Consider the following 72,089-nt stretch of genomic DNA (forward strand, 5'->3'; position numbering starts at 1 on the left):
GTCCATCACTTATCGTCCTGCAAAAGCACAGGTTTTGGTTGATGCATTGTCCCGTTTTACATGCAGAGGATCCAATCATGCGAAACAAACCACTTCTTCTTCTTCTTCCTAATAAGGTGGTTTGTGGATGCTCGTTCCAACTCCCTATGCAAACCATCATTGAAGAATGGGTTTCTTCCCATCCTAATGAGATTACGGGCCTAAATCCTGACGTTGTTCAGGGATTGCCTTTTATCCAGGGTCATGTGTTTATGCCGCCTGGGCAAGCCCGTACTTTGGCTCTTCAGTGGGCCCATGACTCGATCGTCGCAGCTCATCCCGGTCAACTGAAGACATTGGAATCTCTGTGCCGTTGGTCCTGGTAGAACACCGTGGGCCTCAATAGAGGTCAGGTGGGGCGGAAATAACAGTGGACCCGCCGCCACTGTTAATTCCGGACCGCCCGATCCCGACTCCTGACCTGGCAGGTTTAACAACGCCCGCCTGCAGACGGACGTGGAAACACCAGCACCATCACGAGATGGTGCCAGTGTTTCCACTTCCCCATTCCCATTGAGTCCAACAGGACTCAATGGGAATGGGGATTTACCGAATTCCGCCTCCGGAATTCCAGGGACACCAGGGTCGTGATGCCCTGGTATTTCTGGGAGTCACGGAGACAGAATGGTAATACGAGTCCGCCGGTAACCAGGCAGTTTTACCGCCTCGGTTACCACCGGACTCGTAATGAGGCCCCATGTCTCATGATGTTACAGACTATATAGCCACATGTGCAGTATGTCCATAATGTAAATCAACTAGGAGCAAACCAATGGGTCTACTTCAACAACTACCCATTCCTTACAAGCCCTGGCAAATGGTGTCAATGGATTTCACTGTCGAACTTCCAGACCTCAATGGTTTCAACACCATATGGGTGGTGGTTGACTTGTGAGTCTAGAAATTACCTTACCCTACCAAAGCATAGATGGTATATTATGTTGGCTGAAAACCAATTGCATCATATGCCCTACATCGCCAATACAGAATCGTCAGCATAACCATAGAGCGTCCATTTTGTCTCTAGATCCCCCATTTGCTTTCCTTGCCTTTCTGTTCAAACGCTTTGCAAAATGTATTTTATTTCATTCTGCTCTAACACGGAACAAGGCCACAAGTTAAATTTTGAAAGACCGGCCCAGACAGAGATGCCAAGCAGTACTGAAATACATTGTTTTCCTCCCTCACAAGTCCTTGAAGGCGAGCAGAGAAGCATTTAATCACCAAGCCAGGTGCCAGCCGGTCTCGCTGAAACTGCAGAAACAGGCCGTTAAAGGCATGAATTACACTTTTCTAGCGGCCCCCCTTTTGGGGCCTTCTTAGATCAGGCTGCCCCTAGTTCACGAATAGAAACTAGATGATAGCATGCTTTGGAATATGTCTCTCCTACGGACACAGTTTGCTCGCTAAACAAGTGCTTTATGTTCTCCATAACAAAGAAACATGTCTGCTTACTGCAAATTGCAACTGTTGCTAAACCAAGTAATATAGATTAAGAAATACTGTATTGCAAGTGATGGTTGAGTATTTGCAAGATAAATGTGTTGAGAAAAATGATTGTTGTCCCTCTGAATTAATGACAATATACAAGAAAGCGTTTTCACCTAAAACTGGAAAGACCGCCCTATCCCTCGATCTAGCTATAGTGCTTAATAAGAGATCAAAAAAGGAAACAGCCAGTTCGATATTTCCCATGAGAGAAGTCCCTCCCACTTTTGTGCCAAAAGTAGAAATTCCTGGTGTTAATGGGGCCGCAGTGCAAGTAACAGAAGCGCATTATACAGCACAGTATGTACATGTCCCTTTTTCTAGACAAGCGGTGAATAATATAAAACAAACAACCCCTGATTTGAGGAAGAATCCGGCAGGATTCTATAAAGAGATTGAGTCCTATTTGAAATCGTCCATCTTTACAATGAGTGATATTGACCTATTATTTCCTGTGATCCTCCCAGTAGATATATGGAAGCAAATTAGGACTGTAGATGACAATGAGATCTTGGGTGATACATGGGAAAATTTGATAAAAGAGGATACAGACAGAAAAGCTGGTGAGAAACCGTCACCAACTCTGTCAGCATTACCAGCACGAATAGTACAAAAATTAAAGATTTTGGTGCCTGAGAGAAGAATTATCTGGGACAAATTAACTGCATGCGTGCAAGGTAACGATGAATCGGCTACTGACTATTTTAATAGATATGAAGAAGTGTTTGCAGATTTTAGTGGCCAAGATTTAAGCACTGAACCCGGGAAGAGATTATTTGTAGACAAATACGTGAGAGGGTTATTACCGAAAATTCAAAATTTGATAATGATGTCAGAAAGTGCATGGCAATCAAAAACACAAAGTGAAGTATTACACATGGCACAATACTATGAGAATAGAGTAAATACAGAGAAAGAGAAAGAGGTGAGGGATACAGTGAATCTAAAAATGAGAGTGTTACTGCAACAGGTGGCGAATAATAATAGGGGCGGAGGGAATGAACAAATGAGAGGGAATTACTTCAACATGCACGGAGGTCCAATTGGACTGAATCAATGTGCATATTGTAGAGAAGACGGTCATTGGCGAGCACAATGCCCACATTTACACAATAGAAATGGGAATGCCCCAATAAGACAGAAAAGAGGTCGCCCGGGAACACAAGGGCAGAATAGGAGCACTAGAATGCCACAAAATCAGAATAATCAAGGAAATAATAACCTAAATCAGAACCAAAACCAACATCAGCAGAATGGTGCAGGAGAAGGGAATGTTTTTGATACTCAAACGAATACATACTATTCTGATGACTTCACATCGGATGATGTATTGTTCAACTAGGACAGCCCAAGACGGGGGTTGGAAACCAGAGTCTATTCCCGTTGATCAGAAAGGACCCTACGTAGAAATGAAAACTGGGAATAAGGAGCACACTTTTCTGGTGGACAAAGGTGCACAGAAGTGCTCAATAGACCATCACTTGGTTCCGGAGATACCACTGTCAGGGCAAAAGAACTTTCAGTAGGGTTCGCAGGTACCCCAGTAATTAGTCAAGTGTCACAGTCAGTACCAATAACACTAGGTCCATTCACGGAGTCTTGCCCGTTCCTTTTGACACAAAATTGCGGCGAGAATTTATTGGGTTTAAATTTGTTCAAAAAATGAAGTGCGGTTATTCCTGATGAAGTGTTTCTGTCAATTTCACCACAAAAGATCCAAGTATCACAATTTATGTCTAAACCATTACCAACTGAATTAAGCAAGGTACCGACTTGCATATGGGTGATGGATGACAACGATGTTTGTTGTTTGAAAATAGAGCCAGTAAGAATTGTTTTGAAAGAGGGAGTCACATTGCCACGTATCCCACAGTATGAAATTTCGGTCAAAGGTGAGAAAGCATTAAAATGCATTGTTTCTGATTTGGTTAAACGAAACGTGATTGAAGAAATTACTGGTAGCGCTTGCAATAGTCCGATTCTCCCAGTTTATAAAAAAGGAGGAAATGAGATACCATATTGTTTTATAATTGATTTGCGCACATTGAATAAAGTAGTTGATCCCCAATTTCCGTTGGTCCCAGATGTCACTACCATTTTGACAATGATTCCAGCCTCTCATTCACATTTTAGTGTCGTAGATGTTAAGAATGCATTTTCTAGCATCCCAGTACATTCAGATAGCAGATATGTATTTGCTTTTACGATAGGAGGACGTTCTTTCACATTGTTACGCTCACCTGACTCCCACGGAGGCGCAGGTCTGGTTTGGAGTGTTGTTGCTTCTTCTATGGTGAAGCGCAGGACCCGGAAGATGGACTGGACCGGACCTTCGAATCTGGCTTGTCTGGCTCGCAGGAATATCTTTCTGTATGTGAAAAGGGAGTATTAACAATCTGCGGGAGAAAGTATAAGCCTCCCGCTCCCTTCTCACCTCTCTACGAAACCCTCCTGCGACCCCCACGTGAAGTCTCACCTTAGGGTTTGAAAGGTTGAGCTCTCCATCCTGCTTCTCATGCAGGGGCGCGTTGTATCCAGTTACTTCACTGGGATTTTGTTTGTAGAGGGTTCAAGTTTTGTTTTCCCGGTATAGTACCGTAAGGATTCTGTTAATGAGTATGATTCCGCAATAATAATTGTTCGTTGTCTCTTTTTCAGGTGCGGAAACTATTCGGAGAAGAGCTGTGGAACCGAAGAATGAGACTCTGGTGAGCTTGATGAGAGTTCTCTCAGTGTCCTTGTATCAATGCGCTCACTAACGCTGATGTCTTTTTTCCCCATAGGGGCCGGGGTCCGGAAATGCCTGGATGCGGCACCGACCCGAAACGAAGCTCAATCCAGAAGAAATCAGGTAAGTCTTTAATGGGCGTTTGGGCAATGTCTTTTCATGTGTCCACTAACGCTGATGTCTCTTTTTCCCCATAGGAGCCGGGGTCCGGAAATGCCTGGATGTGGCACCGACCCGAAACAAAGATCAATCCAGAAGAAATCAGGTAAGTCTTTAATGGGCGTTGGGTAACGTCTTTTCATGCGCCCACTAACGCTGATGTCTCTTTTTCCCCTTAGGGGCCGGGGTCCGGAAATGCCAGGATGTGGCACCGACCCGAAATGAAGTTGGAATAACCCAACAGGTAAGCTTTGTAATAGAAATTAAGGTTTCCTTGTTTTCTTTCCCCTCTCACCTTTATTCTTGTCTTTTTCTCCCTAGGCGCGGTGATGTGGCTGCGAGTCCAGATGTCGCCGTAGAACGTGGTGGTACCTTGTACAGGTGAGTGAGATGCGGTGCTGCAGCGATCGATGCGATGTGCTTTTAAATGGATGTCTTCCTTTTCAGGACCGTCGGCGAGATGTCTCCGGAATGCGGATTTAGCAGGTAAGGACTCTTCTTTACCTTTTTCTCTTCTCTTCTCTCTTTGCAGGTGTTCCAGGATGCTGGCAGGAGTGGCAGAAGACAGAATGCAGGAGCAAACACGGTGAGTGTCCAGCTGCTAGATGCAGAACAACGCGAAGCATGAGTTGGGCGTGGCTTAAATAGCCTTCAAAGTAGTTCCAGGTATGTATCCTTCCTCTCAGGTATGTATTCCTCCCCTGACCACACCCATGTGGTTAAGTAGTTCCAAAGATAAAGTAGTCCCATTCAGGCCTCAGAAGGCCTGGATGTTGCAGCATGGTCTGCATCAGGTAAGTTAACACTAAGCACCTTTAACACAAAGTCCCCTTTTATGAGCCTGGCGCCTATGGCACCAGGACTGTGGCCCGATATGAGCCTGGCGCCAAAGGCACCAGGACTGAGTCCAAAGAGCCCCTAGTTGAGGCTGTTGTGACTTCCCTTGAAGACATGATGTCTGCCTCTGGGGTAGCTGGGTCTTGTCTGGCACCTTGGAGGTAGGCATCATGACACACATTCACACAAATTCCACAAGGTTACACTGCGAGCCTGAGTATTTATAGCAGAGCACTAAAAGAAGACATTTGCAAAGAGAATACTGTTAAATTGTTGACACATTTGGCAGCGCATGGACATAAAGCTTAATGAAAAAAATTCCAGTATTGTCGAAAGGAAGTGGCCTATTTGGGCTACCTCCTTTTGAAAGAGGGAAGGAGACTGACACCAGAAAGGATAGAAAGCATCTCTGGTATGCCTATTCCAAAGACACAAAAGGAAGTCAGAGCCATAATAGGCATGGCTTCATATTGCAGGAAGTGGATTGCCAATTTCGCTATGATTGTGAAAACAATGGTGGCATTGACAAAGAAGGATGTTGCTTTGCCTTTACCAGGGAGTGAGGAATGTCAAAATGCATTTGATCTGCTCAAAGTTGCGTTGTGCTCAGCTCCAGTTTTGGGCACACCAAATTATGAAAAGGATTTTAAGTTATTTGTGCATGAAAATGATGGCTGTGCGCGGGCTGTTTTGACACAGGAACAAGGTGGAAGAAATAGACCATGTGGTTATTTTTCTTCCGTGCTGGATCCTGTTGCATGCACTTTGCCACGCTGTTTGCGAGCTGTTGCTGCGGCTGCCGCGTCAGTAAAACAAACCAGGGAATGGTTTTGGGTCACGCCTTAACTTTGATGGTGCCCCACACAGTAGACGTTCTTTTAAATAGATTGCAGACGCAACATCTTACATCAGCCAGACTGACTAGATACGAAATTGTCCTCTTTGCACCACATATTCAAATTCAGAGATGTTGCGCTTTGAATCCTGCAGAGTTAATGCCCCCTCCCAATGAAGAAACGGGTGAGAAGAAATCACCACCCCGTGATTGCATAATGGTTACTGAACAAGAAACGAAAGGGGGAATTGACCTAACAGACACCCCACAGAAAGAGCCAGACGGAGAACTGTTTTGTGACGGTTCCTGTTTTAAATTGCCTGATGGCACATCAACTGTTGCATATGCCATTACGACACTGAAGAGTATTGTAGAGAGCAAAAGAATTCCATACAATTGAGCACAGGCTGCAGAGATAATAGCATTGACAAGAGCATGTGAAATTTCTGAAAATTTTAATGTAAACATATATACTGACAGTCAGTACGCATTTGGGGTGGTACACAATTTTGGTCGACTCTGGGCTGAGAGGGGTTTTCTAACATCACATGGAACTAAGATCCACATGGTCCTTTAATAGCAAGATCGTTGTCTGCACTCACATGTCCAAAGCGATTAGCAATAATGAAATGCGAGGCGCATAAGAAAGTAACATGTAACATTGGAAAAGGAAACGCATTTGCAGACAAAATTGCTAAACAAACTGCCACTGATCTACGTACAAAAATGTTTATAGCGGGGTCAGAAGAAGTGCCCTGCATAGTAGAAAATGGGATTGCCACAGTCAAGGAGATGCAAACAGAAGCAACTGCAGATGAAATAAAAGCGTGGGCTGAGGGTTCCGCAGAGTTAAGCGTAGAAGGTTGCTGGGTGGACAAAGAAAGTAGAAAGTGGATGCTGCCCAACTCCTATGTAACCGCAATGGTCAACATGGCCCACAGCCCCACACACATATGTGCTAAAAAAATGATTCAGCATCTGACTACAGTATGGCAGAATCCACACATTAGAAAAACAGCTGAAATGCTAGTCCAGAATTGTATGACTTGTTTGAAACATAATATTGGAAAAGGAACAACTACTCCAACAGGTAGTTTTGCCCTCCCCTCTATGCCCTTTGAAGTCATCAATTTTGATTTCATAGAAATGGAAAGATGTCAGAACCTAAAATACATCCTGGTGGTAGTCTGTGCATTCAGTAAATGGGTGGAAGCGTACCCGCTTAAGTACTGCACAGCAATGAGCACAGCAAAAGTGATGCTAAAGGAATATTTCTCTAGATTCAGCCTGCCACGGGTCATATGGTCAGACAACGGCCCGCATTTTGTTGCCACTGCGATATTACAGATTTTTGCAGGCCTTCAGATTGATAAACGATTCCATTCCGCCAGGCACCCAATGAGTGCCGGTCTTGTTGAATGTCAAAAGGGCATCTTAAAAAATAAAATTAAATAAGATCTGTTCAGGGAGTCAATTGAAATGGCCGGGCACGCTGCCCTTAGCTTTGTTGTGCATGCGCACGTCTGTGCAAGCAAGGACTGGACTCTCCCCATATGAGATTGTAATGGGGAGACCTTCGAATGTTTGGTGCGCACCACAGCCTAGGCGCATAAGTGATGTAGAATACCCTTTGCTCTGCACTTATTGTAACCTGTTAATGCAGAAACTCTGATTCATCAGAAGGTGCAGGAGGCTCTTCCTGTCAGATATACAGGCCCGGGGCATTGTCTGCAGCCGAGAGACTGGTTGCTAATCAAAAACTTCGAGAGGAACTCTTCACTCGCACCCAGGTGAAGGGGCCCGTATCAAATTCTCCTGGCAACGCAGACTGCAGTCCGTGTGGATGGTCGTAAGGCGTGGATCCATGCCACCCACACAAAAAGAATTCCATTTCCGTTGAAAGAACTGCCTGATCCGGATGATGAGAAAGAAGCAGCTGCCCTTGATTCGAAAGACACCATCGCCAGTTTTCTGCCACAAATACTGCCTGAGTCGGAGAAAAAAACCTGAAAAGATTGCTAAAGAGGAGAAAGGGCTGAATGTGCCCTAACTTTGCCCAGCTGAACCTGCATCATCACAGGCCGACATAAAGCCTGCTTCATCACTTGCTGCATCACAGGCTGACACTGAGCCTGTATCTGGAAGTGCATCTGTACTGTTCATTGATCACACAGTACCTGGAGCGATAAGGTACAACCTACAATCTCAAAATCGAAAGTGATCTGATCTACGTGTTTTGTTTTTGCCTCTATTCCCATCGGGGATGAATTGGGAATCGGAGGCCTGGGGAAGTGGAGCGTGGGGGCTGTACCAATCTGCATCAACTTGAGAGCTCTGGGAGCTCTGGAACGCGGCTTCCCAGTGCTATCTTTGAAAGAAAAAGTGAAATCCATTTATTGATTACCCTGTGCGAACAAGCGGGGCGCATATGGTACAAAGGCAATTGATATCTGCTCTGGAGTATTTTGAGCACTGTGCAGAGGCACAATAATCTTGCCACATGTTTAGCAATCGAGGCTGCCGAGAACTGGCCTAGACACTTTACTGACCTCTTCAAACATTTTAGTGTTTTAACGGGCGCCGCTGTAAGAACTATTCACGACGAACATTGTTGGAGAAGAAGAATTGAACACAATGCCCATACTCGCTTCTGTTCCCTCCTGCACCAATGCTGATGATGTAATAGATATAGAGACCATAAAAAATCTAGAAAGAGTTGCTGTAAGAAATCAATGCTTATGATTACAACACTTCTGTGTATTCTGTGTACACTGATCCCAGTATTATGGTATTTGGAGAGCGTGTATCGATTGAGTTCTCTTTTGCCTGCCACCAAAGTACCTGTCACAGACAGCCCAGTCCATGTACTCTCTTATACTCTCCCTCCAATAGAAGAAAGACACAGGGAAGTTTATGGTAATAGCATGTTGCTTTTGATAATGAATATGACTCACTCTATCCTGAACAGAACAAACTGCTGGGTTTGCTCCCGTCTACCCCAGCATGGCAGGAAAGGAATGGGTTGGTATGTACAGCCATTACCCCTTAATACAGCATGCTATGCATCACTAAGTGCACTATTTTACGGAAAGTGGAATAAGAGTGACAGAGGTCAATTAGACAGAAGAAAGTCTACATATCTCCAAATAATCCAGACAGAGTCTCCATATCAAAAGAATTGTCCAAAAACACTGGTCTATCCTACATCACGATCCAACTTTGCTGGAATTATTCCCACAACCACCAATGATGGTATATAAAAGAGGTACCATTCTGAGAGACAAGGTAGTGAAGGCAGAACAGAGCCCTAAACAAACTCAATTGACATTAGCTACTAAGAAAAAGGGTACATTCCCTTGCTTAACGTGTAGCCACTGCAATAATGTGGCTAAAGGAGATTACATCACACAAAGATTCAACTGAAAGATTTCGCTACCTGTCGGTCAACTGGGGTTATTTACAGTATCAAATGCCCATGTGGCCTTATGTATATTGGACAAACAGCAAGATCTGCCAGGGAGAGGTGGACAGAGCACAAATCAAATATTCGCTGTAAGAATGAGAAATCCCCTGTCGCAAGACACTTTACAGCAGCACGTCACACCATTGCACAGATCAGATTTACCATTTTGGAAGTTGTTAAGAGACCCTACAGGGGAAGTGACTACATGAGGACCCTTGCTCAAAGGGAGATATTTTGGATTGATTCCTTAGACACAATATCACCAAAGGAACTTAACGAAGAGTTTTCACTTAAGTGCTTTATATAAAACGACTTTCTTGGTATGGCCGTTTGGGTATATCCATTTTGAAATTGGCGCATTGAGACATCTTGGCTTGTTTGGATGACGACATGTGTGTCCGTATATGCTATGAACGGTTTGACTCCAATTTTATTATCTCTCAGTGTATTTATTGTTTCTTATTTAGTTTACTCTATAGTAGGTTAGTATTTATTTTATTTATTTTTCTGTTCACAGCATAATTTTGACCTTCGAGGTTTACCCATATAGTTTTCTAGATGATCCTTCAGTGTAAACTTAATACAGGTCTTGGTGACCTTAGATCCAGCTCTTTCTTGGCTCCATGCATATTGCTCAGTGTTCTAGTGATTTCTACATGTTTGTTTTTAATTGCTCTTTATTAATGTTTGTTTCTATTTCATCTAACTACGTCCTTATTTTCCTGCATTTTCTTTCGGAAAGTATTTTCCTTCTTTTTTTTAATTCTATTCTTTATTTTCACGTTGCTTTATGATTTTAGGTATTCCCCTTATTTTATTGTTTGGGAGGTCTATCCTGCTGTTTCTGCACATAACGCGATCATAACATTTGTGAGGTCTAAACCCCCCCTTTTTCTGCACCAAACGCAGCATGCAGTTTACTAGCGATTGAAAACACGGCTACATCGCCTTACGTAGTGTAGCGGTCTAGTTGAGTTTGGTTGCTGCACGCTTGGATGTGGTCACGTCACGTGCACCGGTCACGTGACGGGAAATGCTTGCCTAGTTCATTCAAAGTAGACGGCGCTTATTGTTGTGTATGCCGCAGCTAGTAGCCACCAGTTATGGAGTTTGTGTGTACCTGTCTAGGTAAGAATAATGCATCGCTTTGGATCAGTGTACTTTAAAATTCGCTTTAACTAATATAGTTCTACAGTGGGATGAGCGTGTACCTTTTGCATTGTCATTTTGGATACGCGTTGCAATGTTACCGTAATGAGTACCTGTGGCCAGTTTAGATTTTTCAATGTCTGTGTGCATTTGTTGATACTAGTACAACCTGCGAGGTATAATTCCAGTCTTAGAAGTTGTTATTTAAGTGGTTAAGGGGACGGCTGTGTTCCTTCTTCTTGATCAATTACAGTGGATTAAAACGGACAGTGTTTTTGTCTGATGTCACATCGCAAATGCATGTGTACGGTGATATACATTGATGGTATTTCTGTTTACTGTCCCTTACTAGAATCCCAAAACTTCTATGCACAGTTAATGCTGTACTCTGCACTGTAGAGGCATGCGCATATTTGTATAGGTTTGCCAAGTGTTTGGTGTGATACTTCCAGGGTGCAAGTGTCTCCTCTAAGGACATCATTGGTGGACCATTGTCTAGTAACAACACACTTAAGCTACTTAGGTAAGCGCTCCATTTAGATTAAAGTGGTTTCATCTTTTTACCTCGCTCTCAGTTAGGGTTAATCGATTGCCTTTTGCATCTTTCTTGTACAGCTCCCTTCAGATCGCATTTGGGTACGGGTTACCTCGGATTTAACACAACACTTGGGACTCCCCTTTGTAGGTGCCAGTGCATACCCTGTATAGATTAATTCTGGGAAGTCAGCATCTTTGGAGAAACGAAACTTTCTGATCTGCGTTTTAGCAAATAAGGTACATTCTAAGATTTTGTTTAATTACATTCTTTATTCTTTTCAGCTCAATCACATGTTTCCCTTCTAGTTTTATTTTTTGGAGTCACACCAAGTGTATATTTGGTCACATTATGTATTGAGATATTTTGTATCACAATATGAACCAGACCCATGCGAGTATGTGTTGTCAGCTTCGGCATGTTTTCTTAACATCTACTTTTGCGAATAAATGTTTAGTGATTTTTCTGTTCTTTGGAAAAAAATGTTTAAAAATTATACTGATGGATTCTCCATATATATGTATGATTACAGATTACTTCGCTCCTGAGGAAGGGGGTGTTCCCCAAAACGCGTAGAGCTTGAATCTTCATTTCATCACAAGAATATTGTATATATATATACTCCTTTGTTTTATGATGGCTGTTATACATTTTTTCTCTTCATTTACATTCAAATGTTAACCAGAAGTTACTGGATTTAATGAGTTTGGTTCACTTTGTGTATAACTTGATTATATTATTGTAAAAACCCAAATAGTGTCCTGACTGATTTTGTATCAGCTTTAATGGTGTGCAGGGGACGGGAGTGTCTTTAGAAATAGACACTTTTTTCTTGTTCACTATTAGACAGAAAAAACATAGATGAATTTGAGAAAGTGGTAATGGAACCTGTAGGTTGTTCCATATTTAACAGAGCAATAGTGATAAAAGCAGTGGTGGTAAGGCCAGTAGACAGACTGTATGTGCCTTATAAGTCATCTGTAATCACGTTTCACATGAACCCAGTGGGGAACAAGGATGTAGTGCGCCCCTCGTATACAATAAATTAAAATCCTCGCACTGTCCCATAATGTCTACGGAAAAAAGGTTCCTATTCAGTAGGGACATTCAATAGATGCATGAATATTGCAGTACTTGAGAGAGAAGAAGAACCTATATATGTAGGTGATTCCGTTTATTTTGTATGTGGAGAAAAAGCTTATCCATGGTTGCCTAGGAATTGGGGTGGGACCTGTTATTTAGGGATCCTTTTCCCTGGGGTATTCTTTTCCCGAACATCAGACATATCAAAATGTGCTAGATCGAGGCCCCGGCAGGATGAAACAGGATTAATTGCGGGAGACATAGCAAAATCATTTATACCATTTTGGGGCCAAGCAATAAACTTCTGGCATATACAAAGATTGTGAAGAATTTTAGAAAAAACGATAAATGGAACGACCGATATATTGTATAATATGACCCTAGAAGAGAAGACAGTTAGATTAATGACACTTCAGAATAGAATGGCTCTTGATATAATTCTGGCCGACTGTGGAGGTGTTTGCAAAATTGTGGGGTCAGCGTGCTGCGTATTTGTAAGTGACTCCTCCCCTACGATCTTTTAGGCGATAAAGAAATTGTACATTCTGAGCTCTGACCTTCGTGCCCCGACAGGTGGTTGGGAACTGAATATAAGTTCCTGGATTTGGGAGTTACTGCGCTCATGGGGATGGAAACTAATTGCAATTTTAGTAACGGTACTCGGAATCTTCACGACATGTTGTTGTTGCATACACTGCCTGCCAATTATTTGCTCTAAAATAACCGATGAATGCGTACACACGATAACAGAGAAAAGAACTCCCAAAGTGGATACGAATGCAAACCACGAAACAGAAACTATGAAAGAGTTCATGTTGATTAATATTGATGATGACGATTACAGTAGTATACATAGCTCAGAGCTAGACACATGGTCAGAGGAAGATGCAATGTATCGTTGATGCTCTTGGCTCACGGCCAAAAGGAGGGTTTGTGAGTCTAGAAATTACCCTACCAAGCATAGATGGTATATTATGTTGCCCGAAAACCAATCGCATCATATGCCCTACATCGCCAATACAGAATCATCACCATAACCATGGAGTGTCCATTTTGTCTGTAGATCCGCCATTTGCTTGCCTTGCCTTTCTGTTCAAACGCTTTGCAAAATGTATTTTATTTCATTCTGCTCTAACATGGAGCAAGGCCACAAGTTACATGTTGAGATATCGGCCCAGACAGAGATGCCAAACAGTACTGAAATACATTGTTTTCCTCCCTCACAAGTCCTTGAAGGCGAGCAGAGAGGCATTTAATCACCAAGCCAGGTGCCATCTGGTCTCGCTGGAACTGCAGAAACAGGCTGTTAAAGGCATGAATCATACTTTTCTAGCGGCCCCCTTTTGGGCCTTCTTAGATCAGGCTGACCCTAGTTCACGAATAGAAACTAGATTATAGCATGCTTTGGAATGTGTCTCTCCTACTAACACAGTTTGCTTGCTAAACAGGTGCTTTATGTTCTCCATAACAAAGAAACATGTCTGCTTACTGCAAATTGCAACTGTTGCTAAACCAATTAATATAGATTAAGAAATACCATGTCATATTTACCATAATTGTCAATCACCGAACACTAGCTCAAGAAGATACATTATGGGTGGTTTTGATGTGTCACAAACAGATTATACGATTGTCTTTTTGTATTTATGATACTGTTGTAGAATGCTCACTCTCTTGCGTCTCACGAGGTCTGGGTGACACACGTTGCGAGACGTGAGACCCGGTCGGCCGACTGAGAATATTTGCTTTGCAATAAACCCTAGTTATTGGGAATTGAACCTTGTGTCTGTCGTATCAGTTTGTGTATGTTGATTGTGCCTTGTTTCCATGCGTGAGGGTCTTTGGGGCCTAGCAACGATTTACAAAGTATGCAGTATTCATTCTGTGTACTGACTTGCCATCAGCCCCCTAGCTGGCTAAACTCTTCCTTGCTAACATCTTCAGATATTTTGGTTTACCATCCATCATAGTATCAGATTGTGCTTCTCATTTTACGCCGCGTTTTTGGAAAGCTCTAACAGCGTCTCACGGCACAGACGGATGGTCAGATGGAGAGGGCTAACGCTACTCTGGAACAATACCTAAGATGTTTATGTCTTCAGTTCCAACAATCATGGTTTTCGGCTTTGTTCCAGGCCGAATTTGCTTACAACAATTCATTGCATTCTTTTACGGGGGACTCCCGTTTTTTGCCTTATATGGCTTTCATCCACGGTCTTTGCCGCTGGATGCTATTTGTGTACGCAATATGGATCAAGTACACCGGGACATCAGGTCCCATCTTCTACATGCACAAGTGCATGCTAAGAAATATGCTGATGTACACCGTACTCCGGCTCCGGTCTATCGAGCTGGCCTGAAGGTGTGGTTGTCTTCGCGTAATCTAAAGATCCCTGGCAAGAAGTCTTTATTGCCTCAGTTTGTGGGTCCATATGTGATCGCTTCCATGGTGAATCCTGCTGCAGTCAATCTTAGTCTACCTGTGTCATTGCGTGTCCATCCATCGTTCCACGTCTCTCTAATCAAACCCTGTCTCCCTGCTACTCACTGACCCTCATCTACCCTTGCGTCCCACGCCTGTTATTGTGGATGATGGGGAGTACGAGGTGTCTCGCATATTGGACTGCAGATTGTCTAGGGGTACTCTTTATTATATGCTTGATTGGAAAGCATACAGTCCTGAGGAGCGCACTTGGGAACCTTTGGCCCATATTCATTCTCTGGACCTCTTGCAGGCCTTCCATGCCGGCGTCTTTGGGGGCGGATGCTGTTACGTGTCTGAAGTTGCGTTCGCAATGTGTTCCACGCTAGCAGGCGTGTCGTCCGCCGGAGGCGTTCCACAAAGGTTTTCCGCGTGGCAGAGGTGGAGGTTGCCATGGAAACTGGATGCTAAGACGCTTCGTCCATATCACATGACACGTCAGCTGATTCCGCGTACGCGTAGGCACCGCCTTCATTCTGTGGCAAATAGTCAGCTTTCAACTGTGCAGCGGCGCTTCTAGTTACAGCGTTACTTGAACTTGGATATTGATCGTGTTTACCTGACCTGGCTACGTTTACCGGACTCCTTTCTGCTCCTTCCTTTGAATTAGACGCACAAACTTCCTTTGAAAAACGGACCGCTTCCCGGATTGCTTCTTATCTCACGATTCTGCCCTCACGTTATCCACTGTTGCCAACCCCGGCTGCATAACGGATTTCCTGTTGCTAGTATCCCGCTACTTGCAATGCTTGCCGAACTAACGGTAATCTTTGTATCTTCTCTGTTTGTATGAATGTCTGATCTTACTCCATTTTTAATTTTTTTAAATAAATGTTTTTATTGGCATTTGTCGAGTGTACAGATCACACAGATACATGATGTTAGCCTTGTGTTATCTTGCCTTCTTTTCCTTTAAACTATCAACAATTAAACAACAACAAACATTAACTGTCTTCATTCTTCCAGGGGGCGTGGCTACGAGAGCCATGTAGGAGGACGCGTTCTGGAGGAGCTCCCGAGATCCTACAACGATCCGGGCAAAATATGTGCGGTACGACGGATCACTGACCACCGACGATACACATGCTGGTGTGTGAAGGTGTTGGCCACGCATTGTGAACCTCTGGAGAGTACAGGATTAACAGCGACGGAGATCGGTGACTACGAGTTAAAAGACGCCGCGAACAAAGGGCGACTCAAAATGGCCGACCAGGGCCCGGGACAGGAATAGAAGCGAGCTGCACGGTGGCCCAGCTGTGAAGGTGCACTGTACACAAACTTGCTACTTGAGCAGCCGATTGATTCCCTGAGCCATGTCGAGCAGGCCGGTGCGACCGAAGGTGAAACAGCCTACTTTAGACGACTTCACTAGAACTTCCCCGAGCCAGGACACTACCAAAAGTAAGGATGCGCTGGCTGTGAGTGGCGCGACGTCTTCGTGCACCAACCAAGAAATCCTGGCGGCGATTGTGGAACTGAGGGTGGCCTGGGAATCAAAGCTGGAACTGGCCGTCACTGAACTAAAGACTGCGCTGGACCGCAAGGTTGGAGAGGTCCAAGAGGACGTTAATCTGTTACGACAGGATGTCAGGGCCCTGGCGGAGCGCACGGAGTCCCTCGAAAAAGAAGTTGGCCCGAATACAGCAGATTGCGCCACTCATAAGGCCGAATTGCATGCCCTGACACAAAGGGTGGGCAACCTGGAGAGCAGAGCGGAGGAGGCAGAGGGACGAGCCCGTCGCAACAACATCCGCATCGTGGGCCTACCGGAGGGGATGGAGGGCCGTGACCCTACGGATTTCATCGAATCCATGTTCTTACAAGAGATACCTGGAGGGGCCCTATCTCAAGGATTTGCAGTAGAAAGAGCACACAGAGCCCTAACGAGGTGGCCGCCTCCGGGGAACCCGCCTAGGCCTATGATCGCCAAAATCCTTAACTACCGCGACCGGGAGAGGATACTGGAATACTTCCGTAAAGGAGGGACGATCACGAGAGGAGCGGCAAACATCACGGCTTATCCAGATTATACTTTGACTGTACAGCGTAGTCGCATGAATTTTGGGTCTGTAAAGCGGAGGCTGAGAGAAGCGGGCCACAAATATATGTTACTTTATCCTGCAAAATTGAAGGTCATTCATGCACATAAAACCTTGTTTTTTGAAACCCCGGAGGATGCTATGGGATGGCTCGATGCGCAAGGATGCCCCCAGGAATCAGAAGTTCGGCCCAGAAAGGGCTCGGAAGAGATACGGGAATCGTAAAATGGCGTCGCAAGATGGCGTGGTTCGTGGGACTTGAATATAGTCGGTGTGACACCTTCGGTAAAGAAGGTCAGATGATTGCACTATTTGTCAAGACACTGTGAATGTTTATTTGATCGGGAGCCTTACGGGGCGATACTCTTTACCCCACAATAGTTTTAGTTGGGTGGCCATCAGGGTGACCTCACCCTACTGGGCTCCGTTCACCGACCGGTGCTTGCGGAGCTAGATGTGGGGGTGCCTGAGCTCTGAGGCTGGAGCTGGGCAGCAGTTGAGGTGTGTGATGTTGGGGAAGGTACGGGTGGGGGGAGGGGAGGGAAGTTGGGGTTTTGTTGTGTATATAGTTAAAGGGAGTTTGAGCTTATATGAGGAGTTACTGGACGGAAACGCTATCTGTGTCATGTGGGCGGTTGGGAATCGCTACATGGGAGGCAGGGAGAAACGTACTTGCCATGGGAGACCTTAAGATTGTCACCTGGAATGTCAGGGGACTTAATAGTTATTTAAAAAGGAACAAAGTCATGTTGTACCTCAAAAGACAGAGGATTGACATTGCACTATTGCAAGAAACACACCTGACCCGGCACAAGTTGGAACTGGTTGGGAAAAAGTGGAGTGGTACGGTGGTGGGCTCCCCGTACTCTGCCTTTGCCAGGGGAGTGCTAATCTGGGTAGCACCGCACGTGCCGCTCAGAATCACGTGGCAGGAGGTGGACACGGAGGGCAGGCTGGTCATGCTCAGAGCCCTGGTAGAGGATAGAGAGGTTTGCATTATTAACACATACGCTCCCAACCGGAATGCTGCTGCATACTTCAGGACCCTATGCACCCGTCTGGGCACATGTGTGGGGGGAGCGATCATTTGGGGAGGGGACTTTAACTGTGTTCTCGACCCAAGGGCGGATAGGTCCGATGATAGGATTGATCGGCCCACCCCGCCGCCAGAGTATTACAGACATTGCTGGGCGACTTTGGGCTGGCGGATGTTTGGAGACTGAAATACCCTGATACCTCGCAGTATTCTCACTACTCTGCCCCACAGCACCTACACACGAGATTGGATTATTTCTTTGCCACGTCAGACGTGGTGATGGCGACCACTCAAATTGAATATAAAGCGAGGGTCCTGTCGGACCACTCGCCCTTAGTGTTGACCTGGCAGTATGGCCGCCCTCGTGCACGGATACCTACATGGCGCCTCCGTGCGGAGGCGCTTAGGGACACGGTCTTTAGGGAGGACATCAGGGAGGCGATCCAGCGGTACTTTGAGGTTAACACGGGCAGTGTAGATTCGGCTGGTACACTTTGGGAGGCATTCAAGGTTGTGTTGCGAGGGGATGCCATTTCCAAGTCAAGGGGCCTGCAGGGTGGGGTTCTGATAGAGCTAGAGAAGGCGGAGAGACAACTGGAGTGCGAATGCAGCAAGGCAGGAGGGGACGCAGATCTAGTACTTGAGCTGCAGCAGCGGTGTTCGGAGCTTTGGGAGAGGCTCTGTAACCTTAACTATAGAAAATATGTTGAGAGGCAGCATGCGGGTGGAGACAAAACTGGCCGCCTACTGGCATGGCTATATAAGAGAGAAACCCCTAGGCCCCCGATCAGGATGATAGTTAGAGAGGACGGAGAGGAGGTAGACACCCAAGAAGGAGTTAATGCAGCCTTCCTTGATTATTATAGAACACTGTATGAGGACAAAGGGGGAGAAAATCAGGCAGGGATCAGAAACACACTGGAAGACATAGAGCTGCCCAGGATTAGTGATGAAGAAAGGGAGGAGCTGGACGCACCTATTACACTGGAGGAACTGGAGGAGGTAGTGAAAAGATTGCCCACTTGTAAGACCCCGGGCACAGACGGACTCCCGAGTGAGTTTTATAAAGTGTATTGGGCAGAGATACTCCCCCCGATGCTAGAGATGTTCAATGAATCTTTTGAGAAGGGTCGGTTACCGGAAACGCTCAGAGAAGCGCTGATAGTGCCGCTCCCCAAGCCTAATAAACCCAGACAAAGCTGTGGATCGTATAGGCCGCTGTCGATGTTGAACCAGGACAGCAAGATCCTGACGGCGGTCCTGGCCAATAGGCTACGAAGGGTCATCAGTAAACTGATACACCCGGATCAGACAGGCTATGTCCCCAATATAAACATAACTCATAATCACAGGCGACTCCACCGGGTGATTGAAGAGGGGAACAGAAGTGATGAAGAGATGGTGGTAGTGTCCCTAGATGCAGTTAAGGCATTTGATTCAGTGAGGTGGCCGTGGTTGCTGGCGGCCTTGGAGGGGTACGGGTTTGGGCCTGGCTACGTGAGGTGGGCGAAACTGCTGTACAGCGAGCCACTGGCCAAGGTGCGCACGGGATCTGTGATATCCAAAAGGTGGCGACTTAGTAGAGGCACCAGACAGGGATGCCCCTGGTCTCCGATGTTGTACATATTGGCCCTGGAGCCCCTGGCGGTGTACCTCAGACAACAGTACGACTTGGTTGGCATCGAGGTGGGAGGAGAGAACCATTTGATATCCCTATATGCTGATGATCTGTTATTGTACCTGAAGTATCCGGAGGAAAACCTCCAGTACATTTTAGAGGTCATGGAAAAGTATGCGGAGTTGTCCGGCATAGCGGTTAATCCCGGTAAATCGAGCATGTTCCCGCTGGGGAGCTTCACTGGAGTCCCTCTGGAACGGTTGCCGGTGTTGCCCGTGCCCTGGGCAACTGAGTCTTTCCGCTACCTCGGAATTGATGTATATCATACTGTGAAGGAAGAACACTTGCACAATACCGAGGCGGCGGTGAAGAAAATCCGCGAGAGTATGCGGTTTTGGGAGAAGCTGCCGCTGGCAATGGTGGGCCGGGGGGCGATGCTTAAAATGGTGGTCCTGCCCAGGCTTTTGCACTTTTTCAGCAACATACCATACTTGATACCCAGGAAGTTCTTTGTCAAACTTGATAGTGTATGCAGGGACTTCCTGTGGCACGGCATCCGCAACAGGGTGGCCCTGTGGAAACTGCAAAATTTCCACGATAGGGGAGGCATCAAGCTGCCGAACTTTGAGGCCTATTATGAGGCCAGCCAGCTGCAATACGTGACTAAATGGCTCTCTGATGAGGAAACTCCTGAGTCTAGGCTGGTTGGGAGGGACTGCGCCCCGTTTTATCTAAAGGAGGTCGTCTGGGTCCCTAGGTCGGACTTGCATGGACGCCCAAGTATGTTGCTGCTGGGGTGGAGAATTTGGCGCAGAGCGTGCCAGTTGATTGAGAGCCCGTGCCCGTGTTCCCCACATGTGCCACTGGTCGCCCTAACTATGGGGGACAGCCAGCTCAGGAAAATTATCAGGACATACTGGGAATCGGTTGGGCTGGCCACATTGGGAGACATATGGCAGGATGGGGCCATTAGGGAATTTGTAGACCTGGGAGAAGAAACAGGGCTGCACGGGGGCCAATATGTTACGTATCTAAGGCTGGTACAGATCATCCGTAAGACTTGGCCGGAGACGGTGCTAGCGGAAGATCCGGACGCACTGATCGGAACGATATATGATATATCAGAGGGCGGGCAAGAGATCTCTAGATTATATGAGGTGGTGATGAACCGGGTGGGGAAGGATTTGATGGATTTGAGGCTGGATTGGGAAGCGGAAGTGGGGGCACAGATGACTGATGGGATGTGGGAACGGGCCATGGGATACCATAAGAAAGTGTCCAGGAATGCTAGATTGCAGCAAATACAGCTATACATCACGCACAGAGCATATATGACCCCGAAGAAAATAGCCAAGTTTGCGACCGCAGGTAGACAAGCATGCCCGAAATGCGATGAAGAAGATGCAAACATGACACATATGTTCTGGTCCTGCCCAGTGATTGAAGGCTTTTGGGGGGAAGTGGCACAGAAATTAGCAGATAAGGGGGTCCTGCTACGCATTGACACGGCCTGGGCCTGCCTCCTGGGAGGGTTCCCCAGACCACGGAACACCAAACATCTCGGGAAACTGAGAGACCTGGCGTATGTACTTGCTAAGAGAAGGATAGCTATGAGTTGGAAGCGACGCCATGGGCCAAGAATAGAGATATGGTGGCGGGACCTGCAGAAGTGGGCGGAGGCTGAAACAGTGGTATGGCAGGAAGCGTGTGGCAATTGTGGGGAAGAAGATGTGGGCAACCTAGCGGCTTGGAGGATGTTAATCACGGGACTGTTTGGCACGGAAATGGACCCTGCTGCTTCTGAGAGGGGCGACGCCCGGCCACACCAAGTGTACACAGAACAGTAAGGTTGATAAGCTCTTGGGGGGGGTGGGGGTTTGAAGTGCAGTTACATGGCATTAATTGATGTTTACAGTTGTAATGTATAATGCTGCAAGTTTGGTTTGTATTGTTTTATTTTGAAAATAAAAAATTAAAAAAAAAAAAAAAAAAAAACTGTCTTCATTCTTCCAATTATACCTCCATTCTGTCCATTGGGCATAGGGGAGTGGGTCTACCTTAGCCTTTTGCATTATGGGTGGTAACAGTGTGCAAGGGTTTCTTGTCTCCTGCCCTCTTATTGTGTGTTAAACATAACGTGTTTTTCTCATTCGTTCTCAGGGTGGCATATCAGATGGGAGAAACATGTCTCTTATCAGTGCTTTACATGCCTCTTATGTGGTGCTTACTTCTCCCTCCCCTCCAGTGAGGCTTGTTCCCCAGGTTTCTGTTTCCGCTGCAGCCCATCATTTCATTTCCCTGCCCCATGCAGCAAATTGTGGGCCCGCCTTTGATTTCCACGCCATTGCTATTGGCCTTTTTGCCAGCACACATACCATGTCAATGAGCTTCACTACGTCTTTAAGTTTGCTTAGCCTGGGGTATGTGCCCCGGAGGCATACCTTCGGTGACCAATCGTATCTTTTAACTTCAGCATTTTTGCATGCTCCTTCTATTTTTGCCCCGAAAATCGCCACTTTCTCACATTCCAAAAACATATGCATCAAGCCAGCTCCTTCCTGACCACACCATGGGCATATTGACCTTGTTTGCTTATTAAAGCCTGCCACCCGAAGTGGGGTCATATACGTTCTGTATAGGAGGTTTATCTGTATTAGTCGGAACCTAGTGTTCCTAGACACTTCTTTAGGGTGCATCAGTGCCCTCTCCCATTCTTTGTCGGTAATAGTTTCCCCTAGATCTTTTTCCCAACTGGTCCTGAGTGCCGCGCCCCTGGGGCTGGTCCTATCAGTTAGCTGAGGGTACATTGTGGAGGTAGGCCTCCATCCATCACTCAGGCTGTACAGTTCTGACAGCAGGGGGGTCGCCTCCGGTTCCTGTGGCCACCCAGCCCATTTCCCTTTGGCCACTTGCCTTATTCTTTGGTACCATAGAAATTGACCTTTTGGTAGCCCCTCTTTTTCATGCAGTGACTCTAGTTCCCTGAAAGTGCTATCCTCGTACATGTCTCCCTAGGTATACAACCCCAGTCTTTCCCAGTGTCTCATGACGGGGAGGTCTATTTCTACCTTGTCTACATCTGCCATGATTGGAATATCGGGTGCATAGGGTTGTCTCAGTTGCAGCACAGTTTTAGCTCTATTCCATACCCTCCTTCTGTCATGAACCGTCGTCTGCGTCCCTTCTGGACTTCCTGGTCCCTGACTCATAGAGGATTGAATACAGTGATCCTTCCAACATGGCAGCTTGAAACGGAATTCTTCTGGCCAGTCTCTACGCTCCACGCTGTACGCTCTACAAAACAGACACGCCCCCGCAGCTCTGCGCGTCTCAATGCTACCGCTTGCTGTAGTCGGACGTGTGTTGCCGGAGTTCACTCGGGGCTCTCTTCTGATTCCTGGTTCTCGGTTCCTTGAATCCCCCTTCCTTACTCCCATTCCTCTACCTTACCTCCGATCTTCCGGTATTTTCTTGCACGCTCGGGTCACGGCGTTCCGTGCCTCTGAGTGCGAACATCATTCCTTACTGGTATCCAACCTGGACTTCTGAACGTTCCCGGAAGTTGGATAGCGAACCTCACGCTGTAATCCGAGGACCAGCGCTTGGGTTTGTACAAATCCCGGACTGTGAGAAAGAAGACATCACAGAAGGTTGCAAGCAAACAACAAAAGCAGGTGAGCAGGTGAGAAGGGGAGAGACTTGTGACACCTTCCCAACCCTAGCAGCATGGGGATACTCTGCAGGTAAGTTAACAGGATTCATAGGATTTCTTTTACTAGTGCCGGGGCTATTACGTGTTGTAGAAGCCCTGTCTCGGGTGTGGTCTCATCCAACAGCCATTTGGCTAGGTGGCTAACTTGCGCCGCCAAGTAATACTTTTCCAAGTCTGGGAGTTGTATGCCCCCTTCTTTATAATTTAGTGTCAGTGTGGCTAGTGATAGTTTATGGCGGGACACCCCCCCACATAGGAACCCTCTAATCAAGGCCCTCGAGTGTAGGAAAAAAGGTTGACCTGATATAGCAGCGGACATTTTGAAAATAGTATAGAAATCTCAGTAGGATGATAATTTTTGTAATTGATGCTCTGCCCATCATGAGAGGGGCAGTTTGGACCAGAACTTCATTGAGTTGCACAGGCCCTTTGTCCCAGCCACGGTGTTGTGTTCATGCGTTAGTTCTGGCGTGTGCCTAATTTTGAATGTGTCTAGTTGCCACTGTGCTCCCACCTCCAGCAGATCCTCGGTTTTCATATTTCTTAGACCCGCCAGCGGGAATATGCAGGACTTCTGCCTACTAAAGTGTATCCCAGAATAGCGTGCATAGTTGTCTAGCACCTCCAGCACAGTTGGGGCGTTGTTTTGGGGATCTCTTAGGTAGAGCAGGACATCATTGGCATACAGTGAGATCTCATGGTTTCTCCCGCCCACACGTATCCCTGCATCCCAAAACTGCTGTTTTATGTAAATTGCGATTGGCTCCAGCCCCAGAATGTAAAGCATGGGTGATAGTGGGCAACCCTGCCTAGTACCTCTCCTTATGTCCCAGGGTGATGACACTGTTCCGCTCGTTTTGACCCTGGCTGTTGGGTCCTTGTATAGTATTTTTATCCATCTAACAAAACCTTCCCCAAACCCAAACTGTCTCAGTGCCTCTATCAACCATTCCCAATATATGGAGTTGAACACTTTGATGGCGTCGAGTGATATCACTGCCAGATGTTCTTTGTCCTCCCCCGTCTGTGCCATAATGTGTTGTAACCTGCGTAGGTTAGCCGTTGTGTTGCGGTCAGGCACAAAGCCGTTCTGGTCTTCGTGTACAAGGCTCCCTATTACTCTAGACAGTCTTTTGGCCAGTATGGTGGTCAATATCTTAATGTCATAACTGAGCATGGCCAATAGGCGATATGAATCGCAGTCCTCTGCTGGTTTGTTCGGTTTGCGGATTGGGACTATTAAAGTTTCCCTCATACTTTTTGGTAAGATTCCCTACTCATATGCCTCCATGAACACTTTGTGTAGTAGTGGGGTCAGGGTCGGCTCATATGGCGTATAAAATTCTGGGGGGAGTCCGTCGCTTCAAGGGGCTCTGCAGGTGGCTAGGGATCTGATGGCCTCTGTCACATCCTCTGTGGTAATTGTTTAATCTAATGCCTCTCTCTGTGCCTTGTCTAATTTTCTTATTTCTATCTCTTCCATTGTATCCCGGATGTCTGCCAGCGGTACTGTGGTGTCGTGATACAGCTTGGTGTAAAAGGCTGCAAAAGTGTCATTTATTGATAGTTGTGTCCTATGCAATACCCCATCCTCCTCCCTGAGCGCAGTTGTTAGGTGTCTTGGGTGTTCCCTTTTGCATAGCCATGATAAGTCATGATAAGAGTCTGCCAGGTTCATCTCCCTCTCTGTGTGTCCTTGTGGTGCGTGTCATGTAATGAAATTTAGAGAGCCGCCCCCACTCTTCTTGGCATTTGGTTCTAGCTTCAGTGAGTTTTGCCTCCTCCTCTCTGGATCCCAGATTGTTATCCTCCATCCACTTTATTTCCTCTTCCCGCTTCTCTAGTTCCCCCTTCAGCGTTTTCCTAATACCTCCCGCTCCCGCTATAACCTCGCCCCGGATTACCACCTTTAGGGCCTCCCACATTGTGCTCCAGTGTTCTACGCTGCCTTGGTTATTTCCTATGTATTCTTCCAGTTTCTCCCCTAGTTCCTCTTTGAAGATTCGGTCTGTTAATGCCTCCGCAGGCATACGCCAAAGTGGGATCGGGGGTCTGGGACCTGTCATTACCCAGTGCATGAGTAGTGGTGAGTAGTCCGAGATCGATCTGCCCAAGTACTGTGATGACTCTACTTGCGCCAAATGTGCCCTGTCTATGAAAATATAATCTATTTTTGTGTATAGCTCATGTGGGGAGGAGTAGTACGAGTACACCCTATCATTGGGGTGGTATTCCCTCCAGATGTCCACCAGGTCTAGTTGGGCTAGCGTAGCATTTAGCGCTTGGAAGGCTGTCTCCACCTGCTTCAGTGGCAGTTCAGATCTATCTAGGTCCAGGTCTTTTACACAGTTAAAATGTCCCCCACCCATATACAGAGGCCTGCAGAGTGTTGGGCTATTTTAGCGCAGAGCATAGTGAGATGTGCTGGTACGCTGTGGTTGGGAAAGTAGGAATTCACTACACAGATCTCTGTCTGCTCAATAACTCCCCAGAGTACCAGGTATCTTCCTTCTTTATCTGCTTCCATCCCCAGTAATCTAAAGGGTACCCTGGACTGACCCAAGTGAACACTCCCCTTGCGTATTTGGAATATGTTGCTCCATAACCGTTTCCCACCCCAGCGTTCCTTTAAGGTACTCATAGCTTCTGCCATGAGGTGGGTTTCTTGGGGTAAAGCTATGTCTACCTTTTTCCTATGTAGATATGATATAATTCTATTCCTTCATAGATAAGTGCCCATCCCTCTTACATTCCAGGTCATTACTTTAAGTTGTGGTGCCATTGTATACCGTGTGCCCATCCCTGATCAGCGTCCCATGTCGCTTCCTATGCCCTAGGTGTCTCCACTGGGAGCCACTTCTTCCAAATCATATTTCCCTGATTCCCAGTTACAGTTTTTGCCTGCGGCCTCCCCACCCCCTCCTTTGTTTTGTATCTTGAAGACATTAAAGCAGCAAAGTCAATAAGGACTGTTAACAGAAACCCTGTGGCCTCCCCCAGCCTCTGTCCCATGTCTGCCGTGCTCGTAGAGTAGTTCACATGTAGACGTGGTAACATTAAGAACGAAAAACAAACCAAATAAACTCGCCCAGTTTCTGCCCCATTCTAGCAGTCCTCGGGGCCCCCGCACTTTTTAGGCCCATCCGGGTCGTTGGGTGTGAGTGTCGTTGTGCTGGCAACAGGCCTGCACTTAATGTTTCGTGGGTTAGGTCTCAGAGCTCCGGTCAAGTGGTCAAACAGGCCTCCGACTGATTCAGATGTATGTTCGTGTTGCAGCAAACGTCGAGGTGCGTTTATCCAGTCCACCGTTCTCCTTGGCAGGTGGCCCAGCTGTCTCAGGGGCCTGCCCCGCCATTAGTCCATTTGCGTTCAAGTGACTGCTTCCTCCCTGTTAGCCAAGTTGTTGTGCTCCAGCCACATGTTGGCTGCCGCAGGAGTTTCAAGAAACACTGCTCGCCCTTTATAGATCACCTTCAGCCTGGATGGGTACATCAACATGTACTTTAGATTCAACTGCCTCAGTCTGGCCTTTATCGGTATGAAGGAGTTCCTTGCACGTTGAACTGCGGATGTATAGTCTGTGTAAATGGCTATTTTTGAATTGTCCCTTGTTATTTCTCCTCCTTCCCTGGAGTGCCATAGTATGATCTCTCTGTGGTGAAAGTTTAGAATTTTGGCGATCATTGGGCGTGGGTATGATCCCAGCAGAGGTTTCTTCTGTAAGGGTCTGTGGGCCCGTTCTACTGCGAAGCCTTGTGATAGTCGACCTGCACCGATTTCTTGCTGTATCAGTATTTCCACAAACCCAGTCGGGTCTTGGCCTTCCATCCCTTTCGGGATCCCCAGCAGTCGTATGTTGTTGCGGCGGGCCCGCCCTTCCGCCTCCCCCGATCCGGCTTCCAGTGTTCTCACTCTTTTCTCAAGTTCTTGCACCCTAGTCTTGAAGTCTATTGTGGTCTCAGTTGTCTCCTGTAGCCCAGCTTCCTTGTTGGTGACTCTCTCCGCCAAGTTACGTGCGTCTTGCTGCATGTCTGACTTGACTTCGTCTATTTTTGTATCAATAAATGAACGCAGTACCGCTATGGCTTCCAATACAGGGACTTCCCGATTTGCTTCGTCTGGGGTTGTTTGTTCATCAGGTGCTGTTGCGCTGTTGTGTCCCGCAGCACGCGGGTTGATTGCGGCAAAGGAGTCCATGATCGACACTTTGTTCTTATTTTTTGATGGGGACATGGTCTTCCCGTTCGGGCGTGTGGTGGTTGCTGGCCGGGGCAGTTGATCTTGCAGTCCCTAACATCTTTGTTGGGTTGGTGCTGCTTGAAGTGTTGTGTTGACTGTGGGCACTCTCAGCACTTTCGTATTGTGGGCACATTTGCACAGCTGGTGCTGGTCCAGCCCAGTTACTTTTCGTCTTTGGAGCGGCTGTTTTTCTCCTTGCTGTGTTATTCAGAGTTACCTGGTCAGAGCCTTCCTGGTTACACAGGCCTCAGAGCGTTACTTTTGGGCTTGTTTCTTATGCCTTAGTGTTGGGGGATCTGTTTGCTAAGGTGCTGTGCTCTCTGTGATGTGCGTTCTAGAATATCCCTTTGGGTGGTCGCCAGGGCCTCCTGTTTTACATGTGCTCTGCGATCCAGCAGCATCCCCCCAGGATGCCCAGTGTCCCCGGCGTGTCCTCCTGTCAGGGCGGGTATTGCTGCTCTTCCCCGGTCTCTCCCTTTGTTCCCGGTGACCAGCGTGGGAGGTGGTGCCCGGCGCGCTGCCTGTTGCAGGTTTATTTGGGCAGTGGGTGCCCATTTATTATTGCTTTTGGGGGCTGGTAGTTCTTTTTGCCCCCACTTATGCGGGTGTGTCCCAGCTCTGCTGCCCTTTGCTTTTTGCCAGCAGCCACCCAGCCCCTGTGGCGCGTTGGGGCCCCTCGTCTCCTTGTTCACCTGCCCATTCTGTCTGTGGGGCTGCTGGTAGAAGCGTTAGTGCTCCCGGCACAGATTGGGACGCTGTGCCGGTTCCCTCGCAAATCTCCAGCGCTGTCCCCTTCAATTCGACTCAGTTCCCTTCGCGCCGCTGGGCTTCCCGCTGGTTCTCCGCCTCTTCAGAGCTGCGTATCAGCGCCACTGCTCCGTGGCCCGCTGGCGTCCACGCTTCTCTCCTCGTTTCTTTCCCTGTCGGTGGCACTTCTTCTCCGGTGCAACTCTTCTCATTACTCGGCGTGGCTGCAGCGATCTCGGGTCTCTCCAGGAGCAGCAGGTGCACTCATCCTCATAGTCCGCTTGCCCCTCCCCCTTACCATCGGCTGGATGCCATGGGCTTCGCCATTTTGTCCGCCGCAGGGGCTCAGGTTTGGAGGGCCACTATTGTTGTTTCCCGGCTCTGTTTTTCTTTGGGTTTTCTGTGCAGGCTCGTGGAAGCGCCTCCCCCAGTCCTGGTGGCAGTTTCTGGCAGGATTTGACACGTTTGTGTGCATTTAGAGGATCAGTATAAAGGATTTCAGTCAGAGCTCAGCCCAGAGACCTCCTCACTCCATGAGCTCTACAGAATTACAGCAAGTGCAATTACGAAAGCTTTGCTGCTTAGTGCACCAACCCGTCACTAGAGCGTCCCTCATGCCGCCCGGGTTACACTACTTGTACTAATATTCCCTTTTGTTATTTTATTGCTACGTTGTTTTCTGGACTGGCAAAACTCCTAATCTAACATTTACATTTGGTAAGCCTGTTATTTTGAACTACTTAATGCATTGCCTGATATCAGTGGTTTAGGTTCCAGTAGGTTAATACTTATTTGGTTTTCTGTATCGGTTCAGATTCATTACGCCTTACAAGTCAAACTATCACAGGTATACAGTATTCAATTAACTCTTGTGCATATCGCCCTGACTCGAATTGGTATTAACTGTTTTCTCTGGTTTTCTTACAGCTTTGGGTTGCCGGTGCGTGTGTTCCTCACTCTTTTGTATGATCAACAACTCTGTCTGTCTATTATCAGAACAGCAGAGGGATGTATCGTAAAGAAGAGTTCCCTCATGTGGAGGAGGCCTGTATTCTTGGATTCCTGGTGAGTACATGCTGGTTAGTTGTGATTCAGAGATCTTCTCGATGCTCTACCTTTTAGTCTCAAGGACTTATAATCAACATCCCCGAGCTAATTGGTGTGGTGAGTAACACAGCTGCCCTGCTACATGGGGTATAGCTCCCCAAATGTGCCAACCCGTTTGATTTTTGCACTTTGCTGTAGTAGCCGCTATGCAACATGGTGTACGGCTCTCCAAATGTGCCAACCTGTTTGACTTTTGCACCTTGCTGTAGGAGCCGCCCTGCAACATGGGGTATGGCTCCCCAAATGTGCCTACTTGTTTGACTCTTGCACCTTGCTGTAGTAGCTACCCTGCAACATGGGGTATGGCTCCCGAAATGTGCCAACCTGTTTGACACTTGCACCTTGCTGTAGTAGCTGCCCTGCAACATGGGGTATTGCACCCCAAATGTGCCTACTTGTTTGACTCTTGCACCTTGCTGTAGTAGCCGCCCTGCAACATAGGGTATGGGTCCACAAATGTGCCAACCTGTTTGACTTTTGAACCTTGCTTTAGTAGCCGCCTTGCGACATGGGGTATGGCTCCCCAAATGTGCCTACTTGTTTGACTCTTGCACCGTGCTGTAGGAGCCGCCCTGCAACATGGGGTATGGCTCCCCAAATGTGCCAACTTGATTGACTTTTGTACCTTGCTGTAGTAGCTTCCCTGAAACATGGGGTATGGCTCGCCAAATGTGCCTACTTGTTTGACTCTTGCACCTTGTTGTAGTAGCCACCCTGCAACATGGGGTATGGCTCCCCAAATGTGCCTACTTGTTTGACTTTTGTACCTTGCTGTAGTAGCCGCCCTGCAACATGGGGTATGGCTCCCCAAAGGTGCCTACTTGATGGACTCTGATGTAACTATATTCTATTGTACATGAATGTAACATGAATGTAACAAATACCTGTAACTACCGTCACTTACCATGTAACATAAGCACTGTAACCAATCTCTTAAGCATAAGTGTCTAGATACCTCCAGGTTTGGTGCGCTATACAAATAAATAAATAAATGTTCACAAGAAAATGACCCACGTTATTAGAACGGGACAAGGCGGGACTCATGGGCTTCTCCAGCACAAGGTTGCAGCTACTTTTCCCAATATCAGGACCTTCTGTGTCCAAGTCTCTTTCATTCAAAGTCTCTGGCTTCAGAGGGCCTGATATGCCAAAATAAAGAACAAAACAAAAGTTCCTTCTGCTAGTTTTCACCTCAGGTGATTATCGCTCAACCTAGGATCCCTGTCAACCGGGCTACGATCCTTCTCCCAACGATAGCCTCCCTCAATCAGGCTCAGACCAACCACTCACTGTGGACATCCCTCAGTCGGGTTCACTCGTCATTACAATGTTCACGGGAGTATTACTGTTCAGCTTACTTCGAAGGCATTCTTCAGTCAAGTTCACATTTGCCACAGTAACACTATGTTATCTCGTCAAAAAGTTGGGTTACCTTCCCCTAACTTTCTTTTGGCATCCCTCTGTCCGGCTCACATTTGTCATGGTTCACAGTTCAACAAAAATTCATTCTAGACCCCTTAGGTTCTTCCCTCTACCCAAGTCTGGGTATCAGCCCCCAGTCAGGCTTTCTCTTTAAGCCCCCAGTCAGGCTTTCCATAAAGCCCCCAATCAGTCTCTGCATAGTTGATTCACTACAATCTTCTGGGGGGTGTCAGTGTTTACCCCAATGTGCAGGCATCCCTCAGTCGGGTTCAGGTCTGCCTCCACACAGTGCCAAAGACTTTCGACTGTACAGAGGATTTGGTTTGACCCTTGTATGACCACCTTGACACCTCACACCAGTCTCCCATACGGCCTCTTGGTTCTTGTTGTTTCTCCTAGTTCGGGAGAGGGGGCACCAGCCAGATACCTTCGAATGAGCGCCCACGTGGCGCCAGACCACTCTATCTCTGGTGCCAGTTTCTCTCATAAAAGTTCACAGGGGGATCCCTATGCCGGACTCGGACCCTTACACAAAGTTCACAGGAGTCTCCCTCTGTCGGGTTCAGACCCTTATCATAAAGTTCACAGGGGTCTCGCTCTGCCGTGCTTAGACCCTTCTCACAAGGTTCACAGAGGTTTCCCTCTGCCGGGTTCAGACCCTTCTCACAATGTTCAGAGGGGTCTCCCTCTGCCAAGCTTGGACCCTTCTCACAAAGTTCACAATCTTGAAAAGTATGTTTTTGGACTCCCAGTCCCAGAATGCACTTGAGAGAATTTTGCTCCCACTTCACCCGTCCCCAAAACAGCATTCCATGTCTTGAGAGCTGTAGGAGTCACAAAGGGGATGTTTCATTGAGGTCAGTGTCTTACATCCTGCCCCTCATGGACCTGGGTTCGCCTGTCTGGCCCCAGGGGAGGAGTCCTGCTGTAGGTACCACCAGGCAACCCCAGCTGCCCTGGGTCTTGGCTTCTGGAAGTACAGCACCCTCCTCCACACTGCAGTTTTCTCTCAAATACCAGGGCCAGCGTTTGGGCGGTTTTCTCCTCCTCCACATCTTCCAGGGCTTCTGTAGCTCACTAGGGCTCTCACCTTCTCTCTGCCATCTTCCAGCATCCCGACTCGCTCAAAGTGTGCTTTCCTTCTCTGCCTTTTATGCTGCCTAGGAGAAACAAGTGGAGTCAGGTGCGAGTAATTAAAGATGGAGGCCTGACTTAGTCTGGCCTCATTAATGGGACAGTCTGCTGTAGAAAGGGTAGAGTCTGTTTTCTGTGTCTGTGGACCCCTGTTGGTAATCTTCATCCTCCCAATTTCTCTCTGTCTCGTCTCAGTGACTTTAGAAAAGAACAGAGTGGAGGAACTATGGGTATTGTAGTTTTTCACTAGTAAGTTTAGGAAAATCCAGAATATTACGTCCAGAAAGGGGGAGGGGGGTGGTAGTCCTGTTGTAACTCACAGGGAGTTGTCCGTGAGAAAGTGTCCATGTCGGGAAGGGGGAGAGGGGTTGTGTTCCTAAACATCCTACTGTGCAGGATGGGGAAAAGGTGTCACAGGGAAACAGATACTGTGTCTCACCTGGGACATTTCCCTGAGCGTAACCCCGGGTTCCCCTACCCAGGTGATCCTCCCTCGCTCATCCACGGCCAAGGTTGGGATCTGAGAGTGCCAGCCCTTCCCTAGCCACCTGAATAAGGGATTCTTGGGGTCTACTTGGGAGAACACCCTTAGGTTTCTCACACTACATATTGTTTAGCTTTAGTTGTGATGGTGCAAGGATAGGTTTTGGACACTGTTGGTATCAAGAGAGACACAGACTCAAAGATGTTCATTTTTAAAACCTTGTTTACTAAGGTTGCTGGGTTGGTGTAATGCCTGACTGGCCCTAACTCTAAAGAGATGGTTCCTTAACTGATGCTTTTTATGGCTGTCACTGTCTAATAGTCCAAAATAAAGGTCTGTCTAGGTCTAAACCTATGTTTGCCCTCATTCGTTACAAAAATGTGATATGAAGTCTTTAATTAATCCTAGGAAAGAGCTTAAATCCTTTTTAGTCTTGGGCGTAGGAGACTCTAAAACAGCACTAACTGTTTCTTCTTGAGGTTGAATACTGTCATTTCCATCAAAGAACCCTAAGTATTTTACGGCAGATTGAGGTAACTTGCATTTTCTTGAGTTGGCTGTTAACCCGGATTTTCGTAAGGCTCATATTACAATGTATAGATGGTATAAATGGTCTTCCCAGGTTGGGCAATGGATTGCAATGTTGTTGATGTATGCCCCGCAAAATTCAGAATAAAGTTGGAGAATCTTATCTATCAACCTTTGGAAGATTGCTGGGGCACTATTCTACTCAAAGGGTAAGAATTTAAACGGATATAGACCTATCGGGGTGTTAAAAGCGGCCTTTTCTTAATCTGGTTCATGTGGGGGGACTTACCATTACCCTTTGGTTAATTCTATGGTAGACAGCACTACCCAATTTGTCAATAAGATCGTCAATACGAGGCATTGGGTAGGAGTCGAAGGCTGAGATATTATTAACCTTTCAGAAGTCTATACAGAACCTCCAACTTTTGTCTGGCTTTTCCACTAGCACAATGGGTTAGGACCAGGGACTGGTAGATGGTTCAATTATGTTGGCTTGGAGCATTTTGCTCTACTTCTTTGATGACAATATTTCTACAGGCCTCAGGTAGCCGATACGGTTTAAGATATACTACCTTGCCTGCCTGGGTGCGGATGTGATGGTATATTCCTTTCACCCTGCAAGGCTCTTCATGGAACACATCAGGGAAGTGTTCTAATAATTCAAGGAGATCTTTTTGTTGTGTCTCAGTGACATCAGAGGGAATTCGAGTATTGTTGTTCACCTTTTCCGGCATCAGACCAGATAACACTGTGGCATTAGATTCATAGGTGTTCTCCTTCCAATCTTTTAATAAGTTTATATGGTAGATATGAGTCTTCTGGGACGTCTGGTTGGGCGATCTTATAATTATGAGGTCCTGTCTTGTCCAATACCTCATATGGCCCATGCCATTTAGAAATAAGCTTGTTATCTGAGGTAGGTAGAAGTACACAGACTTTCAGAGATCGAATGACTGCCATATGTTCTTTTAACCAAGAGGCTGTCTGGGACAATGGTATTGGGGCTTCTTCCCTTTCCTCCCATATTTCTCGAAGCATATCTAAAAAATCTCTGGCTTCTCGCCAATACAATAGTTCGAAAGGTTTAAAACCAGTGGAGGCTTGAGGTGTTTTTCTTATGCCAAACAGAGCCCATGAATCTGTCCTTGTCAACCAGCTTCTTAAGAATGTTCTGAAGGGTTTTATTAAACCATTCAACTAATCCTTCCATTTGGGGGTGGTAAACGGATGTCCTCAAGGTGGTTATATGAAGTAGTTCTTTTTCTTCCCCCATGAGCTTACTCATAAAGGTGGTACCCTGGGCTGTTAAAATTTCCTAAAGGAAAGCCCACTCAAGAGAAGAAGGGAAGATTCTTGAGTATCTGCTGGGTGATATTATTACAGAGGGGAAATGCCTCAGGGTATCGAATAGCATAGTGAAGTATCACTAACACGTATTTGTTTCCTAGGTTAGATTCAAGGGGCTCAATGATGTCCATTCCAATCCTCAAAAATGACACTTTGATGATGGGTAATGGATTTAAGGGGGCTGGTGGTGGTAAATGAGTACTGGTACGCTAACATATTTCACACGTTTGGATGAAATGTTTTGTGTCAACATGTATTCCTGGCCAATAGAACTTGGTGGGCGGTGAGCCTGAGGCCTGAGTTTTGAATTGTCCTCCTGTAAAATGTGAGTGTGCGATCTAATAAAACACTATGGGCCTCATTACACGTTGTGCGGTAAGGGATTAACGTTACCGATAAGGGAATACCAGTAAAGTTAAATCCCCATGCCAATTACGACCCGGATTACCCCTTTTAGCGGCACCGCTAACTACGGTGCCACTAATAGTGGTCAGTTCACGTGCGCGCGACCCTTCATCCCATAAATAGGGCCATGCCGCTAATAGCCCACCATCACAAGCCATGCGGACATGCTAATAGCATCATAGTAAAGCCCCAAAAACCCCTTACCGGCATGGCGCTAATACCGGCATCGCAAACCACCCGTTAAAAGAACAGCGCAGTGTTCCCACCTGCCACAAGTGGACACAATCAGCACAGGTGGAGGCAATGGAGACTGTGGCAGCACAAAAGGAGCACACCACACCCCTTCTCACACCAAGATGGTTCCAATACTAGCAGCATTACATGGGCTGCAGGACATGATTGCAGTGCAGCAGCAACAACAACAGGCAGCACAGATGAGACGCAGGAGGAGGAGGAGGGCAAGACAGGCACAGCAAGCACCACCGGGGCACCTAGTCATACCAAAGAGGCAGCCACCAATCCCCATGATCAGAGCCAGTCCATTTAACCTAACCCCTGAGCAGATACACACCCTGTACTGTCTGGACCGGGATACCATCACCAGCATTGTGGACATGATACATGACGACATAGTGAGCCTCATAGACATCAGAACTGCCATCCCCCCTCTACTGAAGGTGGTGACTGTGCTCCACTTCCTGGCCACAGGCACCTACCAGCATACAGTGGGGCAGATGCATGGCATCTCACAACCAGTATTCTCACGCACGCTGAACCAGGTACCGGATGCCCTCCTGAAGCATGCAGGTGAACACATATTCCTGTCCTGGACTGCCCAGGAGATTGCAAACACCAAAGTTGGCTTCTATTCACTGGCAGGCATCCCAAGTTGCATCGGGGCCATCGACTGCAGCCATGTGGTATTTGTGGTCCCACATCACAATGAAGTAGTCTACCGAAACAGGAAGCAATTCCACTCCATCAATGTCCAAATGGTATGTGATGCTAACAAGATAATCACACATTGTTGTGCCCGATTTCCCGGATCAACCCATGATTCCATGGTCCTGCGGAACTCAACCATACCACGCTACATGGAGCGACAAGCTGGACAACGTTCGTGGCTACTCGGTGAGTAGCCGGCCAAGCACATGGCAGTGTGATTGGGGGGGGGGGTGGGGGATACATACTCAAACTGAGTTTGTTTAGGGGGGGAGATACGTACTCCAAATGGGTGTTGACTGTCGTCCGTAGGAGAAATGGACATACAGATGTACCCCAATGTCCATCAGTGAAGGCCGCAATGTACCTGACAATAGCCCACATGCAATGATAAGCTGCACAACATAGAGAACAATCCAGGTCAACGAATGCTACACATCCATCCACATCCACATTGCACACCATGCCAGACCACATAATACACAAATCAGCAACATGGCGGCAAGATGGTAATACAGAATTTGCGCAGCACAACATCAATACAGAAATGTGCCCTTGAATGCATGCAAAGGGATCACCACTAGCCATAGCATTCAACCACACACCTATAGCACTGGTGAAGTGATTTTACACAGCATTGCAACATCGATGTCGGAATGCTACCACACTAGCAGTGTGATATCAAATTTGGCTGGGCCCCAGGACACCTAAGACCTGGCCTCACTCAGGACATGTCAATTGGTGTCGGAGCCATGATTTGGGCATGTCCACTTGCTGGGTCAAGCTCACCTTTGCACATTGCAGTCACACAGATTGTCTGCATGCATGCTGCTAGTCGTGATTATTAATCCCAATGCAAAGCCGATTTGTCTGATATGTACAGGCCACTCCAGAGGTGACCAGTAACAGGTCCCCATTCTTCCCCCCATACAGGCGATGCCGGATATCCCCTGAAGAGGTGGCTCCTTAGCCCTGTACGGAACCCACAGAACCGGCATGAAGAGGACTACAATCGTGCACATAACCGTACCCGCGTAGTGATAGAGCAGACATTTGGCCTTTTGAAGACACGGTTTAGGTGCATTAGAAGGTCTGGTGGCACTCTCCTGTACGGGCATGAGAAGGTTACAAGATCACCATGGCATGTGTCATGCTGCACAATATGTGTATCAGACGGAATGTGCCACTGGACCCTGACGTTGAAATACAAGCACCTGATGAGGATGATGATGGTGATGAGGACGGAGGTGACGGGGATGCAGGTCATGCAAGAGGCGATGGCCAGGAGGGACGTGATGTGAGACAGCATCTGATCAACCAAATATTCTGAGTAACATGGTTTCACTCTGTAGGATGGATATGGGTAGTAATGCACTGGTGTCTGTGTTGAAGCGCACAATGGACCCTGTCACCAATAAAGTACACATACACAATGAAGAAGTCCAAGCCTGTGTTTTGAGTAATCACCAGTGTATTAAGGAATATTAAGATGTAAAAGTGCATGTCCCAAACTATCCCACCACCCTTCCCCCCTCCCCCACAACAGTCCCAAAACACCCTTTTCCCCTCCCCCCACAACAGTCCCAAAACACCCTTCCCCCCTCCCCCCACAACAGTCCTGAAAAACACCCTTCCCCCCTCCCCCCACAACAGTCCCGAAACACCCTTTACCCCCTCCCCCCGACAACAACTCCTTATGTGTCTTGCACAATGTTGTTGTCCTGCTGCACATGTGGAATGTTGACCCAGCAGTCCCTATTCCCCATTGCCACCACCAGCATTAGGAGGCTACGTTGATGTGCGCCTCGTGGTGCGCGTGGAGCGGCGAGGGGGTTTGTCTGCCTCGAACTAGCAGATGATGAGGTGGCTGTCTGTCCCTGTGGTGGTGGTGGGAACTGGCGGTCCATCGCGTCCGCTATACGCATGAGGACCTGCCTGAGTTGGCCAATCTCCACGCACAGCCTGTTGGTGCAGGCTTCAGTCGCCTCCCTCGAGTGCCTGGCAGTCTCTGTTTTTCCCCCCTGAGATGGTCAGCCTCTTCCACATGCTGCCCAACCAGCACAGTAATGTCCTCCTGGCGCTGCCTGATGCTGGCCAAATCAAGGGCACTTTGGCGTGCTCGTGGTGTGGCTGCTGCGCCTTCCTCTGCATCCAGGTTATCTGGTGAAGCCACCGGTGGGCTACTGCACCCTCCCGTGTTGTCCTCGCCAGACTGGCCATGGACGCTGTACCCTGGTGTTTGCTGTGGAGTTGCCTCTGGGGTTCCTGGGGGGGTTGGGGTGTGCATTTCCATGGAGAACTCTATTGGGTCCTCCACATCTGAGAGCGGCGCTGTGGCTGCCGCCTCACCGTTGGAACTTGTGGCAGCGGAGGGTGGGCCCTCCGTGGCTGGAATCTGTGGTGGGGATTCACATCTGGAGGTGTGTCAGTTGTTGCTGGTGTGAACTGCGGTATGGTAGCAGTGGCGCCTCGACGATGTTTGGCACTCTGCATGGGAACACTTCTCCCTTTGCCCCTTAATGTAGTGGGGGTGTTCCCTGTGTCCTGTGGCCTGGGTTTTTTCTTGGCAGGGGGTGCCTGAGTCGCAGTGCCAGGTTCTTCACTGTCTGTATGTGAGCCTGTGGGAGACAAAGAGGGGGATGGCATTGGTGTTGGTTCAATGTACTTCATGCAGAATACATTAATCATGCTGTTGTGTGCATTGGGACTTCATTTGTAGGGGTGCAGGTTATGAGTCTGTTGAGTGGGTCATCCATGCATGGTTCTGTGTGGCACTTGTCATGGCCAGGGTTGTATGCATGTATTGTCCTCCTGTAAGATGTGAGTGTGCGATCTAATAAAACACTATGGGCCTCATTACACGTTGTGCGGTAAGGGATTAACGTTACCGATAAGGGAATACCAGTAAAGTTAAATCCCCATGCCAATTACGACCCGGATTACCCCTTTTAGCGGCACCGCTAACTACGGTGCTACTAATAGTGGTCAGTTCACGTGCGCGCGACCCTTCATCCCGTAAATAGCGCCATGCCGCTAATAGCCCACCATCACAAGCCATGCGGCCATGCTAATAGCATCATAGTAAAGCCCCAAAAACCCCTTACCGGCATGGCGCTAATACCCGCATCGCAAACCACCCGTTAAAAGAACAGAGCAGTGTTCCCACCTGGATGTTGGCGCATCCATGAGGTGAATCTGGGCTCACATTTGGGGGGGACCTCAACATTCACAGTACATAGTTTCATGTGTACACTCACCTCCATCTGATGTAGTGGCCAAACTATGCTCCATGCTCCCGATTCCCTTGATTGATTCAACACCAATCGTGTTGGCGGAGGTCTCCTCCCACTCCTTCAATTTTATTGGCGATTCGGCTTCACCTCCTGTGGCCATGGCCATGTTGCGGTTCACAGACAGTATGCTGCGGACCCGGAGGCGGAGATCGTCCCACCGCTTTCTGCACTTCCGGACAGTGCAGGTGGTGGTGGCCACCGCACTCACTTTCAGGGCAACCTCTGCCAAGATAGCCTTCTTCCGGATCAGGGCCTCCCGCCGCATGTCGTTGGCAAATACCACGTCGGCATTCGCTGCAAGGGTCTCAGTGAGCATTGTTAGCTCCTCGTTGGTGAACTTCTCCTTGCGCTGGCGGTCGGTTTTTCTTTTTATGGCCTTAGGCATGGCGAGGGAATCCTTGTGGCTTTGGAATGGCCCAGTTTTCGAAACAGGTCCAGGGGGCAGAGGATGGCAATGGATTGTGTTTTTAAAGATGGCCGCCGTGCTCTTTCCCATTCCTGTGCGATGATGCTATTTCCGGTTCCGCTAATTGCGGTGACCGCTAATTGCGATGGCCGCTATTAGCGGTGACCGCTGTTTGCATGTTGCGGGAGGTCAGAAGTGCTATCAGCGCTTTCATCGGTGCTGCTAAGGGTCTTTTTGGGGTCTTTAGCTGCATGGTGGTAGGGTCATTACCAGCATGGCGCTATGCTCGTGTCCGCGTACTCATAATGGTACGCTATTAGCGGCCTCTTGCCAAGACGGACACGTTAATAGCGCCATGCCGGTAAATGTTGATTTTTACCGCACAATGTGTAATGAGGCCCTATCTGTGACTTTGGGGAACCACAAGCTGTATTCTTGGCATCCCTTCAGAAGTAACATCCCCTCTATACAAGAGTCCTTTCTTTAAAAAGAAAAATTGCCCTCCTCCCTTCTGACCCTCAGACTCAGGTATAACCTGTAGGAAGGCTTCAGCGAGTAAGGGACCGTTCCGCTGAGCAAATGCCAAGTCGGGGAGTATATCAGAGCTTCTGTCATGGATGACTGGGGGTTGGATAAAACTAGGTTGGGCATCAGCTTCCCCAAAGCCTAAAGCCCCTCTTTCAGTGGCATCTTTCTCACCCTCTTCTCTAAGGATAGGCAACATCACTCTTTCACATATTCCCCAGTTCAACTTGTCAGAATGCAACTTTTTCTTATGTGCAGTTTCTCTCACATGCAATCCTTTCAGGGGATAGAATTAGAGGCTTTTGAAAACGCCAGGCTCTTTGTTTGTTACACCTGCTTTCCTTTGTACTTTTTATCTACAGGTGCTTCTTGCACCCTTTTCATCTATCTGTGTTTGTTTCACTCACGTCTTTCACTCTTATATGTACACCTGTTCTTGTTTCCTTCTTTCCGGGTCAATCACACCCTTTCTATTTTCTCTGGATTTCGCATTTATAAACTTCTGCGCAGCTAGTGTTCCTTTTCCTTCCTTCTGTGCCACTAGCGCCCTTTCTCCTTCTTTCATCTTTCCTTGTTTTTTCTTACTTTCTGTCTCTTTAAACTGTCCTTCTCGCTTTCCACTACGTGCCGCTTTACAAATCTTGCTTTTCTTCCTTTGCTACACCAGCCACCCGCATGCTCCCGAGCTTCTCTCTCTCTCCTGCGAAACTCAACGGGTGGTATAGCACTGATGAGCTGCCGCTCCTGGATGCATTGGGTGAGGTCAGGGTATCACCACCTGCCCCTCAGACACACTTGGGACCGGCACACGGCCCAAGGGAATGAGCAATTACACGGACACTGCCAACAGGATACCGGCTGCCTCGCTCTGGCTCTCTGAAGACACGGCTCCCTAGCCACGCGGCTGCCCCTCACAAACACCAGGGCAGCACCACAACACGCCATTCTCCTCCGGATCCTTCCTTCTGCAGCTCCCAGATCATTGGCTTCTCCAGTCCAGCATGCCTCCCCAGCTCACTCATTCACTTGTGCAGAACCACACCTTTTATAGATATTTATAATTTTGTTTATTTTAATTGTACTTATTGTTAATTTATAACACACTTAATACCAGCAAGCGGTTTCTAAGTGCAGGATCGGGATTCAAACCTGTGTTGCGCCACATTGTCTTGCTTCCAAGACAAACACGTTGCTCCTCAGCTATCCTTCCTCCCCATGTTCCTCTTGGAGTCAAGTGGAGTCAGGTGTGAATGATTAGTGTAGAGTGCTTGACTCTGCCTGACTCTATAAGTGGGAGTTCTTTCTATTGTAGGTTTCCCTTACTTTCCCCATGTTATTTCTATGGGTAATCTTTACTGCTCTTAGTTGCCTTCTCCTCTTCTCAGTATTCGTTGGAAATGGGGAGGGGGAGAAGGGATGAGATTGAAAATACCCCATGAAGGCCAAGTGAGAGTAGGTTAGGGTATTATTGAGACTGGGGAAATACTATGTCTCGCTCTTAGGTATGTAAGGAAGGCCTGTTATCAAACAGTAAAGATAGACACAAGTGATCTCAGTTCAAGGGTGATTATTGAACATCAGTGGGTGGATTGAACACCTATCGAACCTAAATCTAAGGAGGGGAGCAAGCTAAAACCATCAAATAATAATAATGCAGTCCTAGTCTAGTCTCTGTAAAAATAAAAGGGCCTATACTAATAAACCTATTGCCAATCCTTACTTCTAAATATAAAAGGGTGTGGGACAATAATGTATGCAACAAAGAAAAGTGTTCAAGAAATAATAAGTCAGGACGGTGGAGCAGTTGGCTTTACTTCCCCACGTTTTCGTTTTCAACACGCCGCAAGGCAGCACGCTCGAGCTTCGTACGCACTCTGGCTTCTCTGCCACAAGCCTACCATTCATTCTACTTTTTGTTTTTTTGTATCAAATTATTGACATATATATTTTTAGCCTCATATATGAACGGCCTCCAACTCTATTTACACATTGAGCAAAAGTCCTCCATCCAATCATCTCATGGTTCCGTCTGTGTGTTCCTAATCACACCGACATTCGTCTACACGTGTTTCGGTTGTCTTTTTTCGGGACATCAACATTCGTCGACCCTTCGTTCATACAACCTTCTTCAGGACAAAATTTAGGGGAGTTTCCTTATTCCCATAAGCATCAAGTAGGGTGAGTATCACCATTCAAATGAATTCTATCTCAATATTCAATTTTATTGCAGAACGTTCAGACTCTTTCTTCAAGAGGGGTTCTTCACAACTCAATCTCGGGGAACCTGTTGATTCCAAATAGCTCAAACAGCTCCGATTAAATTCTACAGTCTTTTCTTAGTTCCAGAAAAGCCGCCAACAATTGCGGCCGTGATGTTAGTTCTGAATCTTGTTTTTTCTATCCAGAACCCAAATGCATGCCGTCTCGCATTTCGTCTTCCGGCGCTGGAATTAGATCTCCTGCGGCAGTTTATTGCCGATGGTGAGGACACAAGGAGGGGTACTGCAACTGCCATTGCGGGGACCACAGCGGCCATCGCAGCGAACACAGCCACCGTGAATGCGTCGGCTGTGCTCATGAGGGACTGTCTGGGGGCAGTAACCCAAGTCCTCAATTCCATCCTACTCCATATGCAGCGGCCACGCCTTGGAGCGGGCGTGGAACCTGCCTCGGACACATCCACAGCCAGCAAACCTGCAGCCTCTGTCCCCGCAAGCCCTGTGCGGCCGACCAGGAGGAGCGCACGGCACTCGGAGATGCCACCCCCGGACAAAAAAAAGTCCCGGAAGTAGACTGCCCAGACAATGGGAGTGGGACACGTGGTTGTGGGGGAGGGGGGGCATTTCATGGAGTACATTTGGGGACTTTAGGGGTTTGTTGGGTGGATTTGGGAGTTGACTGGGTTTTTTTGGGGTTTGTCGGGTGGGTTTCGGAGTGCACTGGGGTTTTTTGGGGTTTGTTGGGTAGGTTTGGGAGTTCACTGGGGGTTGGGAGGGAGTGGTCACATTTTTCTCTGTTAGAACAAATTCACCCGTTGTGTGCAAAAAAATTCAATGGGCCTCATTACAACTCAGGCGGTAAGGGGTTTACGGCAGCGTTAGCTGCGCCGACCCCTTACCGCCAATTACGAGGTCCCCTAGCGCCATGGTGCTTTTAACACCTGCTTTTAGCAGGTGTTAAAATCCATGGCGCTAAGGGACCATGGAGTTAATTACGCCACCGTAATTTACGGTGGCGTAATTAACGCCTTCCCCACTCCCATTATGCCCTATGGGGCAAAAATGGGGAAGGGTAAATGGGGATTGGGGACTTACCGCCCCGCCTAGGTCGGAATGGGGCGGTAAGTCCGCCAACCACCATGGCGTAAACGTAGTTTACGCCATGGTGGTAAAGTCACGGCCCAGGCGGTAACTTACCGCCTGGGTCGTAATGAGGCCCACTGGCTGGACATTCTTCATTTTGTGTATATCCATATAATGTGTGACAGTGTTCAGTGGTCAACTCCCAACAATCCCAGTGTGCATGTCCACATGGACCCAGTGTGTCAGTGACGCATGTCTATCATAGTCCCTGTGGTTCACAAGTATTTGTGAATCAGTGCTTGGCGTACTGCATGGCCATCCCTTGCATCACGTACTGGCAGGGGGGCTACTTCACCTCTGTCTCCATCCTCATCATCCTCACCCAGTGCATGCATGTCAATGTCAGGTGGCAGTGGTACATTTCTCCGGACGCACATGTTGTGCAGCATGACACAGGCCATGGTGATCTTTGCCACCTTCTCAGGACTATATAGGAGTGCCCCATCAAACCTGCTTAGGCAGCGGAAACGCGCCTTCAACAGGCCAAAGTTCTGCTCAATGAAAACACGGGTACGGGTGTGCACACGATTGTACTCCTCTTCATGGCTGTTCTGCGGGTTCCGCACAGGGGTAAGTAGCCACAGCCTCAAGGCATATCCTCCATCACCTGCAAGCAAACACAAATAGGTGTGTGTCACTCTGAGCTGCCACCTTCAGGTGGCACAATCATGGCCACAGCTATTTGGTGTGGACATGCACATGTCCCTGTACATATGCAAGATTGTAACATTGATGCATACTATACTGTTATGAGGCGTGGTAGTCTGGATGGCGTTCAATAGATGATGCAGGGTGTAATGATGCATGCTGAGGCGGATGTACTGTGGTTGTACGACAATCTTTAGCCTACCATTCATGCTGTGTATTCTACACTGTGCATGGTCACACTAGCCACATTGGCACAGTTGCAATCCTGTTCAGTCATGCATTGCTTGTGATACCCATGGTGGCCTGCTCGTGCCTCTTACTTGTTGTCCTCGATATGCATGAATGGTAAAATGTGTGCCACTGATGTGTCATGTTCTGTTTGGGAGGTTCAGGTCAGGAGTGTTTAGCTCTGCATGCATTCTACAATCACTGTCATATCCCACCCAGGTGGAGTATGTACCCCCCCTTTCCCACCCAGGTGGAGTATGCATCCCCCCACCTTTCCCACCCAGGTGGAGTATGCATCCCCCTCCTTTCACACCCAGGTGGAGTATGCATCCCCCCCTTTCCCACCCGGGTGGAGTATGCATCCCCCACCCTTTCCAACCCAGGTGGAGTGTGCATCCCTACACATCAGTGCCCCAAAGCACTGCCATGGGCCTGTTGGCCAACTCACCAAGCAGCCAGGCACGTGGTCCAGAATGTTGCTCCATGTGACGGGGTAGCGTGGAGTTGCGCAGCACCATGGCATCATGTGTTGATCCGGGAAATCGGGTGCAGCAATGTGTGATGATCTTGCTGGAGTCACATACCATTTGCACATTGATGGAGTGCTATTGCTTGCGATTGCGGTACACCGCCTCTATGGCATAGGGGACTACCAATTCAACATGGGTGCAGTCCAGGGCACCAACACAATTGGGCATGCCTGCCAGTGCATGGAAGCCTACTTTGGTGTTGCTATCTCCTGGGCAGTCCGTGGTAGGGATATGTGGGTGTTTGCATGCTTCAGGAGGGCATCCAGCACTTGGTTCAACATGCGTGAAAAAAGTGGCTGTGAAATGCCATGCAGCTGCCCCACTGTGTGTTGATAGATGCCTGTGGCCAGGAAGTGGAGCACGGACACCACCTTTAGTAGCGGGGGATGGCAGTGCGTATTTCTATGAGGCTGGCAATGTCGTTGTGTATCATGTCCACTATGGTGGTGATGGTGTCCCGGTCCAACCGGTACAGGGTGTGGATCTGCTCAGGGGTTATGTTGAATGGCCTGGGTCTGATGTGAGGAATTGGTGGCTTCCTACGAGGCACTGCTGGCTGCGCTGGTGGTGATTTCTGGGCCTGTCTCACCCTCCTTCTCCTTCTGCATCTCCTCTGTGCTGCCTGTTGTTGCTGCTGTAGTTGTTGTTGTAGTTGGTGTCGTTGCTGTAGTTGTAGCAGTATTGGCATGTCCTCCAGTGCCATGATTGCAACAGCTAGTGATAGCATTTTGGTGTTGGAAGGGGTGTGGTGTGTGGGTGTGCTCATTTTATACTGGCCCAGCCTCCATTGACTCCAACTGTGGGGATTGTGTGCACCTGTGGCAGTTGGCTTGATTGCTGATTGCTGTTTGCGGGTGGTCCACGATGCCTGTATGGCCAGCATCGTGCAGCCTGTGATTACCAGCTTCTCGATGCCAGTATTTGCATGTCCGCGTGGGTTGGGATGTCCTCCTATTACCGGCATGCCGGTATTTGCTCCCCGAAGGGGCACGTGTACGTGCCCATGCCGCTATTAGTGGCACCGTTATTTAGGGTGCCGCTAATAGCAGGTTGGCAGGTCATAATACACTGGAGCGGTAAGCGATGCCGGTAATCCTTTACTGGCATCGTTTTTCCCTTACCGCCGACCTCGTAATGAGGCCCAACGCTTTTATTGACTAAAGAATGAGGTTGAAAAGGCCTAACTTCCCCTATGCTAAGATGGGATTTCCCAGCCTAACTAAAACTATGATACTGTAGGTGTGGACCTTTAGCTCCACCCCTTTACCCGAATTAGGCCCATGTCTAGAAATAGTAAGTGCGCCTTTTGTCCATAAAGCACCTTTATTGTACAGACGGCTGGGAGAGGGCATAGATGACATCTAACAGTCAAACTAACCCTGGTTTCTCTGAAACAAACAAAGAACAAACATACAATTTACAACAGTAAATACACTCCCCCATATACCGTTACAAAGGCATCCCCCAAATATGATTGGTTGCCCTGTACAGAGAAATCTAAAACCCACACAGTTCATTGGACACAGACATTATAACACAATCCCCTAAAAATTTATAATTACAAGGTTTACATTTCCAACCCACCCCTTCCCAAAAACCTCTCCATATTTGGTAGCAGCCTGGCTCTTAGTTACACAACAACAGAATTCCTATTAAGGCCACACACGGACTTAACCTAAAAATATCTAAGCACATGAAGACGAGAGAAAGACACGCAATTACCTTTTGACCTATTCGTGTATGCTAATCGTATTGCCCAAATCTGTCTGGTGCTGTGATTGCAAAAACACCCCTCTAATTAATCCACAATACGAAGACCCATGATACACAGAGCAACCACACCTCATATATTTCATATCTTCCACTAAATTCGAAAAATACTTCCCTTACATGTATGCCATTATGTGTGCCTTTTATACCTTTAATGATCTCCTCCCATGACCGCCATTGATACAGCTAAATTCCACGTGCACATATTGATTGCCTGCTTCACCTGAGTGGGGAGGGGACCTCCATGTGTCCACCCCCCAGTCAGTGGTATGGCGCGGGAAGTTCGAACTTTTTCAATTTCTCAACATTGCCCCATTAGTTAATTCATTAACTAACTGTCACGATTCGCTCCCGTTCCCACCACTTGGGGGCATGATTTGGGGTTTATTCCCTACTGGACTTTCCTTCCAAACCTTATGCTACAGTGCTGTGATGAATTGGGAGCGCTAAATCCTTATTTTCCAAGCTACTTCTCTTCCGGATCCATTCCAGGTTTTTGGCAGCCAGTATGCTGCTTTAATCAAATTACTATGCTTCCCAGAATGCCTGGCCCACAGCTTCATCTCCACCCTTGCAGGACAAGGCTGGGTGGAGGACAGACAACACCTGTGGCTGTAGGTGCAGCAAGGAGCACACCTAAGGCGTGTGCGCGTTAAGCAGCTTTAAAAGCCTCAGTTTGCTTCAGTCCAGCGCTGGTCATTGATGCAGTGTTCCTGTTTGTGACTGGTCCCTTGTTCCTGGTTCTTAGCTTTGTGCCTAGTTCCAAGTTTCTATTCCTTGTTCCTTATCCCTGGATTTCGAATTTATGTGCTTAATTGATTTCTGCATCCTAGATTCCTTTTCTGTCTTCCTCTGTTTGCAGGCAGCATTTCTCAGTGCTTTCCATTTTGATGCAGCCCAGTTTGTCTGTGTTCTATATTTCTTTGGCTTTGTCCTTTGCTGCTGTAAACCTTGATGCCTTAGTCTTTCCTCTTTAGATTTAGCTACCTGCCTTTTTCCTTGGATGGGTGGGGGAAGTTTGCCTTTGTAATTTCGTTTTCTCTGCTCCTGTTCCTTTACTTTCTCTTGGAATCCATTTCATGTTTTCCCTTGCACTTCTGCATTTATTGCCCATTGATTATTAGGTGTGGTCTGCTGTTGTGAATGCCTATGTTTTCCTCACTATTCTGCAATCACTATTCCTACTTGCCCCTCATCTTGAGTCATATGTATTTAGCGATCCTGCCATTGCTGTTATAGCCTTTCTGGGTCCCTATTTGATCAACAGGGTTTGTGGGCTTGCTGACATTCAAGAGGTATTTCTCGTCCTTGTGATTACTGTTTTTAAGTTCCCTTATTCAATACCATCAAGAGTGTTAGCTCACAGATCTTGTCGTTGCTTGCCCTCTACGTGGGCTTAGCGCTGCCAGTACCTGTAACAGCAATTGTGGGTAAGGAGCTTGCCGACTTTCCTTGCAGTCATAAGGAGCTTTTAGGTGCTTACCCCACATTCCTTTTTTATATATTTGTATTGTTGTCACACTCTATTTGCACTCCTGGGTTTAAGTATACATGACTCTTGGTTCCTGTGTGCATATTGTTTGACTCAAAGCTTTTCACTGTGTGAACTTGTGCACATTTCCCTTGCCATATTCACTGCCTTTGTCCTCACCTGACAGAATGACCAGACCACTATTCCCATTGAATATGGCAAATTTAAGAAAGAAAGGCATCAACACCTGTAACAGGTTTGTACAGAAAGTTTCCCCTGCATTTACCTGTGACAATCAAATCACTAGTCCTGACATAAATGAACTCCTTATCACTAATGGGCATTTACAAGCAGAGTATCTTTCCCACAGGATGGCCCATTTTACATTGCCTGATCTTAGTTCTCTCTTTTATTCTGACCCAGACTCTATGTCAGCACAAGCCTTAGCAGCAGAAAACAACACACTGTTAGGCTTATTACACAAGAGTACCTCTGTTGTTGAACCCCATGATTCCAGTTATGCTTCACCGCAGATTGAACAGTTCCATGATACAAACATAAAGAAGGGATAGGTTCCTTGCATAACTTCTGTTTTCTACCCTCAGTCTATAGCACACTCCTCTGCACAAGTACATACTGTAGTCCCTAATGCCAAGAGGTCTGATGTCAATAGTTTGCTTAAGGATAACACAGACCAAGTTGGTAAGAGAAAGAATAAATCACCGAACCTGCAAGCAGTAAATGACAATGTACAATCGGTGCACATCCAGATTGCTAGTGCAGGATCCATCCCTGATGCCACCATGCCTCCAACTGTGCCTACCGATAGTGATGTACAGTTAATGCAGGGCATGGTAAAAGCTAAGCTTGAGGAGTTAAGACAAGAATTCATTTCTTTACAAGAGGAGAATAAAACCTTACAGTCTTTACTGAATAAACCTCAAACTTTATCCGTTGATGGCGATGAAGTGAATACTGTTCAGTCCCTGAGTGCAGAGACTTTAGTAAACCATGATACTTGTCAATATGTAAGATCTATTGGGAGTGAAAATCTTTGTTCTAGCACAGCGCTTAATCAGGGCACAGGTTCTGACAACAATCCTGCTGTTTGTCAGGGATTGCAGTTAGCTGAAGATTTACAAGCTACTCCTTTACCTAAGATTTCCAGTATAGCAGCTCGTCATAACCCTGAGCTTGCACACAGGCAAGCTTCCGATTTCCAAATACAATCCACAATGGTGGCATAAACAGAATCAGTCACTACAGTAGACTTATGCTCTGCTCTTGATCCAGCTGCTGAGACTGAAGTAGATGTTCAAGCTGATGTGGAAAACGATGCTACCTCTGTGTTCACTCTTCCTTCTGCCAATTTTGGTCACAACGAACAGTCAGTGACAGTACAGATTTCATGTTCTGATGGACTCATTCCACAGTATACAGAACCAAAAACCCAGCAGGCGATTCCTGAACTGTTGATTGTTAATCTGCCACTTTCAGAAGCTAAGACATATGAATGGACAATTGACGAAATCCTGATTAACAGAGACTTTACTATGGTGATTCCTCTGGTTGATTTTGACTTCTACAAAGAGACTCTGTGTCATCCAATAAGGAAAGGGACTGCAAGGGTACTGTTCAGTCTTTTGGTTACTGGTGTCAAGGAGTCTACTTATGGAGCTGAAGATCAAGTAACAATACTGGATCACACAGCCGCTCTCCGTTGAACCCAACCTGGTAAAAAATCTTGAATTGCAGTAGATTATGTCGTAAATCCAACGCGGTATGTATACTCGTATAAAAAGTAAGAAGAGACTGTGGTAGCTTTCACAAAAGTAATTTATCAAAAACAAAGTAATGCTGTCACTAATCAGTTCTTAGTGAGGAAGCAATTGCCTTGACTTGATCAAAAATCAGACTTAGTACGCCAATGCATTTCGGAAAACAGTTTCCTTCTTCAGGGCAAGTCTAATCAATAATGGGTAAATATAGTTATGCATTTTGTCAAAGAAAATTCAAAGAAAATGCCACAGCATGAGATCATAACATATAACATAAAACATATAAAAAAACACATACCATATGGTTGAAACAATCATGGATGATGGGCCAAGCAGAAGAAAAGAAAAGAAAAGGAAAAACACAATGAGTCTAACGTGCAGATACTAGTCACCAAGCTGTGCAAGGTAAACGAGGCATCCATTACCTGTATGTCTGGCATGGAAAGCTTTCGTACGCGTGTACCGTGAAAATATAGTAAATGTCAACGATCCACTCGCTGTAATGTCGGATAAGAACATAATTACTATCGTGCGCGTGTAAAAAAGTGATGGCTCTATTGAAAATCAAAGCGGGTAAGCATCTTACCATGAGGAGTATGGAGCGGTAGAAAGCTGCAGAACGTGGTCGAGCATGGTCTCCAACTAGCGTTTACAGCTGTTACCGAGGAAACGGTTCTATTAATACACCATGTGACTGCCTGGCGCTGTGAAAGGCCGGCAGTCATGGGAAAACAGTGAAAAAGAGGTCAATCACAGCTCGCAGCGAAAAACCATTCAATTATGAGTTATGTGGTGCTGCTCAGGCAAATTATTTAAGAATAAAAAATGAAGAGGGCGCTAGAGACCCAACCAAGATGGCCGCTCCCTTGTGAGCTCCCGCACAGCCTATTAAAATCCTTATTAATACTGTTTATTCCGGCAGTATAACCCCCTAAAACAACCACCATCGCTTCAGCCAGTGTACAGGGAAGAAAATCAGCCGTGCAGAAGCCGAATCCAGAGACCCTGACCCGCTAGATCCTGCTTTGCGGTGTCCCCGGATGGCTGGGGCGTCTTGAGGGCCACGAGAGAGCTTCGGCGGCCACAGCACGGCCCAGCCAAGGCCACGCTGAAAGCGGGAGAAAGGAGTGGCCCACAGCCCGAGACGCCGGCGCTACAGGTGCCCCCCTCGGCCCTATCCCCACAGCAACGGTGGAAGCCGGGTCCGCCAGGCCCCCCGCCCAGCATAAAAAGTACTGTCGACCTCCGGCTATCGGACGGGAACCCAAGGAGGCTCGGGCAGCCCCGCACCGCCCCGGCAGCTGAGAAGCAGCATCCCGACAGAACCTCGCAGCTCTACAGACCCCCGCCAACGATCTACGCAGTTGCATCCTGACGAAGCAGCGCTGGCCGGGATACGGGGCCAAATCGAAGGAGCGGAACACGGGCGAGGCCTCACCAGGTATGGCGCACGCTGGGGTGGAGGCAGCGTGGCTGTGCCCAACAACCCACTCGGCGCTATCTAGCAAGAGGCCCCACTCTGGCAGCACAGTGACGCACCGCAGGGGCCATAGAACTCTGAACTGAATCAACTATCCTGGGACCCGACTGGCTTGGCCGGCCAATAATCCACCATCCCCGGCACCAACTAGAACGCATATGGCGGGCTGAGTGTCCGGCACAGGCCGACCCTGCAGTCAAGAAAAAACATCTCGCGAAACCCCTGATAGGGGCACAGGAAATCCCCGCCTCGGCCGCCACACGAACTCTACGGCCAGGCAACCAACGGCGCTGCCCATCCGTACCCGCAATGGGGAAAACCGACAAACAACAGCGCAAACTGAACTTCGAAGCTGGAACCTCGGCAAAAACCCCAAGACACAGCAACGAATCAGAGTCCCCGCCACACATACTAAACCAAGAGAACGACGATTCCCAGTCCCTCGACATCAGAGCACTGCTCCTGAAACTGAAATCCGGTATCAGTAACCTAGATAGTAAGCTGGACGGCCTCTCGTCCAAAGTTGATCAAGTCCAACACCGGCTGGACACCCACAATGAACCGTTGGATGAGGCAGAGCAACGGATATCTACTTTGGACGATGGGGTATCATCTTTGAATACCAAGGTGTCGTCTCTCGAGGCCCAAATGAAAATAATCAACGCCAAAAATGAAGATCTCGAAGGACGCTCCAGAAGGAACAACATCCGGATAGTGGGAGTAAGAGAGAAACAACTACAAGGCAAAATGGAAGACCACGTTGAAGAAATGTGCAAATCGCTCTTCGGTCCAGAAACTCTCTTGCCTCTGTTCATCGTCGAAAGAGCCCACAGAATACCGTTGCTAAACCCTGCTCCCGGAGCCCCTTCTCGTCCAATAATTGCAAAATTACTCAATTATAAGGACAGGGATTCGATACTTCGAATGGCCAGAGAGAAAGGCGAGCTACAGCACGATGGCGATACCGTCCACTTTTATCCGGTCTTCTCCCCAGCCGTCCAGGCACAAAGGAGGTCTTTCACAAACATTAAACAGAGACTACGCACGAACCAGATACCATACTCAATGCTGTTCCCAGCCCGACTGAGAATGCAACACAGGGAAGAACCCAGTTTTTCCAAACACCTGAAGAGGCAACTATGTACCTGGACCCGGCAGGCTGTCGACCACCAGAGAATAACCAGGCACGAGCTCAAAGAGAAAGGGCCCAGAGGAATCCACCATAGATGGACTGAAGCAAAATAACGTGACACACAGAAACAATCAGCGCTGCCGGAACGCAAAATAGACGGTAAAACAACCTCAAGGCCGCGCGACTTGGGAAGATCCAAGCGCCCCTAGTACAGCAATATTCAAGTTTTCAAATTACAAGTTAAAAAAAGGGGGATCCACGAGGAGCCGGTTGGGGGTTGCTCGCGAGAAATGGGAGGGAGAATCACACAAGTTGGGGGTTAACAAGTTGTACAGCACCCAGGACACTCCATATACTCCACTCAGGAGAAGACCACACCACAAACAAAACCGACCCAACAGGGCCCACCGCCCCTACCCGTTAGTAGCTAAATGCCACGATCCGCACGTGCAAAGAATTGAAAACACAGCACCTTCACCGTAGCTACATGAAACATTAAAGGTGGGAATCAACCAGCGAAAGTGAGGAAGATGACTCAATACCTACGCCGGCACAAAATCGACATAGCGTTCATCCATGAAACACATCTACGCCCAACGTCCGAACACCCCTGGGCCAAAGACTGGGGATGTCACCGCTACTTTGCCTCTTTATCGTCCTATGTCAGAGGAGTGGCCATAATAATCAATAAGGCAATCAATTTCAAACTAATCGCTCAAAAAAAGGACACAGAAGGCAGGTCGCTCATGGTACAAGGAGCGATTGACGAAGAAATCACCTTAGTGAATTCATAATGCCCGAACACTGACGGTCCCAATAACTTCGACTGGGTAATGACCCAACTGAGCATGGTCAGTCGGTCCACGATCATATGGGGTGGCGACCTCAACACAACCCTGAACCCAGCTAAACATAAATCGCATAACCAAACAGTGACCCCATCCAAGGCGTACTGAAATTTGCAAAGCCTACGACCTCATTGACATCTGGAGACATCTGGAGACACCAGAACCCAAACACCAGCGACTTCACCTTCCACTCCTGGGTACACAGAACCAGTTCGAGAATAGACTATCTCCTTGTGTCCTGCCACAGCCGCCTACAGTGGGACGACTGCCACATCCTACCGAGAACCCTGTCAGACCACTCCATGGTGTCTCTAACTTGCAACACCACACAAACAACCAAACCTCGACCTCATTGGAGATTCAAGCCACGAGCGCTGCAAGACACAGTCTTTGCGGAAGAACTCCGAAGTGAACTAGAACATTTCCTCGACTCCAACCCAGGTACAGTGCCCTAAGCCGGGCACTGCCCTCAGCCGGACTCTGTGGGAGACTCTAAAATGTTTCACCAGAGGGGTTTGCATGATGAAGGAATGCAGAATATGAAAACTATTGCAAAGAGAGTTGAACTCAAAGACCTTGAAGGAGCTCTCATGATAAACAACACTCCACAATCGCTAGCAGCAATCAAGAAAGAATTAGAAGTGTTCCACGATGCAGCTGAAAGGGAAATAAAATTTCTGGGCAGACACTGCAAAATTCGGCAGTACGGTGAAGGGCAGCAACCCGGAGATCTCCTCGCGAGGCTCATAGATGCCGATAGAAAACCCACAGCGATTGATTCAGTGAGGGACCCAACAGGCAACACCGTCCACTCGACAATCGACATTGTTGAAAATTTTCGCAGATTCTACCAGGACCTGTATGACTCAAACTACTCTGCCGACCAAACAGAGCTGACACGATACCTAGATGAAATAGAACTTTACTGGGTCGACCCAGAGCTCAGAGAACCATTAAACGCCCCCATTACCATTGAGGAGATCCTCGAAATCATCAAAGAATTAACCAATTCTAAAGCACCAGGTCCAGATGGCCAGTCCGGCGAATTCTATAAACACTTCGCAGACCTCCTTGCCCCGCTACTCCTCCAGGTCTATGACGAAGCCCTGACCAATGACTAGCTACCACCAACATTATACAGGGCCAACATAATCCTCTTGCACAAGCTCGGCAAAGATCCTATGGAATGCGGCTCATAGAGGCCAATCTTGCTAATAAATTTGGACAACAAAATCTTTGCAAAACTCCTAACCAGGAGGCTGATGCCCCTCATGCCTGCCATGGTGCTGGCTGACCAGGCGGGCTGCATCCCTGGGAGGAACACTTCATACGGGATAAGGAGGATGTTCGGAGCAACTGAGGCCTTTTAACTGGACTGTCAGGCCGTGGCAGTATTATTAGACGCCGAGAAGGCTTTCGACTCGGTCCAATGGCCCTTTCTGTTCACAGTTCTGGAAAGGATGGGGCTGGGCAAGCGTTTTTTGCAAATGATCTCCCTACTCTACAAAAAACCAATCTCCAACATCACGCTAGGCGGCCACTACTCTGCCGATATCCACTTGAGAAGAGGAACAAGACAAGGATGTCCACTCTCTGCACTTTTGTTCACTTTAGTAATGGAGCCCCAAGCTTCCGACATGCGCATGCGACACCTTCACAGAGGCCTCTCTTTCGGCCCACACAAGATGGTAATCTGGCTTTACGCGATTGACAAAGCCCTGTTTCTACAGAACGCAGATGAAAACCTAAACCCAGCAATGAGAGCAGTAATACAGTTTGGTCGCTTCTCTGGGCTGAAAATCAATAACAGCAAATCAGTCATCTTCCCGCTCACCGCCGCCACCACTGAATTTATGGACGACTTTGGCTTCCAGTGGCAACATACACACGTAAGGTATCTCAGCATCTACATGTCCCGTCTGAGAGAGGAGATCATTCATGATAACTACGAAACCACTATAGACATCCTTCAAGCCAAGATCGAGAGATGGAAGTCCCTACCACTCAACCTCTGGGGCAGGGTATCAATTGTAAAGCTGATCATCTTACCAAAACTGTTGTACCTCTTCTCAAACATCCCTCTACTCCTCACACAGAAACTTATTCAACGCATAGAGTATGGTCCTAGATCTCGTCTGGGCCGGCAAGGTAGCAAGGGCCGCCTACTCCACACTAACCCTACCGGTACCGCATGGTCGATTGGCCCTTCCAGACCTACAATGTTACTATTGGGCAGCCCAGGCCCAATACCTCAGCCAATGCTACGCAACGCAGTTCATACGACCACATGTCCAGATAGAGAGAGCATTGGCACACCGCACCTCCTTCGATCCATAATCTTTGGGCTGTTCCCAGTCACTCAGTCCGTAATGAATCCTGTAGCCACCACATATACAATCTGGAAAAAATTGGCTAAGGTAAACGAAATCTCGTCCAGATACTCCCCTCTCCTGCCAGTAAAGCACATTCCTGGTATCCCCATCACAACCGAAAAAGTCTTCCTGCTCTGGACAGAAAAGCTACAGGTGCACTCCATGGACGACCTCTTTCCGGTAGGGACTTTCATGACGGCACAACAAGCCCGAGAAAGAGGAGGCAACAACGCTCTCGACACGTTCATATACTACAGACTACGACACTCGCTTCAGGCAGTAATCCCGAGTTTTCCTCAGCAACCACCAATCTGGCCACTACTCCACTACACAATCCAAGCCCAGGGAGAAGGGCACCTGATAACCAACATCTACAAAGGCCTCTTCAGTGAAGCAATCCCACCCGGAGCAAGAGCCAAAAAGAGATGGGAAAAGACACTAGACAGCGCGATTTCAGATGAAGAATGGGCCTACATCCTAAAACTCACCCATAGAGTAGCGATCAATGCGAGATTCAAACTGATCCACTTCAACTTTCTCCATCAAACATACCACACACCGGCGAAACTGCACTCCCAAAGGGACTCCATCTCAGCAGAATGCAACCGATGTGAGGCACCCACAGCTGACTTCCTTCACTTGGCGTGGTCCTGTTCTCCAGTAGCCACCTTCTGGAGTGCAGTACTCGAAAAAATCTCAGCAATAATCGAAACAGAGCTTATCCCCGAGCCAAAAACAGCGCTACTAGGCCTGACTCAATCGCTACCGAGCTCAGTTAGAAGGCTGACAGATCTACTGCTGGTCCTGGCGCGAAGGAGAATCGCTTACACGTGGGGTAGAGGACCCCCTCCAAACGTACAGCACTGGCTGAAAGACGGAACTTTTTGTCAAGATGTTGAAACGGACTTTATCAAGACTATGCCATTACACGCACGCCCTCCGGACATATGGGGGCCGTAAATCATATAACTGCTTTCAACGACCGACGCTGCTGACTCTCAACAATCGGAACAACCGCAGGACTCAAATACCAGCCCGACACACAACGCCGAGGCCCCAGCAGCGGAGCCGCCTAGTTGATAACCTCTAGCACAATTACTCTTTTCAACACGATGGGCGGGTGGAGAGGAGGGTAGGAGTGGGTGGAAAGGGTGCAGTTTTCACAGTATGACCGACGTTCGGTCTCATGGTATGTTTGTTTTGTTGGAAAAAACCAATAAAGAAAGTTTACAAAAAAAAAAAGAATAAAAAACGAAAAATAAACATAATGAAAATAGAAAAAATACTAAATGAAAAGGACCAAAGGGACCACGGGAAATCCAAAGATGGCATAACTTGGATACACATGAATGCCCTGAAACAATAAATAATAACCATATAGAAAATGTCATGCTGGTAAATAGAACACTACATTAGACCCAATCGAGGGTTACAATTAGCTCACAGTATGAAACCCCAGTCGCCAATGGTGTCATCAATAGATGGCACCTTGGGTCCTAGAGCAAAAGTCCAGGAAATGCGACGAGGTTGAAAATAAATGAACAAACCTTATAGGAAAATTAGTTTAAACACTCAACAGGGTAAATCACATAGGAACCAAAGATCAAGGGTGGTGTGATAAATAGACTGAGTCACTGGTAAGTGTTGTCGGCTGGTGGCACTTAGGGATTGTTTTTGATCAGAACCTCCAGGATCAGAAAACATATCTGGGTGAGGTTATGGTTATTTTCAATCCAATGACGGGCTACAGCTGAATTGGGCATTTAATGCCATATATAATATTCGTACTGTCACAGGGCACGCATTTCCGCACCACGGACAAGCCTTTTTGGGATGCCTGACGACCAGGTCTATGGCAGGTATAGGTTTCCACCCCACATCATCCTAGACCTGGTCAGGGAGTGGGAAGATGACCTTACATCCCCCACCCTTTGCTCCCAAGCATTGAGCCCCTTAGAGAAGGTGCTCAATGTCCTGCATTTTTTGGCCACTGGGACATTTCAGCAGACTACTGCCATAGTGGGGGGGGGTCTCACAGGCCACGCAGTCACGCTGCCTACACCAGATACTGGCAATCATGACAGCGCGCCCCTCAGTCCGCAGGCACATATACATGCCCAGAACACCTGCAGAAAGGCAAGCCGTTGTCCTGGATTTTTTCAGGGTGGCACACTTCCCCAAAGTGCTCGGTGCCATAGATTGCACCCATGTGGCCCTACGTCCACCTAGGGCCACTGAGCACATCTACCAAAACCGCAAGCACTGGCATTCCATCAATGTACAGGTGGTATGCGATGCAAAGGGAATCATCACCTCTGTCTATGCAAACTACCCTGGCTCCACCCATGACAGTTTCACATACAGAATGTCCGCCCTGAGCCGGGCCCTGGAAGCTGGGCAGCATGGCGACACGTGGCTCCTAGGTGAGTACAAATTCCCTTGCACATGCATGCAAGTCACACACAGACAAATACCCAAACCCTAATAATCTCAACTATTATCACCTCCCCAGGGGACAGTGCCTACCCTCTGAGCAACCACATGGCGACGCCAATCCGGAACCCCACCACACCACCCCAGGTAAGATACAACGCCGCCCATATTGCAACCAGGGCCATAGTGGAACACACATTCGGAGTGCTCAAGTCACGTTTCCGCTCACTTGACCGCTCTGGCGGGCAACTACTCTATGCACCACCAGTAGTGTGCAGGATCATTGTGGCAGCATGTGTCCTGCACAATGTTGCAACACGGCAGGACGTCCTGGTGGACATGGTGGTGCCCCCACATCCCCCACCACAGGCACAGGCGCTGCCCATGGGAGGGGACAGGGCAGGTGGCGAGGAAGCCCGGACCCAGCTTGTGGCCACATTTTTCACCTAAACTCCCACCCCTGCGGAGTGCACACAGGCCTGGCACATACCAGGTGACAATCGATGATGACAAAGAGACAGTCAACTGTCACAACCCTACCACCCTGAGATAGTTGCCATGGAAGTGCCACATCGTCTGCATCCCTACCTACTTAAACACAAGCTATCCTGTGTGACCAAAAGGCACACATATGACATATGACATGATATGGCCTATACACAAGTATTTCAAGGTGCGATGAGGCAGGGAGGGGGGAACAAGGGAAGACAGACAACGATACTACTAGGCACGGTGTCATTTAGATTGTGCAAGTGCAGGGGTAGGGGGAAGGGAAAAGTGCAAGGGGAAGGGGAGGGAGGGAGTGCAGTACAGGGGAAGTAGACCAAAAAACAAATATATAGGTCAGCTGGTGGCAACTGCAAAGGTAAGTGCAGACAAGTGCTGGGAAGGGGGGCTGTAGGGATAGAGAGACAGTACCGCAGTGCAGGGGTTGCCAGGGAGGCAGTGCAAGTGGAGAGTGGCTGGGCCAGGGACCGAGGTCGGTGAGAGTGGCCCAGATGCAGATCCAGTGCAGTTCCAGTGAAGAATTCCGCAAGGGAGAGGCAGAGAGAAAGCAGAAGCAAAGAGGAAGGTCCTGAGGTGCTTCCCGAACCGGAGATGGTTCCCCTCAAGTTCAAGTGAGGCAGGAAGGCTGTTCCAGAGGGAGGGCCCTGCCGCGGAGAGATATCTACCCCCAGCTAGTTGCTCTGAGAAGCGGATGACCCTGACATGCAAGGTGTGCATCACACACACCTGCAAAACAGGCCATGGCCATCACTGTTATGTCACTCAAACCTTCCCAAACCACAACATGACATGGCAAGCAATACCCATACACCAACACAGTAACAATAAGGTACACATTGCCATGTCCAAAATGTACAGTGGCATCAGACAATGATGCCTGACCTGGAATCAGATGAAATGACTGACCAACAACCTCCCACCCAAAATAAGTCATTTCCAAATGCATTACAAGAGTTTTAGACGTAACATAACAATGAATGCCTGTCTGCATGCACATTGTACATTGCAAAATCAACACTGCAGCTTCTGTGTGCTGTGTCCTACTCCTGCAACACACTGCTCAGCGCACATCACAGTGAACAGCCATTGTGTGTGATGCACACCCTGAGCATCACATCTAAGCGACAGACCACATCAAAAAGCAAATTAGGCATGTACAGGATCCATAATTGGTCACAGAACATGTGCTGCAGGTACACAGTGGCCACCAGAAGGCAAACAGTGTACACATGGATATGCAAGGGTGGGAGTACATGTAGTGCATCAGAGTGCAAGTGTGTGGGTCTGCAAGGACATGCACTCAACATATGGATGTGCACTCAAGTGACCATCAGTGTTCTCTATACATCACATGTGAACATTCACCATGTGTACACCCCAGCATGTCAAACCACAACTATCCCCTTGCACCTGAAAGGTAAACACAACACATGAACAGGCATTGATCAGCACAACACAACATGTACATAGGATACCACCATTGCAATGTCAGAGTTCCCATCACACTGCAGGGCAAAGCAACTATCAACAACAACCCCCCCTCCCTCACAAATGACCATGACCCACTGAACAACTGCACCTGGGTCATGGAGCCTTCAACCCTCAATTCCACCTGGCCACAGGATCACCTTTACCCTTCGTCACCATCTCCCACCTTGTGTGTAAAGAGGTGCCTGCACCCTCAGAATCCACACTCATTTCCAAAATCACAAAATCCAAGGCATAAAAACGAACCCGAACACCCTCCAGTAGATGACTTGACGTAGCAGTACCTCACAAAGGCCAAGTACTACCACAATGATGCAACAACCAAGGTAGCACAGTAAAACAATGTCACAACAGGATGTGAACCATGTGTGGTACATAACATAGGATGATGCACCATGAACGGATGTGTACTGTCACAGGTCCCGTGTACAGGCGCGGGAGTGTCACGAAACAACCACCCCCACCGTGTCCCGGGTGCCTGCAAGGTCAAACTCACACAGGCCCCTGAAACCCTGGTGGGGAAGGAGGTTCAGGGATATGCAGTCAGGACAGGTGTTGGCACACTGGATAACTGGAATGAGTGGCAGGAGAGGGGAGGAGGAATGACACATGAAAGTAGGGAATGCACGAAAATGTACTACCTGCATGAACACATACACAATCCAAACAAACTTGGACAACATTGTCATGGACTTCTGTAGTCCAGGCTTAGGAGTGGTACGAACCAATCACCCCCTCTAGCGTTTTGGCGCCTGCAAGTTCGGGGCTTACACAGGCATCTGCAACCCCAGCGGGGAAAGAGGGATAGGGAACGTTGCTTGGATATGTACGGGAAGCAGGAACACCGGGTAGAGGGTACAGGGTTCAAAATTGCATAGGATTCCAGGTGATTAGGGGGAAAAAACATACCAAATTGAATCACACATACATCCGTGCATTAGTGCACCCCCCCAGCAAGCCTATGCAGAGCAGTTTGAAAGAAAAACAACAAGACACTTAGCTCTGGTTTTGAGTGCTGGCCTCCTGCCTGCGCACTCTCAGGTCCGGTTACAGGAGCACTGCAATGCTGCAAAGAGAGCCACAGTCAACAACCTGTACGTGCCAATTACACAAAACACACCACCAAACATGCCCCATAGCAACAAACTACTCTACAAACAGACAATCTGGTGTAGATGCTTCGTACCCATATATAAAATTACCCCTGTGACGGGTCATACACAGTCAATGCAGTAAGTCAGCCGCCGGTGGGTGCGTGGCAAATGGAACACCAATGTGTCACAATTCACACAACATGCAATGTTCCCTGGGTAAGAAGACAGACCCATATAGCAAGCCATGACTTCAGAGCAAGTTTCGTACCACCATGACCGAAACAAAGTTGGCAGTGCATTTATCATAAAGTACATGGAAATTAAATGCACTGCACCCGAGTATGTCCCTTGCTGTATGTCCCTGTGAGCTGCCCCTTTCCATGTCTCGGAAGGCTGCATGGTTGATACAAGTGCCTCAATGGACCTTGGTGTACCGGAGGGCATGTGCCACTGCCCCTGCAGGTGTCCCAGACAACCTTACAATCAACAGCCATCAGTCCACCAACACATCTGAGCTGCATTGTGTGCTTCAACACCAATATTCGTCCAAGCTGACCCTCAGTGCTGTGACTAAGCCTGCATGTGCAACTCGCCTGGTGCAAGCTTTGCTGTGTTGTGGCCCCCCTGTGCTGCTCACCTTGCCTGGAGTTCCTTGGAACACGTCAGCAGTTCTAGGATGTAGGTCTGCAATCCCTGTGCCTCTGCTTGTGCACACATGTGCATGTGGGCACCAACAAACGTGTCCAGAATTCTGTCGTCCATTGGGCCATGTCTGCTGGCTAAGGTGCTCTGGAGGCTCATCCCCCTGCAGAAAGGGCATGAAACACATGATTAATGCTTCAAAGTCATCTGTGTGTGTCTCTTCAGGCATCTCATTACTTGACCATGTCAGAGAGTCACAGCATAAATCACACCATCAGTCCGTCTTTCACATCCAAAGTGTGTAACACTATCTACAGCATGAATTGCAACAAGCATGTGTACAGTAAAGATAAGAAACATACTACACAATGCATAGCAATGAATGTACACATTAATCATGAAACACCCCATCTAGCAAAAGCTGAACAGTGGACAATAACACCAAAATCATCCCCACTAGGGGTGTAAACACAAGTCACACAGTACCAGACATGCCACAGATATGACAGTCCAAGGCCCTTGTGTAAAAGTTTGTGACACCAAACTATAGTAACTATTAACTAATTACACTAACTATGGAAAACCTACATTACCTAATTAAACTAACTATCAAACAGAAACTTAACTAACTAAACTAAAAGAAAAATCAAAAATGGCCACATACGACCCGGGGGGGAGGGGAGGCACCCAGGAGGGGGGAGGTACAGGGTTCTGCTCAACATCCACATGTGATGATGCTGAGCCAAACAAAAAACCTCCATGGGCTCAACGCCTGCACAGCCCGACCTATGTGGGAGATAGATGGTCGTCCGAGTCTGGCTCATCCTGTAAAGGAGGACGTGGCACAGTAGCCTGGCCACGCCTAGCCGCAGCTTGCCCCTCGTCGGCAGCAAGTCTGCCGGACGAGTGAGCCTGGTTCTGTGTGGCGATGTGATGTAGGTCTGCATGCAGAACCTCACGTTATACACGTGCTTCCTCTTGCAAGGTAGCACGTGTAACATGGAGTTCCTCCTGCAAGGCCTGGCTGGACAACCGCTGCACCTCCTGGCAAGCCTGTAGCTCAGCCGAGATGGTAGGCTCAAGCTGTGCAAACCTCTCCTCTGCCTGCTGCCTCTGGGACATCATAAGGACACCCAGAGTGGATCTGAGGGAAGCATACTCCTCCCTCAGGGCATCCATGTGCGCCTCTGCGTGAGCAGCAATTGCTTGACGCAGAGACGACATTTCAGCCTGGCGTGCCCTGTCTGAGGCCGCCATGCCCAGCCTGAGCGAGCGGGCCGTGGACCGTGCCGCCTGCTGCTGGAGAAGCACCTGCCTAGCAGGGGGGAGCACAGATCGGGCCACACGCTCCATGCTCTCAGCGATGTTCTCCATTGCTGCCCCCTGCCGTTCTGAATTGGCAGTCATGTCTTGCTCCCACTCAGTATACTACGGTTGCGCGCGGCGACTGCGTTGCCGGGCTTGACCCCTGCGGGGCCCAAGAACCGGGGGTCCTCGCTGTGTTGGCACCGCCCGCGGCTGCACGACTACATGCCCCCGTCGACATGATGTCCCTGGCACATCAGTGACTGGTGTGGAGGGTGACCCTGCGTCCCGATCCACCACGGGCGGAGGAACCAAGACTGTCTGATCCCTCAGTGCAGGTGTCGCAGACAGAGGAGTGCCCACATCAGAATCACTCACCCCTGACACATGGACTTGATGCTCATCCAACTCAACATGGACGTCAGAGTCGTCATCAAGGCTGGACTCATAGGCAGCCAGAGACAAGATGGACTGTAGCACTTGGGGGTTTTCGTGGCCTACCACCCCACGACCCCCACTAGTGCCGGGTTGATGTAGTGGTAACAACCCTGTGTCTGGCATGACAACACCATCCTCCGCCTCCATTGCGTCATCACCTGAAAAATAGAGAGAAAAAAGGTCACTACACATGTCAGAAGCACACAACACACACACACACCGACAGCAAACGCATCAGGCAGACATGTGACACACAATATATAACCTGCCATGCATGCTGGGTCAACTTTGAATTGCTTCTGTGATCAGACCTGTTGAAAGGTGGCAGTTTCCATGGAAGTGGGTCTATGCAGTGCAGAAAATGTGTACGCCACTCACTACCTACATGTACAAGGACTCCATGCTGTGTGCCAGGAAATGTGAAGGCAGTGCAATGTCAAATTCAGACATCACGTGCATTGTGCATTCAATGTGTACCATATCTAGAAGCCAAGCACCCCTCCACGCCAGTACCAAAGCAGGGATGCCTAGCATGCTATCAAAAGGCTGACCATACACCTTTGTATTGACAGGCAGTGTGACTGGCATCAACAGCTGAATGTGATTCAAGCGACAACACTGCAAATGATGCAAGGACAGTAAGCAGGACAAATGATGAAAACTCTGGATTCCGCCCATGTGTGAAGAAGACACAACAACAGTTGGACAGAGTCATTGGCCATTGAACAGGCTGAGGCCTGTGAGCCACACAGATTGTCAGACCCTAAACATGTGTGCAACGCAGGACTGAGCCACAGGTGACATGGGAAGGCTGATGCGATGGCAGGCAATGTATGTAACCAAGGACTTGTATTACAGTGATCATCCAGTCAAGGACACATAGGGGCATGCGTGCAATGCACATGGAGCATGAATGGGCACTCATGTCCCTGCAGGAGATCTGATCTATGCACAGTACAAGTGAGATACCCTGCATCAAGTACTAAGGCTGTACCACACGGCATATGTTTGGCAGATTCTACGCTGGAAGTTAGCATCTACAGAGGACGCATGAACAAGAAAGTACACATTGGCAAGATTGAAGAACACCAGTGCAAAGGTGGAACTGGGGTGCAGAGTGGCGGAGGAGGGGCAAGGGAGCATGCTTACATGGAGTCCGCGCATGCAGGCAGAGGAGACATGCATGACAGAAGCATTGCATTACTTACACATCAGAACCATGTACACGTCACATGTAGTGGCAATCATGCACAACACATCCCACAAGTGAAACACACACGTCCTCAACAAACACGCATCAACACTCACTGGACTGGACATCAAAGTCCAGCATCTCTCCCACTCCTTCGACCAATTCAGGTGGTATGAACTCCGCAACAAATGCCTCATGCGGAGTGAGCTCTTCCTCCTCTGGTGCAGGCCCACCGCCAGTCACCAGAGTCAAGTTGTAATTAGAGGCACGCTTAGCCTTAGTGCTGCGTTTGATGTCATTCCAACGCTTTTTGCACTCTTGCACCGTGCGCACCTCATGGCCGAATGAACTGACATGTTCCGCAACATGCTTCCAGTGGGTGTCACATTGGGCAGCCGTAGTCTGACTATTGGCACCCACTAGCATGTCACGGCTGTGGCCCCGCACGTAGTCCACGAGGAAGTCCAGTTCCTGCTTACAGAAAGGCTTCTTCCTCGACGTGCAGGAGGTCGTGGCTGTGTGTGTGGGGTCCCAGCCTGTGCTGCAGGTGCAACCTTCCTCCTCTTGGACTGTGGCGCAGACCCTGGCTGGCTAATGCCGCCCTGACCAGTATGGCCAGTGGGTTTGGTGGATTGAGCCAAGGGAGTGGCAGGTGGAGGGATGACCAAAGGCCTGACTTGTTTCAGTGGCAGCTGGGTGCCCACTAATGGACCCTGCGCAGCAACACCAGCTGTGGCAGGGTCATTGACCGCAACGGTCCTGGTTGGCAGACTCACAACCGGGGTGCTGTTGGGTGCATCTGCCCCTGCACTTGCCAACACCCGGCTGTTCGGGGCAGCAGATGACATGACTGCCCCAGGGACACGTGTCTTGGTCTGAGCAGCCCGGCCTGCCCCTATGGTTTCCCCCCTGGCCTGTTGGAGATCTACCAAGGGCTCTTCAAGTGCCAACGCAGCCTGCGCTGGCAGTCCCTGAGCCTGGGTGGCGGTGTCCACAGCTGCACCTGCAGCTACCACTACCCTTCGGCCCGTGGCAGTCGATGGAACGGACTGCCGGGTCACACGGGCACCAGTGCCAGATGCAGAAGCTGCATCCCCCGGAACCACAGGGGGTGGTGGCATGACTGCACCGACACATGGCACAACATTGTGCTCAAGTGGGGCACCCCCGCCTCTTCCCCCTCTGTGGCTGCCCTGGACACCCTGGAGTCCCCCTACTCCCTGGTCACCACGGCCACGTCCCCGACCACGCCCGCCACGAGGAGGACGCCCAGCTGAGGCGCCCCTCACCTTTGGTGGCCTCCCAACCATGGCACAGATGTAGCAGTGCCGGCACAGATGGAGTGGTGCCAATGGGAGGTGTACACCACAATTGACCTGGGCAATTGGGGCGAAGGGGGTGGGAAGCAAGATGTTAACAGCCCCCCTGCACCTGCAAGGCTGTATGTGACCCGGGTGATGTAGTGACGGGTCACGCAACGCTCAGGCACCCCAAAACTGCATTAAAACCGTGCACGCAACCCTGCAGCCTATGTGCATGGATTCAACCTCCCGCAGTACGCGGTGGCACCCAGTAACACGAATAACGCGTACGCGTGGGACACGCAGGCTACTATGACATCCAAAATGGGTGCGATACACAGGGGCACCCGCAGTGGGAAAAAGCGTGTGCGACTCACCGTCTGACTAGCGCGATGCAGAAAAACACGCGTAGCCAATAACCCTGCCAAAAGAAGAGATACGTCCTTGATAGCTGTGAAGTTGTGATGGCGCGCGAAACAACAGGAAGCAGCAACACACGTCGGTCTCCACGAAAGGCACGTACAGCGAACTGCTGGGCCCGCTCACCTTTAACCTGTGCTGAGGGAAACGCATGCGTGCGTCACGTCACTTACGCGCATGGGCCCTTTCCCCGTATTACACGCAGACGTGCAGTTTTTCACGCGCGCTAAAATGGCCATGCACACCTGTGCGCATCACGTCACAGGGGAGCTTGCGCTTAAGGGGCCTTCTGTCCAATGAAATTGCGTATGCGTGCAGACGCGCTTACGCGCTAAGGGCCTTTCCTCGAATTACACGCTAACGTGCCGAATTTTCACGTGCCAAATCACTCCGTATCAAGCTGGCCACGCGTAAGCACACGGAAGACCACGCTCCTGCCCAGAAGGCCGAACTACTGCCCCCCAGAGCCCTGAGCACGCTCCCACCTGCCATCTGCTGCTGCCTGACTGCCTGCTGCCCACATGCCCTGCCATTTGCTGCCTGCACATCAGCCAGGGGTGCTGTTGCTGTGACCACCCCTGCTGGAACCGAAGACTCCCGACTGGGATTCCATCGCTCCACAGCCCAGCCCCAGGACCCAGTTGCTCACCCACTCCTGCCTCTGGGGTTGTCATGTCGGGCACTGCAACATCTGGCACCACTGACAACCCCAGGCCGGAGAGACAGAGGGGCACCAGCTTCAGTGCCAGGGAAGTTGGTGTCCTGGTGGAGCAAGTCCTGGGGCAATATGATGCCCTCTTCGGAAGTTCCCGCACCGACAAGGAAGGACAGACTCGGATCTGGACTGACATCGTGACTGCCATCAACGCGGAGGGGGTGGCAGTCCGCGACTTCCAACATGTCAAGAAGCGCTGGGAGGACTTCAGGTCCAGGACCCTGAACAAGGCCCGGCGCCTCTTGAAGGCAGCGGATGCCAAGGGGCGCCGGGGCCACTTGTCGGAAGATCAAATGAGAGTCCTGGAACGCATATCCCCAGCGCTCCACGTCCAGGTCCTTGAGAGGCAGAACCGTCTGGAGTCGAGCGGTAAGTGTACATGCATCCTGATTGTGAGTTGTGCGTGTGGTGATGTTTCAGTAGTGTGCAGGTTGCACATCTGTTTGTATGGGGTCGAGTATGGGTGGGGGTGTACAGGGCCGTGGGGCTAACACATGCGAGGGCTGTAATGTGTGAGACATGGATGGTGCTTGTGTGTGTAGGCTTGCATGCCAAATGCAGTTGTGTGGGCATACATGTTTGGATGAATGTGTATGTAAGTAGACATGTCCGTGATGTCACGCATGTATGTTGTTTTCAGCTGCATGTATCAGCACTGTGTACATGTGCATTTGTGTGTATTTGACAAGGGTGCAACAGTGATGCAACATGGAGGCATGTGACAGCGGGATGTGGAAGCCTGATTGGCAGATGTGACATGGATGCCCATCTCAACACTGCGACACTTGGCAGAGGTGTACACATGCATGCAATTGTGGTGGTGTGTGTACATGTGTGGTGCACTTCCTGTGTTGCATGTGATGTCTGGCTCAGCTTTGCCTGCTCATGCTGTTGTATGTGTATGGATGGTGCTGGCAGTTGCGATATGGCTGTGGTATGGCTCATGTGTGCGAGTTGAAATGATATGTGTGTTGGGGATTGTGATGGCATGTCTGAGGTTTGCTAATGCCACTCATGTACAACTGTCATGTGTGTATGTGTCCATTGTACAGTGCACTGATTCCTGTGTTTTATTTCTCCCTGTCTGCAGCGTCAACTGATGAAGAGGGCGGAGAAGGTGCTGTGGAGCACTGCGGCGGGGATCCCACCGCCAGCCGGAGACGCAAGGCCCGGCTCCCCTCCCAGGTTGTCATCTCGTCGGGGAGTGAGGAGTCCGGTGCTGCGTCCCAGGCCGCAGCTGCCGGGGGGAGGTCCAAGAGGCGGAGGTTGGAGTTGGACTCCTCGGCAGCAGAAGGGGCAGCTGGGACCCCACAGGGCCCAACGGGGGAAGATGGCACGGAGTCATCCAGGTTGGTGGGGGGTTTGGTGGAGGAGGAGGCCGTGCAAGCAACAGAGACGGGGTCTGGAGGTGGGGATCCCACTGGTGTTAGTGGTGCAGTGCAGGACCAGGGACAGGAGGCAGCACAGGCCGCCGCGGAGGTGCCTGTGTGCAATCCTGTCCCTGATCCTGTCCCTGCATCATCTTGCACCAGCAGGGATCCCTACGTCCAGACCCGTTTTCAGGCAGGGGATGAGCAAACGACAACTGGCCTTCCTCTGCCTGCGGACGTGGCTATCCGGGTCCGGGTTGAGCCTGTCCTGACTGGTGTGGCATTGCGTCAACGAGCCATGCAAGGTGACCTGCAGTCTTTTCATGAGGAGACTGCACGTCATCTCGAATGGCTTGTTGACCATGTCAGCCTACTGGGACAGGTCACCCAGGCCGGATTCCTCCGTTTGATGGGGCTTGCTACGACCCCCTCCTCAACTGAACCCCCTACGCGCCAGTCGTCCTCCGTGCCATCTTCCCACCCATCAGTCACCTGGGTGCCCTGTGGAGCTGCCTCTGACGGTGCGGCCAGGCTGGTGGAGGAGGCATCCCTGCCACAGTCGGGAGTCGCACGTCCAGCAGGGGTGGCCACATCAACGACTGCACCCCAGCTGGCGGAGGATGTGCAGGCAGCAGGAGGCAGTGCACGGGCAGAGGCACAGCAGCAGCAGCAACGTGGTGGGAGCCATGAAGGCTCAGGGCCTTCAACATCGAAGGGGCAGGCATCGGCCGGAGGGCAGGAGGACCCAGGACAGAGAGTGTCTTCCGTGTGGCAGCGGTTGGGCCACGCCATAGATGCGGAGCGGCAGCGGGCGGAAGAGGCACGGTTCACGATGGTCAGGGCGGAGAACTCCATGCGGAGGGCCCTGAGGCGGGCCGAGTGCCTCGAGGCAATCCGCAGGGGGTTGGAGGTGGACACGTTGACGGCCCTGCGGGCCCTCTGGGCCATGGAGGAGGACCGCCTCCGGGACATTGAGCAGGAGTTCGATGATGCCCTGGCCCAGGACATCCAAAAGTGAGCCGTCAGACTAGCCCGCTGCCCTTGTACATAGTTATGTAGTTAGTGTTAGGTTTCCTTTGTTTTTTTATTTATTTTGGACCCTTTGGACATTGGCCACATTTTTGTATATAGTTTATTTTATTAGTTAGTGTTGTTAGATAGGTTTCATTTCTTTTGTTGGGATAATGGACCCTGGCTTGTTCGTCTGTACATAGTTCACTGTTGGATTTTATTTTTCTTTCACAATTTACCCATGGAGCAATGGCTTTCAATTATTATTTCCCATTGGATTTTCTTTTGTGGACAGTGACTTTGGACACCATTACTTTGGATTATGATTTTTGGTTTTGCTTTTTTTCACGGACATGCTTCTTTTCTTTTTTGTACATTCCCATTTCTGTTTCTTTATTTTTGAATCTATTTATGTTTCCTTTAATACATATTTTCTTTATCGAACTTCAATGTGTTGTATCATCTCATTGGTTTCATGCATATCATGATATGGTTTTTGAGATTCACTGACACCCATTGGGTGTATGTGAGGGACATGTGTTTCTTTCGAAACTTGCAATTGGTGTTCTGTCATGTAATTGCCATTTCTGAGTGGGTGGATGCAATACTCGGGTGGGTGTTTTGCATTTGGAGGCTGACCATAGGGACCAGGGATCTAGATTGTGATGACATGTTGGCTGGGGAACATGAGTTGGGGCCTGCTGGCAGGTGCCCCACAGTGCTGGGGGGTGGGGGTGATGGGGACATGAGTTGGACATGGGTGGGGGCCTGCTGGCAGGTGCCCCACAGTGCTGGGGGGTGGGGGTGGTGGGAGACATGGGTGGTGGCCTGGTGGAGGCTGCCCCTGCACTGCCTGGGGGGTGGGGGGGTGGGGACATGAGTTGGACATGGGTGGGGGCCTGGTGGAGGCTGCCCCTGCACTGCTGGGGGGTGGGGGTGGTTGGGACATGAGTTGGACATGGGTGGGGGCCTGGTGGAGGGTGCCCTGCACTGCTGGGGGGTGGGGGTGGTGGGGACATGAGTTGGACATGGGTGGGTGCCTGCTGGCAGGTGCCCCACAGTGCTGGGGGGTGGGGGTGGTGGGGAACATGAGTTGGACATGGGTGGGGGCCTGCTGGCAGGTGCCCCACAGTGCTGGGGGGGTGGGGTGGTGGGTACATGAGTTGGACATGGGTGGGGGCCTGCTGGCATGAGCCCCACAGTGCTGGGGGGTGGGGGTGGTGGGGACATGAGTTGGACATGGATGGGGGCCTGGTGGAGGCTGCCCCTGCACTGCTGGAGGGTGGGGTGGTGGGGACATGAGTTGGACATGGGTGGGGGCCTGGTGGAAGATGCCCCTGCACTGCTGGGGGGTGGGGGTGGTGGGGACATGAGTTGGACATGGGTGGGGGCCTGCTGGCAGGTGCCCCACAGTGCTGGGGAGTGGGGGTGGTGGGAGACATGGGTGGGGGCCTGGTGGAGGCTGCCCCTGCACTGCTGGGGGGTGGGGGTGGTGGGGACATGAGTTGGACATGGGTGGGGGCCTGCTGGCAGGTGCCCCACAATGCTGGGGGGTGGAGGTGGTGGGGACATGAGTTGGACATGGGTGGGGGCCTGGTGGAGGCTGCCCCTGCACTGCTGGGGGGTGGGGGTGGTGGGGACATGAGTTGGACATGGGTGGGGGCCTGGTGGAGGCTGCCCCTGCACTGCTGGGGGGTGGGGGTGGTGGGAGACATGGGTGGGGGCCTGGTGGAGGGTGTCCCTTGTGGCTGGGGGTGCAGGGGGACATGCGTTGGTGGGCAGTAGTGCAAGTTGACATGTGGGTTGGCTGGGGGCATGGCCATGGTGGATGGGGTGCCTGCAGGACATGTGCAGGGTAGGCCCCTGTGGTGTGAGCCACCTGCAGGGGCCGTGGAGGGTGTAGAGGGAACACCTGGGAGGACCCACACGTGCAATTCACGTGTGGTGCTCCCCGCGCACCCCTGTAATACACGTACCCTGATGGAATCGCGTGTGATACTTTCCGCGCACCCCTGATATGCACGTACCCTGCTGATATCGCGTTTGAAACTTCCCGCGCACCCCAAAATACATGTAGCCAGGACATTCGCTTGTGTAACTTCCCACGCACCCCTGATATACATGTACCCTGCTGACTTCGCATGTGAAACTTCCGACGCACCCCAAGATACACGTAGCCAGGAGATTTGCGTGTGTAACTTCCCGCGCACCCCGAAATACACGTAGCCAGGAGATTCGCGTGTGGAACTTCCCGCGCACCCCGAAATACACGTAGCCAGGACATTCGCGTGTGGAACTTCCCGCGCACCCCTGGAATACACGTCCCCTGCTGATATTGTGTGTGAAACTTCCCGCGCACCCCGAAATACACGTAGCCTGGACATTCGCGTGTGGAACTTCCCGCGCACCCCTGGAATACATGTACCCTGCTGATATCGCGTGTGAAAATTCCTGCGCACCCCTGAAATACACGTACCCTGATGGAATCACGTGTGGAACTTCCCGGGCACCCCTGAAATACACGTACCCTGCTGAAATTGCGTGTGGAACTTCCTGCGCACCCCTGAAATACACGTACCCTGATGGAATCGCATGTGAAACTTCCCGCGCACCCCTGAAATGCACGTACCGAGCTGAAATGACGTGAGGTACTTCCCGCGCACCCCAGTGATACACGTAGCCCGCTTGCCGTGCTGGTACAGGGTTAGCGCAGCCCTTTGCGCTGGATTGGGGATTTTGATGGCTTTCCCCTGCGCGAGAGGCGTTCTTGGG

This window comes from Ambystoma mexicanum, chromosome 2q, assembly GCF_040938575.1.
Source record: "Ambystoma mexicanum isolate Mex_15411 chromosome 2q, UKY_AmexF1_1, whole genome shotgun sequence".
NCBI lineage: Eukaryota > Metazoa > Chordata > Amphibia > Caudata > Ambystomatidae > Ambystoma > Ambystoma mexicanum.